This window comes from Malus domestica, chromosome 07 (assembly GCF_042453785.1).
Source record: "Malus domestica chromosome 07, GDT2T_hap1".
Classification (NCBI taxonomy): domain Eukaryota; kingdom Viridiplantae; phylum Streptophyta; class Magnoliopsida; order Rosales; family Rosaceae; genus Malus; species Malus domestica.
In genome coordinates this window covers 16,600,479-16,672,567 of record NC_091667.1, presented here as the reverse complement: position 1 = coordinate 16,672,567, position 72,089 = coordinate 16,600,479, and the positions used below count along the sequence as shown (strand labels likewise).

General features: G+C 39.6%; 3 long non-coding RNA genes and 1 pseudogene across 3 annotated transcripts; 1 reads left to right on the top strand and 3 right to left on the bottom strand.

The window, feature by feature from the left end:
- Positions 1–22,934: 22,934 nt before the first annotated feature.
- LOC114823060 (gibberellin 20 oxidase 1-like) lies at positions 22,935–25,706 on the bottom strand (annotated as a pseudogene).
- A 22,564-nt stretch (positions 25,707–48,270) lies between these two features.
- Positions 48,271–48,964, bottom strand: LOC139197389 (uncharacterized). Its single transcript, XR_011582762.1, has 3 exons — positions 48,910–48,964; positions 48,743–48,825; positions 48,271–48,498 (listed from the first exon to the last, which is right to left on the bottom strand). It is a non-coding gene; the product is annotated as an uncharacterized lncRNA (long non-coding RNA).
- Positions 48,965–49,288: 324 nt separating this feature from the next.
- Positions 49,289–69,957, bottom strand: LOC103409228 (uncharacterized). The gene is made up of 4 exons (XR_003771210.2): positions 69,315–69,957; positions 67,878–68,637; positions 67,347–67,420; positions 49,289–49,345 (listed from the first exon to the last, which is right to left on the bottom strand). It is a non-coding gene; the product is annotated as an uncharacterized lncRNA (long non-coding RNA).
- On the top strand, positions 61,967–62,647 carry LOC139197388 (uncharacterized). Its single transcript, XR_011582761.1, has 2 exons — positions 61,967–62,067; positions 62,243–62,647. It is a non-coding gene; the product is annotated as an uncharacterized lncRNA (long non-coding RNA).
- Positions 69,958–72,089: the final 2,132 nt, after the last annotated feature.

Sequence of the window (72,089 nt, the reverse complement as noted above, 5' to 3'; positions counted from 1 at the left end):
CCCTCTCCATAATTCAGAAAATTCGTCCAGCCACTTCCCACTCTTTGCCGCAACCATTCTACAACTCCAGCCACCATTCTACACCTCCATACACCATTCTACACCTCCATACACCACCCATACCTCTTGCCGCACCACCATATCATCCTAATTCCCTTCTAAAACCAAAATCACATCCAAAAACACCCTAAACCCTCTCTGCTGCAGCAAGGAGAAGAAGAAAAAGGAGCTTGAAGTCAGAAATTCAAAGTGGAATTCTTGGGCGTTTTAGGTGTAATCTTTCTTATGTCTTCGATGTTTCAATTCAATAAACTTTGTGTTGTGAGTATGAGGAACTAAACCCCCTTAGTTGGGGGGGTAATTCGAAACCATGTACATGCTTGCAATTTGATTCGATTACATTCAGTTGTTATTTCATAAGTTGTGGATTCAATTCGTTCATCTATTTGATTGATAACTTATTTGTGTATGTTGATTGAGAGTGCACGCTTAGTTTTCATGCATGAATATGATGCTAGATTATGAGGGAGTTTCACCTAATAGTTACAATCTTATAATCACAAGTAGTGAAGATCGCTTGAAAACGATCGCGTTGAATGAATTCTTAGCATAAGTTTCATGCAATTCATAGTAACGAATGCTTCGTCAATGCTTATGTTTTTCATAGAACGTAATGATTCTTGCTTGTATCTCTATTATGCAATTCATGTAGGGAACTCGTAGGGAATGTTTTAGGTTGTCGTATGCAAGCATCCAACTTAATAACTTGTGGAAAAACTGAGAGTTAATTAGTGCAATTCACGGTTAATTTGGGGCGTTGAGTATTCATAGTTTATCGGAAGAACAACTGAAAATCGTTTTGTTTGCAAGTGTGACATGTGTGGAGAAGAACCTCCTAACTAGCCTTTTATCCATCTAGGTCACCAAAAATCGTTTTTACAATCTGTGCTAGTTAAAGTTTCTGTTTTGTGTTAAATTTTCGTCCAAAACAAATCCCCTTTTATTTGAAGCCTTAGATTAGTTAGAAAGTGTTTTGATTTGTGTTTCTAAGTACTTTGATTCAAGTTTTCATCAAATTTCGTCCAAATTAGTGTAGGTGCTCAAAACTGCCCAGAAAGTGGTTTTTAGGCAGTTTTGAGCCTTCTAGTTGCTGTTTTGAGTTTTAGGTTTGTTTAAGTGTTTTAACCTTTACTTTTGCATTCTTTGAGTCTAGTTTAGTGTTTTAAACTTTGTTTTTGAGTTTTTAAGTCAGTTTCCAAGTGTTTAGCAATCCCTCCTAATCCCCGGTTTAGAACGATCCCTACTTACATCTTTGCTACAATTTGACAAAAAGAGGGTTTAATTTGTGTGCTTATCTATTTCGCATCATCCACCGTAGCACGATATTATCTGCTTTAGGCCCTGACCACACCCTCACAGTTTTGTTTTTGGGAACTCACACGAGAACTTTCCAGTAGGTCACCCATCCTGGGAATGCTTTTGTCCGAACTCGCTTAACTTCAGAGTTCCGGTGGAATCCAAAGCCAGTGAGCTCCCCAAAAGGCCTCGTGCTAGGTAGAGATGGGAATATACATAGAAGGCATAGAGGATCCACTCCCCTGGGCGATGTGGGATGTTACATGTCTACCTTCGGAGTGAACACCTTAACCTTCTTGAAGTCGGTGATTGGCTCATTTTTTTACATGGTTGGCAATACACAGCTCCATGTCGTGGAAACGAGTTGCTAGTTCCTCAAATGTCCTCAGCTTTATGCTTTAGAAGATGTAGTGTAGGCCCAATGCATGCCTTGAATGCACATCTCAATAGTGGAGGTTTCAGAAAGCCGATCCTTGCATTCTAGACTTCATGAGTTGATGTAGTCGACAACGGGTTCATCCTTCCATTACTTTGTACTTATCAGCTCTAGCATGCTTACGGTGCGGCGCGTGCTGTAGAAGTGGTTAAGGAATTCCCTTTCAAGCTGGTCCCAACTGTTGATGGATTCGGGCTCAAGGTCGGTGTACCAGTCAAAGGCATTACCTTTCAGTGAGCGCACAAACTGCTTGACGATGTAGTCTCCCTCTGTCCCAGCTTTGTTACAAGTTTCGATGAAATGGGCAATATGTTGTTTAAGATTGCCTTTTCCATCAAATTGCATGAATTTTGGAAGCTGATAACCCCTTAGTATCCTCAAGGTGTCAATCTTCTTAGAGTATGGTTTTGAGTATAGCACGGAGTCGTGTGAGATTCCTTTATATTGTGCCTTGATCGTGTTAGTGATCATTTGTTGCAGCTATTGTTGTATAGAGAGAGATCGCATGAGCGATGTTGCTTGGTCAAGCTTCTCTTCGGCTTTCTCCACCAGAGGCTCTTCCTTTTCTTCAGTTTCTTCCTTTTGGGGGTCAACCTTCGAGTCAGCTTTGTCGTCGTGCTGCGCCTCTAAACAGTTACTTAGCGTAGCAATTTGTAAGTTCTTCTTCTCCACGGTCCTTGTCAACCTTGCAATTGCTTCACTCATTTGAGCCAGTTGCTCATCGATGAAAGTTACGCCAGTAGTCATGACTTGCATGGATACGGGATATGAGCTGCTTGAGTCGACGTCAGAAGTTAAAGACTCAAAGTACCTCATCAAGCTTTCTTCCCTTGGCGCTCTTAGTAAGGCCAAGGTGATCACAAGTTCGTGCCTCGGGTGCTCTTTCTCATTCGGTAGAGTTGATGAAGGGATGGAAGGCAGGGTAGAGAAAGTTTTTGCCTTGCTTCGAGTTGTGAAGCCCAAAGTGCCACCACTTGCGGCAACAATGCCCTTGTTCTTTGCGTTGGTTGCGGGAACAGCTTGATCTTTTCTTGATGTCATGTGTGTTTCTTGTGGATTTGAAGATAGAGATGAGAGGCAAAGAGATCCCACCAGGCATGCCAAATTTGTAAGCACAAAAATTCTTGTAATGAATGAAATGAGAACACATGTACAATCTCTGTTTACAACTTTTCCTCTAATTAAGCCTTCAAATTTGATGTAGATGCTTGATCATTGATCCAAGGGTCTTGATGACTTGATCTCGAACGAACAGTTGAACAATTGCTTCAAGTTTTGAGTTTGAAACAAACACGTGAATGATCTTTACCCTAAAGGTGCGGCAAAGGTAGTATTTGATGCGGGATTTCGTTGCTTCAAGGGTCTTGGCGACTTGATCTTGAAACGAATGTTGCTACAAGTTTATAAGCTTGCAACAAAGTCTTGAAGGAATCGGCATAAGCGCTTGTTGATTCTTCAAGGAAGTGCTTCGACTTTGGTCAAGAGAAAGCTTTGGCTTTGGTTGAATGTTCTTCGAAGCAAGCTTTGGCAACTATTAGTCTTCAAAGGTTTGACAGAGGTTCTTCTGTGTAGAGATTTTTCGACCCCTATGCTTGTGAGAGGACCTTGTATTTATAGGCTTCTCAAGGCTTGCCCTTGGGTAGATTTGGCTTTGATTTATCTAACTTTTCCATGGGAGAATTTAAGCATGTTTTGTCTCTTAATTTCAGCCACTTTACTCATTTGGCTTAAATTCTGAAGCCTTGTTGCCTATTTTTTGAGCAATCTTCAATTCTTGCTTGTTTTATGAAGATGCCTTAACTTTCTTTCCGGTTTTGAGAACATTTTGATCCCTTGCCCTTTTTTTTTAAGTGAGGTTTTCTCTCTTTGGCCGAGTTTTTGGGAAGGTTTAAGCTTCATTTGCTTGATTTGTGCCACATGTCATTGATGACTTGTCCATTTGTGATAAGTCATATGTCACGTGGAGCTTTGCGATACATCATTTGTATGCAACAAAATTTACATATCTACATGCTAGTGGTGGTCATTATGTAGAAAATTTACATATTTAGGAGTCCTATATCTTGGAAAAGACTTATAACGCTATTTCAATTGTATTGGAACCCGATGTATTAAAGGGTTTTCTATTTGAATGAAGTATTTTAGCAAAAATAAATAAAAAATAAAAAATGAAAATAAAAAAAGAGATTCCATTAGGGTGTTGGGAAATGTACGTATACACGGATAACCTTAACCCATCAAAACAATAAAAAAGTAATATGTTGAACATCAACTCACACACAACTCTTAGACATGTCACAAATAATTTTATTAGGTAAACACATATTCGGTTCTTGTGGTTTAGTTCTAAATTACTAATTAGTCACTTTGAATTTTCCTAATGTTTAGGGTCTTTTTCTTCAACCCAATCTTCTCATCATCTAGACTCACCTAGACCCGTCTAATTCAATTATTTCACCGAGTCAAGCTACGCGGGCTTCCAAGCGAGTGTAGACACCCTTTGTTATTTTTTAAACGCCTAGGAATAATTGCGGCGGTGAATAGCCACCTAGTGCCTAGGTGATGTCTTTTTGAACACTGACCAAAATTAGTTATTGTGTACCTTTGACTTCTGCCCAATCAATCATTTGTAACTCAAACAAATCTAGTCCACAACAAAATGAAAACATAAAATGAAAAGTTATTCATTTTTGTATAAGTGAGAGTCCCGATAGCAAGTTTAGATGCCCTTTGTTATTTTTTAAACGACTAGGGATTAATTGCGGTGATAACCAACCACCTAACATTTAGGTGAGGCCTTTTTTGAACATTGACCCAAATTAGTCATTGTCTAGCTTTGACTTCTCAATCAATAATTCGTATCTCAAACCAACACTAGTCCAGTTTGGCCATACATGTGCAAGTGTGGCTTCTACATAGCTTAAGAAACAGTTACTTGATCATGTCATTAATTTATTGAAGGATAATAGATTCAAATAGATGAAAGGCATAAATCGAAATAACTTTGAAATTTCATAGTGCAATTTGATAGAATAAAACTCGGTAACCCATTTTGAAAATCACTCAAAAACCAAAAAAGGTGCAAAGTAGTTCAGCCAAAATAAAGCAATATCCTTCCATGATATTACTAAGTTGTCTAAAAAATTAACGAATAAATCTGCCATAGAGGTTTTTGTAAAATTTTACATAAATTCGTAACATTATAACGACTTCCAAAATAAAGTTCATATTTGGCCACATTAAAAAAAATGGCGTTTGAAAAGTAAGAACATCTTCAAAAGAGATGTCAAATTTTAAACATAAAATTTGAATTTGACAACCTATGTAACATTTTGACATCTTTCAAAATTTAGCTCTCCACGTATGTCAAATTAAATATTATTTTATTACACTATTTTTTTAATTTTTTTCATTAAGCTATTATTTTATTACACTCTCTGTCACTTCCCCCCACTCCCCACCGCCCCCCAACCATCTCAGTTCCGTTCTCCTCTCCCTCTCCCCCCCCTCCTCCCCCCTCTTCTGTTGGATTGACAGAAAACCGAAATCCCCTCCGTCACTTCCCCCCCACTCCCCACCGCCCCCTAACCATCTCAGTTCCGTTCTCCTCTCCCTCTCCCTCCCCCCCCTCTTCTGTTGGATTGACAGAAAACCGAAATCCCCTTTCAAATACCATTCCAATTCCAATTCCTCCGTTTGATTCCGAATCCTCAAACCCCCCCCCTAACTCCTCAACGCCCTCAACCAAATCTCCAATAAACCCGCACCCGACTCCTCCGCCCCCGCCGCCAACTCCTCCGCTTCCACTTCTACTGCGCTACGGGGCCGAGCCGTTCGCGAGACCGCCGATAGAGTACTCACCGTCGCAGCTAAGGGTTAGAGCCGCTGGAGCTCTTGTTTGAGCAACGGTGCGAAATGGAGTTTTTACATTTGGGTTTTAGGTTGAGATTTAGTGTCTGGGTTTGGTTCTGAGAAAAGGGAAGAAGAAGGACGAGCGGCGATTTGGAGTGAGAGAGGAGAGTTGCAGTCGATAAAAATATTAATAAAAAAAAAAATTGACGTTGCTGTCTGCTATTTGATGTCATCCTACATTAGATTTGGTTTCTCAGTAGCTGTCTTTTTTATATTACTGATTTGGACATTTTGAAAGAGATACTCTTATAAGTAAAAGATTTGCTCCTTTCCAATTTTAATTTATACTTTTGTAATCTTCCACATAAAGTAAAAATTAGAATTTGTGCATAAGGATGGGTAATTAACCATCAGTTATGGGTAATCGTTTAAATAAATAAACGGTTATATGTATAATCGTTTACCCGTAAAATTTAAATGGGTGGTTATGTGATGCGAAATAGATAAGCACACAAATTAAACCCTCTTTTTGTCAAATTGTAGTAAAGATGTAAGTAGGGATCGTTCTAGACCGGGGATTAGGAGGGATTGCTAAACACTTGAAAACTGACTTAAAAACATAAAAACAAAGTTTAAAACACTAAACTAGACTCAAAGAATGCAAAACTAAAGTTTAAAACACTTAAACAAACCTAAAACTCAAAACAGCAACCTAATGACTCAAAACTGCCTAAAAACCACTTTCTGGGCAGTTTTGAGAACCTAACAAGAACTTGGACGAATTTGAGTGAAAACTTGAATCAAAACACTTAGAAACACAAATCAAAACATAATCTAACTAATCTAAGACTTCAAAATAAAGGGGGACTTGTTTTGGACGAAAATTGAAAGCAAAACAGAAACTTTAAAACAAAACAGATTGTAAAACGTTTTTGGATGAAAAGGATGGATAAAAGGCTAGTTAGGAGGTTCTTCTCCACACATGTCACGCTTGCAAACAAAAAGATTTTCAGTTGTTCTTCCAATAAATTATGAATACTCAACGCCCCAAATCAACCGTGAATTGCACTAATTAACTCTCAGTTTTTCCACAAGTTATTAAGTTGGATGATTGCATACGACAACCTAAAACATTCCCTACGAGTTCCCTACATGAATTGCATAATAGAGATACAAGCAAGAATCATTACGTTCTATGAAAAACATAAGCATTGACGAAGCATTTGTTACTATGAATTGCATGAAACTTATGCTAAGAATTCATTCAACGCGATCGTTTTCACGCGATCTTCACTACTTGTGATTATAAGATTGTAACTATTAGGTGAAACTCCCTCATAATCTAGCATCATATTCATGCATGAAAACTAAGCGTGCACTCTCAATCAACATACACAAATAAGTTATCAATCAAATAGATGAACGAATTGAATCCACAACTTATGAAATAACAACTGAATGTAATCGAATCAAATTGCAAGCATGTACATGGTTTCGAATTACCCCCCAACCAAGGGGTTTAGTTCCTCATACTCACAACATAAAGTTTATTGAATTGAAACATCGAAGACATAAGAAAGATTACACCTAAAACGCCCACGAATTCCACTTTGAATTTCTGACTCAAGCTCCTCTTTCTTCTTCTCCTTGCTGCGGCAGAGAGGGTTTAGGGTGTTTTTGGATGTGATTTTGGTTTTAGAAGGGAGTTAGGATGGTATGGTGGTGCGGCAAGGGGTATGGGTGGTGTATGGAGGTGTAGAATGGTGTATGGAAGTGTAGAATGGTGGCTGGAGTTGTAGAATGGCTGCGGCACAGAGTGGGAAGTGGCTGGACGAATTTCTGAATTATGGAGAGGGTTGTCATTCGGCCAAGGGAGGTAAAACATATATATATAGGCAGCCAAACCCTAAAGAAATCAGATTAGACAAATGGGCTAGGGTTTAGGTGCGGCTAGGGTTAGGAAATCCACCAAAAACTAGGGTTTCTAGAACATTAGGTGCGGCATGGGCTTAGGGTAAGTAATCAGATTTTTTTCATGTGAACAAGGCCTAGGTGCGGCTGATTAAGTGGGCTAGGGTTAGAGTTAGGTGCGGCATAGGTCCAAGAGGCAAAGATGGGTCATCCAAAAGCCCAAAGCCGAGAATAGAAACTCTCGAAATTGGAAACCTCCAAGAATAGAAACTTCCAACTTTAGAAACTTTGGTTGCCAATTCCGATTTAGGAAAGATCAACCCAAAATGGAAACTTTTAGGCTTAGCTTTCCTACTTCAAGTAGGAAACCTCAAATCTCGAACTCTTCAATTTCATCCCAACCTTGTGTTCCAAGCATGTTCTTTTCATTCCAAGCTCACTTTTTGCTCCAAAAGCTCCAAATTGCATCATTTCATGTAATATGTCCTTTAAACCTGAAAACACATGAAAGTAGCTTAAAAGACTACTTTAACGAAGAAAACATAACAAAGATGCATAAGAACTAGCTAACTAAGGCGCATAAATATGCTCCTATCATTATGGGTATTAACCGCGGTTATAAATGGGTAATCGTTTATCCATTTATTTTATATATGTAAAATTAACACAAACCATGTTTTCTATTGAACAAAACTTTGATCAATGCTATTGACTATAGTGCATGATTTATGTAGCTAATATAATATAGTTTTCCTTAACCACTTTAAATTTCATGGTCCATTATATATATTAAGTTAATACTTTACATTCCGAGTTAAATAACCCAAGAATACATAGCAAATTCTATATTACCTTCATTGTTAACAGTTAAAAATATCGTCTGTAAATTATTATTTCAATTATTGGAATGGTATAAGGACTTAAAAAAATTAAAATGCGGAAATTTATGATGAATGTACCTATAACGGTGTTTAATTGTTAGAAAAATAAAATTATGACAAATTTTTCTTTTTTAATTTTCAAGTTGTTAAAAAAAACAAGTAGACGGATGAAAAATGAGTAAATGGTAAAAAAAAAAAGGATAAACGGGTTAAAAAATGATAAATGGGTAAACGGGTACCAAACTGTTACGGTTATGGGCATGGTTAATGATAGGAGCATATTTATGCGCCTTAGTTAGCTAGTTCTTATGCATTTTCATTATGTTGTCTTCGTTAAAGTAGTCTTTTAAGCTACTTTCATGTGTTTTCAGGTTTAAAGGACATATTACATGAAATGATGCAAGTTGGAGCTTTTGGAGCAAAATATGAGCTTGGATTGAAAATGACATGCTTGGAACACAAGGTTGGGATGGAATTGAAGAGTTGAAGATTTGAGGTTTCCTACTTGAAGTAGGAAAGCTAAGCCTAAAAGTTTCCATTTTGGGTTGATCTTTCCTAAATCGGAATTGGCAACCAAAGTTTCTAAAGTTGGAAGTTTCTATTCTTGGAGGTTTCCATTTTCGTGAGTTTCTATTCTCGGCTTTGGGCTTTTGGATGACCCATCCTTACTTCTTGGACCTATGTCGCACCTAAACCCTAACCCTAGCCACTTAATCAGCCGCACCTAGGCCTTGTTCACATGCAAAAAAATCTGATTATTTACCCTAAGCCCATGCCGCACCTTTCCATCCTAGAAGCCCTATTTTACAAACCTTAACCCTAGCCCATTGTTTCAATCTGATTTCATTAGGGTTTTAGGTGCCTATATATATGTGTTTTACTCCTTTGGCCGAACATCCACCCTCTACACAATTCAGAAATTCATCCAACCTTATTTCCCCACCTTGCCGCAGCCATCATCACCCTTAGAACCCCTAGCCGCCACTCCTCCATACAAACCAGCCACTCCCCATTCCTTGCCGCAACCAGTCCACACCTCTAGCCACCATCCTACACCTCCATACACCATCCATACCCCTTGCCGCACCACCATACCATCCTAACTCCCTTCTAAAACCAAAATCACATCCAAAATCACCCTAAACCCTCTCTGCCGCAGCAAGGAGAAGAAGAAAGAGGAGCTTGAAGTCATAAATTCAAAGTGGAATTCTTGGGCGTTTTAGGTGTAATCTTTCTTATGTCTTCGATGTTTCAATTCAATAAATTTTGTGTTGTGAGTATGAGGAACTAAACCCTCTTAGTGAGGGGGTGATTCGAAACCATGTACATGCTTGTAATATGATTTGATTACATTCAGTTGTTATTTCATAAGTTGTGGATTCAATTCGTTCATCTATTTGATTGATAACTTATTTGTGTATGTTGATTGAGAGTGCACGCTTAGTTTTCATGCATGAATATGATGCTAGATTATGAGGGAGTTTCACCTAATAGTTACAATCTTATAATCACAAGTAGTGAAGGTCGCTTGAAAACGATTGCGTTGAATGAATTCTTGGCATAAGTTTCATGCAATTCATAGTAACGAATGTTTCGTCAATGCTTATGTTTTTCATAGAACTTAATGATTCTTGCTTGTATCTCTATTATGCAATTCATGTAGGGAACTCGTAGGGAATGCTTTGGGTTGTCGTATGCAATCATCCAACTCAATAACTCGTGGAAAAACTGAGGGTTAATTAGTGCAATTCACGGTTAATTTGGGGCGTTGAGTATTCATAATTTATTGGAAGAACAACTGAAAATCGTTTTGTTTGCAAGTGTGACATGTGTGGAGAAGAACCTCCTAACTAGCCTTTTATCCATCCTTTTCATCCAAAAACGTTTTACAATCTGTTTTGTTTAGAGTTTCTGTTTTGTTTTCAATTTTCGTCCAAAACAAATCCCCCTTTATTTTGAAGTCTTAGATTAATTAGAATATGTTTTGATTTGTGTTTCTAAGTGTTTTGATTCAAGTTTTCACTCAAATTCGTCCAAGTTCTTGTTAGGTTCTCAAAACTGCCCAGAAAGTGGTTTTTAGGCAGTTTTGAGTCATTAGGTTGCTGTTTTGAGTTTTAGGTTTGTTTAAGTGTTTTAACCTTTAGTTTTGCATTCTTTGAGTCTAGTTTAGTGGTTTAAACTTTGTTTTTGAGTTTTTAAGTCAATTTCCAAGTGTTTAGCAATCCCTCCTAATCCCCGGTCTAGAACGATCCCTACTTACATCTCTACTAGAATTTGACAAAAAGAGGGTTTAATTTGTGTGCTTATCTATTTCGCATCAAATTTTTGGCGCCGTTGCCGGGGATTAGCAATTTTGCTAATCCCTTGGATTGTTTTTGTTTCTTTTATTTCACTTTGTTTCTGACTTTGTTTAAGTTTCTGACCTAATTTTGTTTCTTGTTTCTTAGGTACTAATGTATGACTAGAAGCTCTCAACCAATTCGTGCAAAGATCTTGGATTTTGACGACGATTTTGAGAGGAAGTTAAGAAGAGCTAGAAACCAGCAAGAACATCATCCACCCAATTCCGAATCTGACCTTGAAGAAAACGTCCAAGAAGAGGAGGAGGAAGCCACGGCAGGGATATTTGAAGAAGTCCAAGGCATGGCGGTGGACAACCGTACACTCAACGAGCTTTCCGCCTCAGGTTTGGATAATGCCGCACCCTTGTGCATTCAATACCCCATGGCTGCCCAAGGTAAGACGGACGAGTTTGAATTAAAGTCAAGTTTGCTTCATCATATTCCTAAATACCATGGCTTGTCCATGGAAGATCCTAACAAACATTTGAAAGAATTTGAAGTAGTTTGCTCTGGTATGACTCCCGTCAATGTTGACGGAAATATCTTGAAGATGAAGGCTTTTCCATTCTCTTTGATGGATAAAGCCAAGGATTGGTTATACGAGTTAGCTCCCGGCACTGTCACTTCTTGGGAGAGTATGAAGAGAGCGTACTTGGAGAAGTTCTTTCCAACTTCTCGCATCATCCTCCTACGCAAAAAGATAAGCGGAATTCAGCAAGAAGAAGGTGAGTCTTTTCCTACATATTATGAATGATTTAAATCACTTGTTGCTTCTTGTCCACAGCATCAGATGAAGGATGAGTTGCTCTTGCAATATTTCTACGAGGGCCTCCTACCTCTAGAACGTCAAATGCTTGATGCTTCGGCGGGGGGAGCATTGGTGGATAAAACACCCATGGCTGCCAAGGTCTTGATTGCTAATAGAGCGTTGAACGCTCAACAGTACGAGGGTGTAGGCCAAAGAGGACCCTCACGGCACCAAGTACATGAGGTAAGTGGGACTTCCGATCTTCATTCACAATTGGCTAATCTTACTTCTATTGTTTCACAGATGGCCGAGGGAATGAAGATGCAAGGACCTGTGGTATGTGGCGTATGTTCTATCCAAGGACATGTCTCCGAAAAATGTCCTCAACTCATCGAGAATGGCGGATGGGAGAGTGCGAATGCCATTGGGTTTCAAAGCCAAAATCAGTCAAGACATGATCCATACTCCAACACGTATAATCCGGGGTGGCGAGACCACCCAAATTTCAAGTGGAGGGATCTCCAACAACCTCAAAACCAAGGAGGCTTTAGGCAACAACCCCCGGGATTCTTTCCCAAAACCTACGGCCCACCCCAAAATCAAGCCCAATCTGGCCCAAGTGCCTCAGGTACGTCTCTTAACAATGATGCACTTCTTAAGATACTAACTAAGTTGTCTAATGGGCAGGAAGATCAAGCTAAGGCTATGCAAAACCAAGATAAAAGGGTGGATCAACTTGAGAAACAAATTGGGCAGATTGCCGAGTTTGTAGGTACGTTTCGAGATCCCGGACAACTTCCTAGTTCCACCATTCCAAATCCGAAGGGAGGTTTCGAAAGTGCAAAAGCAATCACCCTAAGAAGTGGTAAGGAAGTTGGGGCAGGTCCTACATCAAAAACAGGTCATAACGAGGATGAAATTTTGCAAATGGAAGAGGAGGAATCAAGGTTGCCCACGGCAAGGGTGGTTCCACCTTTGCCGCAAGCTCCTAGCATCCTAGATCTGCCCAATTTGTCCCACAAAGGTAAGAATGTGTCAAATTCGGTTCATACTAATGTTTTCCCTTCAATTGTGCCTTTTCCTAGTAGGTTCATGCAAACGAAGAAAGAAGAGGCAGAAAAGGATATCCTTGAAACCTTTCAGAAAGTTCAAGTTAACATACCTTTGTTAGATGCAATCAAGCAAGTTCCAAGGTATGCTAAGTTCTTGAAAGAGTTGTGTACCACTAGGAAGAGGATGTCGACTAAGGAAGTGGTAAAGGTAGGTGAGAATGTGTCCGCCATCTTGCAACGCAAACTACCTCCCAAATCCAAAGATCCAGGTAGCTTTAGCATTCCTTGTGTCATTGGGAACACTAGATTTGAATCTGCCATGCTTGATTTAGGTGCTTCTATAAATGTTATGCCATATTCCATTTATGCATCTATGAACTTAGGAGCGTTGAAAAATGATGGGGTAATAATACAATTGGCCGATATATCTAACGCCTATCCAAAGGGAGTTTTGGAAGATGTTCTTGTGCAGGTTAATCATTTAGTTTTCCCGGCGGATTTCTATGTCCTTGAAATGGATGAATCGGACCATGCTCCTTCGCTGCCCATTTTACTTGGAAGGCCATTCATGAAGACGGCCCGGACAAAGATTGACGTGTATAGTGGAACTTTGTCCATGGAATTCGATGGGGAAGTTGTTAATTTTAACCTTTCTGATTCCATTAAATACCCTAGTGAGGACCATTCATGTTTCTCTCTTGATATAATTGACTCTTTGGCGCAGGGATATCTCGACGATTTGAATGACGATGCGCTTGAAAAAGTCATTACACGAGGCATGGAAATTACAACCAAGGGGGCAGATTCTAGTGTAACCCACGGCATACATGGACTAGGCCATGCCGTGCAGCCTAATGAGGAAATAATTGAAGTTGTGGCTGCCTTTGAGTCCTCACCTAAGCTTGATGGTAAGTATACTACCCGTGAGTCCATTCCCATTTCGACTAACAAATTGCTTCCATCCATAATTCAGGCACCTATCCTTGAACTCAAGCCTTTGCAAAGCCATTTGAAGTACATTTTCTTGGGAGAAAATGAAACACTACCTGCCATTATTTCCTCCTCCCTCACGGCACAAGAGGAGGAGAAATTGCTTCGAGTTTTGAAGGAGTTCAAATCTGCCCTAGGTTGGACATTGGCCGATATTAAAGGTATAAGCCCTACAACTTGTATGCATCACATATTTCTTGAGGAGGGGGCCAAACCAACTAGAGAGGCTCAACGCTGTCTTAACCCTCCGATGATGGAAGTAGTGAAAAAGGAGATCATAAAGCTTCTAGATTGTGGGGTTATCTATCCAATCTCGGATAGTAAGTGGGTTTCGCCCGTTCAATGCGTGCCAAAGAAATCCGGAGTGACGGTGGTAGCTAATGCCGAGAATGAGCTTGTCCCTCAACGTATTCAAACCGGTTGGAGGGTGTGCATTGACTATAGGAAGCTAAACACCACCACGAGGAAGGACCACTTCCCATTGCCGTTCATTGACCAAATGCTTGAGAGGTTAGCGGGTTATGCTTTTTATTGTTTTCTTGATGGTTATTCTGGTTATAATCAAATTGTCATTTCACCCGAGAACCAAGAAAAAACCACTTTTACATGCCCGTTTGGTACCTTTGCATATCGTCGCATGCCTTTTGGTTTATGTAATGCAATTGCTACATTTCAAAGATGCATGATGAGCATATTTTCTGATTACGTAGAAAAGATAATTGAAGTGTTTATGGATGATTTTAGTGTATTTGGTGATTCGTTTGATAGTTGCTTGCATAATCTAAGTTTGATCCTAAAACGTTGTGTTGAAACTAACCTTGTACTTAATTGGGAAAAGTGTCATTTTATGGTTAAACAAGGTATCGTTTTAGGTCATATAATCTCTGAAAAGGGTATTGAGGTTGATAAGTCGAAAATAGATCTTGTACGTCACTTACCCTCTCCGACTTCGGTTAGAGAGGTTCGTTCGTTTCTTGGCCATGCAGGATTCTATCGTAGGTTCATCAAAGATTTCTCGAAGATAGCACAACCTCTTTGCCGGCTCCTACAAAAAGAAGTGGCGTTTGAATTCACCAAGGAGTGCACTGCATCATTCAACCAACTCAAGGAGTTGTTGACCACGGCACCCATCATTGTTCCACCGGATTGGAGTCTACCTTTCGAGCTCATGTGTGATGCGTCCGACTATGCTTTAGGAGCTGTTTTAGGACAAAGAAATGACAGGAGGCCGCATGTCATTTACTACGCCTCACGGACGTTGAATGATGCACAATTGAACTACTCCACTACGGAAAAAGAACTTCTTGCCGTTGTCTTTGCTTTAGATAAATTTCGATCATATCTAATTGGAACTAAAGTAATTATTTTCACTGATCATGCAGCTCTGAAGTACTTGCTCACCAAAAAGGAGGCCAAGCCACGGCTAATTCGATGGATATTGCTACTTCAAGAGTTCGACATAGAGATTCGGGACAAGAAGGGAAGTGAGAACGTGGTGGCTGACCACCTAAGCCGAATGGTGCATAATGAGGAGTCTTTGCCGATTTTGGAGACATTCCCCGATGAACAATTGCTGTCCATTAAGGTTAGTGCACCTTGGTATGCCGATATTGTTAATTTTTTGGTGTCAAAACGTATTCCAAGTGAGTTCACTAGGCACCAACGTGATAAACTTAGGAATGATGCACGGTTTTATGTGTGGGATGATCCGTACTTATGGAAATTTTGCCCCGATCAGATTATACGTCGTTGTGTGCACGATTCTGAATGTCATTCAATTTTGAGTTTTTGTCACACATATGCATGTGGAGGGCACTTTGGCACACAACGCACAGCCCTTAAGGTGTTACAATGTGGATTTTATTGGCCTAGTATTTTCAAAGATGCTAAAACTTTTTGCTTAACATGTGATAAATGCCAACGAATGGGTGGTATTAGTGCTAGGGACCAAATGCCGCAGGTTTCTATCCTAAATGTTGAAATTTTTTATGTTTGGGGTATTGATTTTATGGGTCATTTTCCTTCTTCGTATGGTTTTACATATATTTTGCTTGCGGTTGATTATGTGTCGAAGTGGGTGGAAGCAAAGGCCACCCGAACTAATGATTCTAAAGTGGTTGCAGATTTTATTAGAACTAACATTTTTGCGAGGTTCGGAATGCCACGAGTGATCATTAGTGACGGAGGGTCACACTTTTGCAATCGGACCATTGAAGCGTTATTGAGGAAATACAGTGTCACCCATAAGGTTTCTACACCTTACCATCCTCAAACGAATGGCCAAGCCGAGGTTTCCAACCGAGAGATCAAGCAAGTACTTGAGAAGACCGTTGGGCCAACACGGAAGGATTGGAGCTTACGGTTAGATGATGCACTTTGGGCGTATCGTACGGCGTACAAAACCCCCATTGGGATGTCCCCCTTCCGACTTGTCTATGGCAAGGCGTTCCATCTTCCTGTTGAATTGGAGCACAAAGCACTTTGGGCCATCAAGAAGTTTAACATGAACCTCGAGGAAGCAGGAAGTCAAAGGAGATTGCAATTGAATGAGCTTGATGAGATACGGCACGAGGCGTACGATAATGCAAGCATTTACAAACAAAAGACCAAAGCTTTCCATGACAACATGATCCGTGGGAAATCATTCTCAATTGGGCAGAAAGTGCTATTGTTCAATTCCCGTTTACGTTTGTTTCCCGGTTCAAAGTTACGTTCTAAGTGGATTGGACCGTTTGTTATTACTAACATATCTTCTTATGGTGCCATCCAGATTCAAAGTCTCAAAACAGGTCATGAATTCCAAGTGAACGGACACCGTTTGAAGCCATATTATGAGAACTTTGTTGAACAAACCGTGGATGATATTTCTTTGGGTGCCGTGGGCACAAATGGAGAATGAATGGGCTTTTCGTCCGGCTGTACGACGTAAAAGAAAGCGCTACTTGGGAGGCAACCCATGCAATTCAACAAAGGAAGACCAAGGAATTACTTCAATTCCAGATTTGTGTTCCTAAACTCTTCACTTTGTTATTTCTTTCGAATCTGCCTATTTAGTTGTTTTAGTTGCTGTTTGTGTGTTTCTTTTTGTTTAGTGTGATTTTATGCTTGAAACATTGAGGACAATGTTTGATTTAAGTGTGGGGGGGGTAACTAAGTGTTTTAAATGCAAATTCGTGGGATTTTATCACCCTTAACTTGGAGACTTGTTCCTTGCTGTTTTTAAGTGTTTTTGAGCAGTTTTGGTGTGTTTTAGTGTGTTTTGAAGTAAAAATCCGAAAATCACATAAAAATTTGAAAACTTTGTTTTAAAAACCCAAAAAGAGTTGTTTTTGTGTGTTTGTTGTGTCTTAGGGTACCTTCCAACACAATGATGAGGATTTGGTTTTTAATTGCATGACTGTTAAAGAGAGTGATTAACATGGATGAAAGTTTGATTTACTCTTTGTTTATGCTTGGTTGTGGTTATAACTTATGAATTCACATGCAATCATAAAAGAAAAAATCAGTTTTTGTAACATGCTTGAAGGAAGGAACTCAAACTAACGCTACAACCTCGTGAGACTTGAGCCTAAACGTTTATTTGGAGAGTTAAAATCTGTGCATTCTTTGTTTTCTAAGTCGTTGCATGATCTCATTATTCCTTGCTTGGTTACTATTTAGAAGGCGTTTCATCATTTAGTTCCAAATGCTAGAACTCATGCCCATTTCATTCAAAGCATGTTATTGATTTGCATAACACATATTCAAGATGAAGTTGTGTAGTGACCACCACCTTAGCCAAAAAGCCATGAATCCCTTATGTCATTATGTTTTGTAGGTTTTAACCCCATTGAGCCTTGTTTAGCCTTTTCTTTGTTAACCCACATTAACCTCACCTAGCCTAGTTTAGGACCATCCATACCCTTGTTCTTAAAGCCTAGTAATGCATGATTCGAATTGAATTCCTTTTGATTTATGTTGGCAGAAAACAAGTGTGGGGGAAGTATTTCTTTTGGTGATTTTGTGTGCCATAGGCACGTGTGGAAAGAAAAGAAAAGAAAAAAATTCGTGGAAAAAGAAAAAATGAAGAAAAAGTGTGAAAAGTATGAAAAAAGAGTTGAAAAGATGTGAAAAAGAGTTTCAAAGTATTGTTTGTTGAAGTAAGGGTCCAAAACAATGAATTCGGCCCTAAAGAGTTGTCTAAATCTTTCCCTTGTGTTTTAAAGTTAATTTCTGCAATCTAAGTGAATTCTAAGCCTCAATTTCACTACTTTGCTTACTAATGCTTGAAGAACGTTTGTTTTCCCTATCCTTTCTTTGTTAACCAATACCCCAAGCCCCGTTACAACCCTTAACTTCTATCTTGAGTGTTATGTGTTTCAATTTGTGGAGTTTGAATTTGGTATGAGCATATGGTGTCACTGGTTCTCGCATCTAAGTAGTAGCATTCCATTCATAAGATCATATCTAAACATGCTTCTTAACTCTAGAAATTGCGTTCTTTGTGATACATATATGTGAGCATTCGTTTTCATATCTACATCAATCTTCTCACATATGACTAGTATAGGGTGTGTAGTTAGAAAATCTGAGTGAAAATAGAGTGTATATCTTGTAAGGAATTGAGGGAATTCTCTAAGGCATGTTACTACATTCAAAGCATTGTTTTAATTGATTACTTGTTAACTAGTAAGTGGTGGCTTTAATTAAGTATGTGCTTGTGTAAAGATGACTCAAATCTGTGGGGATAACAATCTCTAACATGTCATGTGCATTGGAAATCCCTGAGGCAAACGTTGGAAGGTTTAGGTTTTGTTTTGGTTAGTTGGTTTCGTTTTGTTTTCTTTCGTTTGTTTGTTTTGCTCGAGGACTAGCAAAAGCTAAGTGTGGGGGAATTTGATAAGAGCATATTTATGCGCCTTAGTTAGCTAGTTCTTATGCATTTTCATTATGTTGTCTTCGTTAAAGTAGTCTTTTAAGCTACTTTCATGTGTTTTCAGGTTTAAAGGACATATTACATGAAATGATGCAAGTTGGAGCTTTTGGAGCAAAATATGAGCTTGGATTGAAAAGGACATGCTTGGAACACAAGGATGGGATGGAATTGAAGAGTTGAAGATTTGAGGTTTCCTACTTGAAGTAGGAAAGCTAAGCCTAAAAGTTTCCATTTTGGGTTGATCTTTCCTAAATCGGAATTGGCAACCAAAGTTTCTAAAGTTGGAAGTTTCTATTCTTGGAGGTTTCCATTTTCGTGAGTTTCTATTCTCGGCTTTGGGCTTTTGGATGACCCATCCTTACTTCTTGGACCTATGTCGCACCTAAACCCTAACCCTAGCCACTTAATCAGCCGCACCTAGGCCTTGTTCACATGCAAAAAAATCTGATTATTTACCCTAAGCCCATGCCGCACCTTTCCATCCTAGAAGCCCTATTTTACAAACCTTAACCCTAGCCCATTGTTTCAATCTGATTTCATTAGGGTTTTAGGTGCCTATATATATGTGTTTTACTCCTTTGGCCGAACATCCACCCTCTACACAATTCAGAAATTCATCCAACCTTATTTCCCCACCTTGCCGCAGCCATCATCACCCTTAGAACCCCTAGCCGCCACTCCTCCATACAAACCAGCCACTCCCCATTCCTTGCCGCAACCAGTCCACACCTCTAGCCACCATCCTACACCTCCATACACCATCCATACCCCTTGCCGCACCACCATACCATCCTAACTCCCTTCTAAAACCAAAATCACATCCAAAATCACCCTAAACCCTCTCTGCCGCAGCAAGGAGAAGAAGAAAGAGGAGCTTGAAGTCATAAATTCAAAGTGGAATTCTTGGACGTTTTAGGTGTAATCTTTCTTATGTCTTCGATGTTTCAATTCAATAAATTTTCTGTTGTGAGTATGAGGAACTAAACCCTCTTAGTTAGGGGGTGATTCGAAACCATGTACATGCTTGCAATATGATTTGATTACATTCAGTTGTTATTTCATAAGTTGTGGATTCAATTCGTTCATCTATTTGATTGATAACTTATTTGTGTATGTTGATTGAGAGTGCACGCTTAGTTTTCATGCATGAATATGATGCTAGATTATGAGGGAGTTTCACCTAATAGTTACAATCTTATAATCACAAGTAGTGAAGGTCGCTTGAAAACGATTGCGTTGAATGAATTCTTGGCATAAGTTTCATGCAATTCATAGTAACGAATGCTTCGTCAATGCTTATGTTTTTCATAGAACTTAATGATTCTTGCTTGTATCTCTATTATGCAATTCATGTAGGGAACTCGTAGGGAATGCTTTGGGTTGTCGTATGCAATCATCCAACTCAATAACTCGTGGAAAAACTGAGGGTTAATTAGTGCAATTCACGGTTAATTTGGGGCGTTGAGTATTCATAATTTATTGGAAGAACAACTGAAAATCGTTTTGTTTGCAAGTGTGACTTGTGTGGAGAAGAACCTCCTAACTAGCCTTTTATCCATCCTTTTCATCCAAAAACGTTTTACAATCTGTTTTGTTTAGAGTTTCTGTTTTGTTTTCAATTTTCGTCCAAAACAAATCCCCCTTTATTTTGAAGTCTTAGATTAATTAGAATATGTTTTGATTTGTGTTTCTAAGTGTTTTGATTCAAGTTTTCACTCAAATTCGTCCAAGTTCTTGTTAGGTTCTCAAAACTGCCCAGAAAGTGGTTTTTAGGCAGTTTTGAGTCATTAGGTTGCTGTTTTGAGTTTTAGGTTTGTTTAAGTGTTTTAACCTTTAGTTTTGCATTCTTTGAGTCTAGTTTAGTGGTTTAAACTTTGTTTTTGAGTTTTTAAGTCAATTTCCAAGTGTTTAGCAATCCCTCCTAATCCCCGGTCTAGAACGATCCCTACTTACATCTCTACTACAATTTGACAAAAAGAGGGTTTAATTTGTGTGCTTATCTATTTCGCATCAGTTAACCATTTATAAACGATTATGGATATGGGTATAACTGTTTAGGTAATTACCCAACGGGTAAACGGTTATACGGGTATGAGAATAAACGGTTATGGATAAATAACCGCGGTTACTCGCCCACCATAACCATTGCCCATCCCTATTTGTGCATCTTATGCTGCAGATTGAATAGGCAGGGCCGGCCCAAGCCCAGTGCAAGCAGGGTGACCGTCCGGGGCCCAAAAAAATTAGGGGCATCAAAATTATTAGGGTGGTATATTTATATATGCTTTTATAAGGGTATAAATTTATAAAATTTGGTTCAAAGACACAGAAATTTAACTAGAAGTGGTGGTTTGTCATTTGAAAACAATGAGGAGTTCTTGGGTTCAAAATACCATGTGTGCTTATTTACTTTCCATTTTTTACAAATTTCTTTTCATAAGAGTATAAATTTATAAAATTTGGTTAAAGGATCAAGAAGTTTAATTATAAACAATGATTTTTGTTGTTTAAAATTAACAAGAGGTCCTAAGTTTGAAATACTATGTGCATATTTATTCTTTTCAATTTTTACAAATTTTTGTTTGGTTGTTAATTTATTTTTAGTTACTATCTAGTAGCTATGTGAGTTGTTATTTTTAAATATTCGTTTTAATTCAAATCTAATTTTCAACAAAGAATAATAGTAGACCAAATTTGCAAATTATATAACGTGTCATCAAAATATTTAATTTAGTGCCCATTCATTAATAATACATATCAATTAAAGACTCAAAAACATCATTATTTTTTAGTCCCATATTGACAAGGTTAGTAAATAAAAAAAAAACACCTCGCAATTTATTCAAAAACACATTCAAAGTTCAAATGGAAAACAAAACTCATTATCTATCTACTTGTAAGCCCGAAGTTTTTTTGTTTCCCTCTCTCAATACAAAATAAAGTAGTCTTTCTGTGTTTCTAAATTATTGAGTTTGAAGTGTTTTTCTAAGTATAATTTTATTGATGTCTTACATGTGAAAATAAATAGTTTTCTTACATAAAATTAGGGCATTTTTTTTTTACGTAGCCCCAGGCCTCAAACATGTCTAGACCGGCCCTTTGAATAGGGCACTAGTTAAATCCCAGTTAACTAGGAACATGATAGTCATAACTTCTGAAGCTGACGGCTGTGCATACAGAAATGAACTTAGATTAGTTTATGGAAGTCCAATACAGAAGTAGTTTGGTGGTCAACAAAGTACTTGTATTAACTACTAAGTACAATGATTGATTCTTTTTTAGAATTGACATAAAGACGACAAGCAAGAATGCCTACACTCTGCTGCAGGTTATAAGTAGACTTGTAAATGGGTCGGGTTTATTGGGTTTGGATCGAATTTAACTCGACCTGTTAAGTTAACGGGTCATCCGAATCCGACCCGTTAAGCTAACGGATCACCCGTTAACAATTATTATTATTATTATTTTTGCATAAAGTTTATTTTTTGTTATTAAGGCTTTACTAAAATTTCTAAAATATCCTTAACTAATGGGTGCTAACGGGTGTTAACGGGTTCTAACGGGTCTAACGGGTTGACCCAAAGTGACCCGTTATTTAACGGGTTGTTAACGGGTTCACCCATTAATGACCCGACTTGTTAAGTATCCATCCAAATACAAATATTAACGGATTGAGTCGAGTCAAATTAACAGGTTGGATTCAAAATGTCAGGCCTAGCTATAAGAACACCGTTTTTAAGATGATACTTCAGCATCGCAAAAGATAGAGTGCTCAAAAGTCCATTTCTGCGTATGGGGAAGGTCACCTCTCAAGTCTCACAAAAAAAAATAAAACCATCTACTTTATTTTTCCTTGTAAACTAGTAACACAGCGAATAAGAAATATTATTGATATCAAACGAGAATGCCGAAACGGCTATAAAACCCTAAGAGGCTACATTGTGAATAACTTAATTAATTTCCTAAATAAACCTAATAAATTCCAACACCCCCCGTCAAACTCATGGCGGTATACGACATGAATTTGCCAACAGACGATGTGGATGCAAGCTTTGTTATGCTAACTTCCGATGCCAATTTCAATACAAAATTCCATCGGTGCCAGTGCAAGATTCCAATGCCAGTGCCAGTGCAAATGTCGATGCCGATGCCAAACAAACAAACAAACAAAAAAAAAATCCAACAATTTTATTTTTTTTTCTCCCTTTTTTTTTTTTTAAACAAACTAGACCAACGACAATCTAAATAACGAACAAGATGGACAAACAAACTGATACGAATCAAGGGCAGATTAAATCTCAAAGGATCAAACCTGCTCTGATACCAAGTTGAATATCAGAGTGCGCAACGAACAAGACTAACAAATAAGAAATATTATTGATATCAAACGAGAATGCCGAAACGGCTACAAAACCCTAAGAGGCTACATTGTGAATAACTTAATTAATTTCCTAAATAAGCCTAATAAATTCCAACACTTGGCGGTTCTTCCCGGATTCGTTTGCTGTGTTTCTAATCCAGTCGGAGAAGGCGTCCAGGGTCCTCACGTCAGAGCGGTAGTGTTTCTGCGTAAATTCTAGGAAAGTAGGCCAGGTGAAGTCAGGGTACATCCTGGGGCTATCGGAATAGACGAAGCCTCTCGGTGGGGTTACCACTCTGTCCTTTTGGGGACACAAGAAGAAAGAGAGATTTCCTCGCAGTTTTGTTGTTTAGCACTGCTCTGTGCAAGCAGCTCTTGTAAATCCCATTCGATAAAGCCTGAAATATCACATCAGAGAAAGCATAAATTCGTATAGTTTGTGTTGAAATAATTTTGAAGGTCTGTTTTTGTCCTACATGTAGTTGTCTTGCAGATATTCTGTAGGGGTTGAAAGAAAATTGGAAAGGATTTTGTGTAAACAAAGTGAGCCTAATTGATCAATAAGCTAGTTTACCATAAATGTATCGCCAATGTTGACGACAAAAGCGTCAAGCTTGGGAGTAACGGAGTGCAATTTATCATGTACGAACACTTTAAGGCCACCTACTTGATCCTGATGAAGGATTGTTAAGGAAGTGGGATCACAGTGAGGCCCCGTTCCTAGTGTTAATTCTGGTTTTTTGCACATTGGGTAGTAGTTCAACCTCACTATTGAATCATTTCCTTCGAAGAATTCTTTGAAATAATTTTGTCCAACGCCTAGGCTCATTCCGAGTAGCTCCGTTATTCCATTGGAGAGGTTGTTCATGGCATCACAGTATTCCTGATTAAACTTCCTGAGCAAGAAAAAAAAAATATGCTGCAAGTGAAGGGATATTTGTAGTGTACAAAATTATGACGATTATGTTGTTGGTTAAGTGATAAAGAGATCTAGAAACTAATCCGAGTTTTTCAATTTTTTTGTTTATAGCAGGGAAGCACAACATATACTCTTGATGCTGTGTTCTTACCCGAATTCTCTGAAGTCTTCGCCCATCACATGGACATAATAGTCATTGACCGAGGACTGGTTATTGGCACTATAACTGAAAGAAAGTGTTTCTTTCCATGGAAGTTTGGAGGAGAACCTGCCAACGATGCTACTGGAATATCCGTAGTGCTCACCAGCCTTTCTCTGAGCTCATGAGCTTTCCCTACAAGCTGCGAATCAACTCCGTGATTTACAATGAGGAAAAATCTGTGCTTCTTGCATGCCTCACCGACTGAACGAGTTGCGTTAGACACCTCCCAGGCATCCCCTGAGAGAAAGCCTTTCAGGTCGACAAGGGGAGCTGGAAGCTCTGGTGATTCGGAGCAGGGCTTCTCGTGGTCGGGCCATATGAACTTGGAGGGTATGCTGGACTGATACTGAGCAACTGAAGCATCAAAAGCCATAGGGCTATCTTCGTTCTCTTTGTTTGTTTCATTCATTGGTAGGGGAAGTTCAGGAGGAGGTATTGGCATGCTAACCCGCTTCTAAGATGAGAGAGAGAGAGAGAGAGAGAGAGAGAGAGAGAGAGAGAGAGAGAGAGAGAGAGAGAGAGAGAGAGAGAGAGAGAGAGAGAGAGAGAGAGAGAGAGAGAGAGAGAGAGAGAGAGAGAGGTGATTGTTGGTTGATAGGGATTTTTACTACTTACGTGAACAGTCTTAAATCTCCTATTTTACTTGCAAGAATCACAAGGTTATTGTATTATAAACGGATTTCGCAAGGTCATCTCCACAGGGATTATTAAATAATTCGAACTAATCAGATTCCATTTAATTATTGTAAAATAGAAATTGAAGTGATTGATTTTATAACCTAATTAAAATAAAAACGAATTTAATGAATTAAAATAAACAATCTGCAATATTAGGACTAGAGAGAAGAAAACAGTTTTGAGAAAATCAAATTAAGAAAGCACTAGGGTTCTACCATCACCTAGCAATCCTATGAATTTTTACCAAATACTTATGATCTACACATGCCACTTTGAAGGTTAGATTTTCCTAATTCATATTCTACTTGGAACCTCCAACATAGAACGTATATCTAACATGCAACCCGTCCGGACGTTCGGATCAAATCTAAACATGAAAGACTCATTATGCTTTATGAAAATCCTTTGAAAAACCATGCAATCCTTAAGACATGATATTCATCCTAAGAGAAATTACAATTATTAATCACAAGAAGCCAGCGTCAATTTCAGGGAACCTTCCGACCAAAATTGCATCAAATTACTTTTCTAAAGATCCTAATGGTGATCAGGCATTAAGACAATTAGATAGTTTTTATCCCGGTGATTAACAATTCAAAATATGCATGCAATCAATCATAAGAAATTAAATAAAAATCACATATTCATGCTAAGGCTCAAGGCTTCGCCCTAGCAAAGGAAATTAGTTCCGCATATTCATAATTGAAATCATAGAAATATCTATTAAGAAAAGGATTGAAAACACCTTCAAGTAGAAAATCTTCAAAACCCTAGCACTTCTCTCTGTCTCCAATATTGCATAAAATAAAGCGTCCTCTAAAAACTGTAAACGGCCAAGCAATGTATTTGCTAAGCCCCCACACAAAACCCTAGCAAACTAAAATTAATAAAAACACTAAATAAAAATAGTAAAATTCGTCTAAAATCTGAACAGCCACGTTTTGGCCCATAAGCTGCTCCAAAACTGGCCCAATATAGCTAGATTGAATGTCTGGAATATTCTGAACACTTTTCCAGAAGGCCACGAACTCATCCGAGGTCATCTTGGGCTCTAAAAACGTCATTTAAGCCCAAAAACGTCATTTTCCAGCACTGCGCACTGCTTCTTTATTTCATCGCCAGAAAATAACCGCTTGGTGAAAAAATCCCAAATTTTGATACGATCAAGCTAAGTGACTCACGAACGTCCTCCAATTGGAATTACTCCAGAGGAATTCGAAAGTCCTATATTGAAAATACAATTCAAAGTATCAAAATTCTTCCAATATATTAACCAAAATATACTAAGATTAGGGTAAAATATATAATATAAAATCTACTCATCATTGGTTTAGGAAGAGTTAGCAAGGACAGAGTTTAAAAAGAACTAGAGAGGGAGTGGAGAGATTGTTCGGGAGTTGCAACATTTATCACCAAATCAATGAGTTTTTGTAACAGTTTTCCATTATGATAATTATTTGTAATTTAGTCAGTAATTAGTATATGGCTGTTACCATTAAACAGAGAGAAACTGACAAGACTTCATTGGGTAAACAAATATTAGAATCTTATTGCTTTTACTGGTCTCTCTCACCCTATGCGTATTTTGTGTTGGTCTGTTAACGCTTAGCTCTACCAGTGTATGTTATATACTGCATTTCACATGTTTATTGTGAAAACTGAAACCCAAATAATTCAAAATTTTGTAAATACTAGCTAGTTATGTTGTTGCAGTGGGTTCAACTTACATGTCATGTAGCAAAACTTACAAATTTATTGTGACAGAAAAATTATGCTAACTGTTAGTTCTGATATTGTGGTAGGCTCGACATACATGTTATGTTGCGGAATATACATGTTTACTGTGAAAACAAAATTATGTTTATCAGTTATTTAACTCAAAATATAACCACTAATTTTGCAGTTGTAGTGGGTCTGAAATGTTAGTCATGTAGCGAAGATCACATTTTTACTTTGAGAACAAAATTATGTTTATCAATTATATATAACTCACAATGTAATCACTAATTCTATGGGTTGCACATGTCGTCTCTAGGATTCATTGGGAAAAAGTCCATGTGTCGCCTCTAGGATTTTCAAAATTATTTTTGGCTCCACAAATGCCCCCACATTTGCTGGGCTGCATGTAGAAAATGACATTCTTGAGTAGGCGAGTGTAACATCCCACATCGCCCAGGCGTGTGGATCCTATAAGCCTTATATGTATATTCTCATCTTTACCTAGCAAGAGGCCTTTTGGGAGCTCACTGACTTCGGGGTTCCATACCAAATTGTCACATCCCAGCTCGGGCCCCCACCACAGCACGATATTGTCCGCTTTGGGCCCCGACCACGCCTTCACGGTTTTGTTTCTGGGAACTTATACGAGAACTTCCCAATGGATCACCCATTATGGGATTGCTTTCGTGCGAACTCGTTTAACTTCGGAGTTCCGATGGAACCCGAAGCCAGTGAGCTCCCAAAAGGCCTCGAGCTAGGTAGAGATGGGAATATATATATACAATAGGAAGATTGCGAGGATGAGACTACTTAGGTATATATACAAGCCATGAAAGACAATCTATGGGATTGTAGTACCAAGTCCGGAAACTAAAGCTTTCGGGCTTTTTCTTTGTCAAGTTTTGGATAGCGTTTGCAAATATATTGGTAAATAAATACATAACGAATATAAATTGATTGATTTTAAGCCATTTGATCTAGGTTTTTAAATCAAATAGCACCACCCACTATTTTTGGCAAATTCCATATCCTTCATTGGAATTCGAGAGTTTTGGAGGAAACTCTTAGTATGGTATGGGAGACTCATCATTACCAAGCCCACCTCACAATGATATGATGTTGGCTAGCATCAATAATAATGAGAGAGTACGCTTACTCATTTTCATCTCTTGCAAGTACCTAGGCTTACAGGACCTCTAAGTTCTGACACCAAGGATGGTTAAGGAAGAAGATGAGTGCCATCAGAGGAAGGAAATGCTAGCTTCCTTATCCCATATGGCCGCCTCTCTAGAGAGAAAGAGAGATCATTTGTTCTCTCATCTTTCTCCAGAGAAACCCTAATGAGGTTAAGGCTATAAAGTTGCCTTTAAACCTCTTTCTGAGTAGGAAACTTGTAATAAGTGAACCATCACTAACCCTCTAGCATGGCTAGCCTTGGTGTGTTTAGTTAGGGAAATTGCTCATTGTTTTTAGTTGTTACTCAACTTAAACCTTATGTGCCTTGGATCCCAAAATCCGAAACTAACTTAAACCCAAATATGAAACTTTCGTATTTGATTAATTAAATTTCAACTAAATTTCAACTATTTAAGTGTTATTACTCATCTTCATTATATCCTTCAATCATTACCTTAATTGCAACATCTACTTCTAGATATCTCCTAGGATTCTCCTAGCTTAGAACAATGATTCTATCCTAAAAAGATCTCGATCTCCCACTGCTTGAGTCTAAAAACTATTTACTAACTTCACCGTTAGAGAGCCTTTCGTGGCACACCGCTACCCTTGTTGTCACAGGCTTGATCACAATTTTTTATTGTTTTGCAAGTTGCTTGAGTTTGTGCACAACCACCACTCACGGCGATGCGCAAATTTGGTTCCAACATTCACGAAGTGTGGCATGAGAATACATAATATTTGCAGCCTTGTGGTAGTGGAAGACAAACTTGTCATTCTTTCTTAGCAGAAACTTAGCCTTCATATTACCTTTCAAGTGATACATACATAAACCATGTTGAGCGTCCTTAAAAACCTTATTCACGATGTTTCCAATGCTTACATTCTGGTTTGAAATTATAACTGAATTCAGAACATCCTCAATCACTTCATGCAATTGCTTGAAAAACCACCCGAAATCATTGTTTTATGTGTCGCCTATGCCGAAGCCAAATGGTAGATGGTGCAGTTGCAGTCAAACACTGTCATGACTAAAAGGACAGCTTTGTACTTTGATTTTAAATGAGATGCATAAACGCCAATAAATGGATGCATCCATGGCAGAAAACTTTTTATTGACACTAATTGCAAAGAAGAAGTATCGAAATAGATGGTCTCCTTTAGTAAGAACTAGCAAAAATGCCCGCGCGTTGCTGCGGGACTTGAATGCACCAGCCTTAACCATATGAATAAGACATTTAACCTGAAAAAAAAATCAACATAATCATGAACGAACAAAAGGGATAGATGAGTGAAAGATGTCGCTAAGATGAGCAATTCGGCTTCTATACACATTCAACCGAGCTGATTACAAAAGATACAGTTGCAAGAAAATGCTCTGTTTCTTGAGAAACAGAAGCAACATGCAATTAACACTTATATTGCCCTTCAAGTTAAGATGGCAAAATATGTCTTGCAGGCTAGGCACGTGTTTTAACAGCTAAACAAAAAAGCAAAAAAAGTGTGTTGTTCTTGTTTCAGAAAACTCCGCTTGTGTAAGTTTATCTTACATTGCCGGTCCCAAGCCCGGGTAAAGGAGGAGGGGGAGGGCGTCGGGTAGTCGACAGCCGGCACTCTTCGGTTACATCGAATCCTTATGAAAGTGAATCCAGAACGAAATCGCGCTAAAGCTAGGGCGTCACTCGTAAGTGGCGCGCTGTGTGGCCCGAGCACAGTGATAAGTGAGCAAGGGTCGCTGTATCTCCATCGGCACCCGGATGCAGTGTTAAATGAGCAAGGGGGCCATAGAAACTTCTTTTCGAACGACTCCATTCAAAGTTGTTTGGGAGCATATGCTCCTATCAACTTTACACAGGACACACAAAAGAAGTACTTTGATCCTATTGGACAGGGGAGGGTGAAGAAGCTAGGACAGAAGGGTAGAGTTCAAGAGAGTAAAATGCATTTAGGAACGTGGAATATACGAACCTTAACGAGAAAATCTATGGAAGTAGTGGAAGTTATGGTGAGGAGAAGGATAAATATTATGTGCCTACAAGAAACTAAGTGGGTTGGTCTTAAGGCAAATGATCTAGAAAACTCAGGGTTTAAACTTTAGTATTCGGGCACAAATAGAACGAGAAACGGTGTTGGCATCATCATGGACAAGACCTTGACACAAGATGTTGTAAATGTTAAGAGGGTAGGAGATAGAATCATGGCAATGAAGATTGTAATAGGACAAGAACTCATCAATGTGATTAGTGCGTACGCACCTCAAGTAAAGTTGGATACGAGTTCGAAGGAGAAATTTTGGGAAGACCTTGGAGACTTGGTACGAGGAATTGCCCAGACGGAGAAGTTAGTTATAGGAGGAGATTTAAATGGACATGTGGGCAGGGAGACAGGTAACTATGGAGGTTTTCATGGTGGCCATGGTTTTGGGGAGAGAAACGAGGATGGGGAAGCTATCTTGGATTTTGCAATGGCATATGATCTCTTCTTAGCCAACACCTTATTTAAGAAGAGAGAAGAACATGTGATCACCTACATGAGTGGGTCGTTAAAAACACAAATAGAATTTCTTCTAATGAGGAAAGGGGATCGTATAACTTGTAAGGATTGCAAAGTTATACCGGGAGGGAGCTTGGCTAATCAACATCGCTTGTTGGTGATGGATGTACATATCAAAAGAGTGAGAAAAAAGAACAAGACTTGGAAGTGCCCAAGGACTAGATGGTGGAATCTAAAAGGAGAAAAACAAGCCATTTTCAAAGAGAAAGTAATCACTCAGTGTGTGTGGGATAGAGAGGGGGAAGCTAGCCAAATGTGGGATTCCATGGCTAGTTGTATCCGAAAAGTAGCAAAAGAGGTATTAGGAGAGTCCAAGGGCTTTACTCCACACCAAAAGGAATCTTGATGGTGGAATGAGGAGGTACAAACAAAGGTGAAGGCTAACAAGGAATGTTGTAAAACCTTATACAAGGACAAGACCGATGAAAATGGTGAAAGGTATAGAAGAGCGAAGCAAGAGGCGAAGAAAGCTGTGAGAGAAGCTAAGTTAGCAGTTTATGACGATATGTATAAGCGACTAGATACCAAAGAAGGAGAGTTGGATATCTATAAACTAGCTAGAGCAAGGGAAAAGAAGACAAGGGACCTAAACCAAGTGAGGTGCATCAAGGATGAGGATGGAAAGGTTCTTGCTACAGAGAACGCGGTCAAAGACAGATGGAGAGGTTATTTTCATAATCTTTTCAATGAAGGACATGAAAAGAGTACTTCTTTAAAGGAGTTAAGTAACTCAGAAGAGTGTAGAAACTACTCCTTTTATCGTCGAATCAGGAAGGAAGAAATGGTTGTAGCTTTGAAGAAGATGAAGCATAAAAAGCAGTGGGCCCAGACGATATACCGATCAAAGTGTGGAAATTCTTGGGAGAGACAGGTATAGCATGGCTTACTGACCTTTTCAATAGGATTTTGAAAACAAAGAAGATGCCAAATGAGTGGCGAAAGAGCACTTTGGTGCCTATCTACAAGAATAAGGGTGACGTACAAAATTGCATGAACTATAGGGGTATTAAGCTAATGAGTCATACAATGAAGCTCTGGGAGAGAGTCATTGAGCATAGATTGAGGCAAGAGACATGGGTTTCGGACAACCAATTCGGGTTCATGCCAGGGCGCTTAACCATGGAAGCAATCTATCTCTTACGAAGACTGATGGAAAGATATAGAGATGGGAAAAAGGATTTACACATGGTCTTTATAGATTTGGAAAAAGCGTATGATAGTGTCCCAAGAGACATTCTTTTGAGGATTTTAGAGAAGAAAGGAGTACGAGTAGCATATATCCAAGCTATAAAGGATATGTATGAAGGAGCAAAGACTGCCGTATGATGCGAAATATATAAGCACACAAATTAAACCCTCTTTTTATCAAATGTAATAAAGTATGTAAGTAGGGATCGTTCTGGACCGGGGATTAGGAGGGATTGCTAAACACTTGAAAACTGACTTAGAAACGTAAAAACAAAGTTTAAAACACTAAACTAGACTCAAAGAATGTAAAACTAAAGTTTGAAACACTGAAACAAACCAAAAGACTCAAAACAGCAAACAAACACTCAAAACTGCCTTAAAACACTTTCTGGGCAGTTTTGAACACAAACACAAATTTGGACGAAATTGGGTTACAACTTGAATCAAAACACTTAAAAACACAAACTAAATGGATTTCTAACTAATCTAACACTTTAAAATAAAGGGGGATTTGGTTTTGACGAAATTGAAAACAAGACAAAACTTTGTAATTAAAACAGATTGTAGAATGAATTTGAATGAAGCTTATGGATGCAAGGCTAGCTAGGAGGTTCTTCTCCACACATGTCACACTTGTATACAAAACGATCTCCAATTGCTTTTCGATAAACTATGAATACTCAACGCCCCAAATTAACCGTGAATTGCACTAATTAACCCTCAGTTTTTTCACAAGTTATTGAGTTGGATGATTGCATACGACAACCCAAAACATTCCCTACAAGTTCCCTACATGAATTGCATAATAGAGATACAAGCAAGAATCATTAAGTTCTATGAAAAACATAAGCATTGACGAGGCACTCGTCACTATGAATTGCATGAAACTTATGCCAAGAATTTACTTAACGCGATTGTGACTAGCAACCTTCACTACTTGCGAATATAAGTTCATAACGATTAGGTGAAACTCCCTTATATTCTAGCATCAAATTCATGCATGAAAATTAAGCGTGCACTCTCAACCAACATACACAAATCAGTTTTTATACGAACGGATAAGTAAATTGAATTCACAGCTTATGAAACGCAATTAGAAGTAATCAAATCATATTGCAAGCATAAACATGGTTTCGAATTCCCCCCTAGCCAAAGGGGGGTTTAGTTCCTCATACTTACAAAACAAAGAGTATTGAATTTAAACATTGAAAATAAGGGAAAGAAAACACCTAAAACGTTCCAGCAATCCTAACTAGAATGGCATGCACGTCCAAGGCTTCTCCTCCTTCCTCTTTGCTGCGGCACAAGGTTTTGGGGACAGGTTTGGATGGTATTTGTATGGAGGAATGGATGGGAGATGGTATGGTGGTGTTTAGGATGGATGGGGGGTGTGGCAAAAGAGAGAAAGATGGCTGAAAATGTGTTTGTGATGTAGTGTGATGTTTTGTGTTCTTCCCTTCACTCCCTATTTATAGAAGCTCCAAAGCAAAGAATCAATCAAGTGGCTTTAATAAACAATACAAAGAAAGACCAAAATGATGCAAAAACAGCTAGTTTACATGCTCTTTTTATCATTGTGTCTTGCCTTTAACAAAAGGCAATCATTCCTCTTTTGCTAATTCAACTCCTTTGTAGCTGTCTATGTGCCTTCATTCTTCAATTTCTGATGCATTTGCCTTGTATTCCATCCCTTTTCCACATGTACTAGCTGTTAGACAACGGAGGACATGACACATGACCGAGCACAATGGCGTTCTAAGATTCATATAGCCGACCCCACTCAGTGAAGAAGGCTTTGGTGTATTTAACACAATATGTTGAAATGAAGCAAAGCTTATTTATTGATATCTCCGATAAGTTACAAATATGTACATATACATGAGTCAAAATAAACAAACAAGAGGGAGCCTTCACAAAGATTGTTTAGGAGAAGTCTCAGCAGTCGGTAGAGCCCCAGAAAGAGAAGGCACTGGAGGGGGATCATTCGGAGCCTCAGTACTGGACAGAACCCTAGAAGGAGGAGGCATCGGAGGTTGATCATTTGGAGCTTCATTACGCGGTACAACCCCAGAAGACGAAGGCAATAAATGCCTTTGGAACAAACCCACAAACCGCTGATGATCAAGTAAAACCTGACCATCAGATTCCTTCATCTGGTCAAGCTTCCTCTTCATGTTTGTAGCTTAGTCATGTGCGAGCCGATGCAACTGTTTATTCTCATGCTTGAGCCCTCTAATCTCCTGTTTGAGACTCATCAATTCAGCCGCCAATGATTCAACTTGGCGGGTTCAAGCAAATAGGCGTTGGGCCATATTAGACACAGAGCGTGCACACTGAACACTCAGAGCTAGAGAATCCTTAACAGCCAACTCATCAGACCGTTTGGAAAGTAGTCTGTTATCTTTGGGAGTAAGAAGGTTCTTGGCCACCACCGTAGCGGTCATATCATTCTTCATCACAGAATCCCCAACGGTAAGAGGACCAGTAGGGGATAAAAAGGATGGGCACCATATGTTGTCTGGAAAAGGCGTGGCTGCCTCTTCAACAAGGTTCAAGTCAAAACGACGGTCAGAGGGGCCAGACATTTTCAAAGGTGTTGAAGAGAGAAGAGGTCGAACAAATCAAGATCTTAGAAATGCAAGAAGGGAGCTTCTACTGGTGGAGATTCAAGTGTGCTTTGGAACTTAATGCCAGCCTCTATAAAAATCTGCACTCGACAGAGCTTTAGAAATCGAAGAGGCGCCTGCCCAGAAATCGAAGAGGCGTTTGCTTTCCCAAAAGCTGGGCTGCTCAGAGACCACGAGGGCCGATCTCAGAAATCGAATAGGCTTTTGCTTTCTCAAAAGTTGGGCTGCTCAAAGACCATGAAGGCCGATCTCAGAAATCGAAGAGGCGCTTGCTTTATCAAAAGATGGGCTGCTCAGAGACCACGAGGGCCGATCTCAGAAATCGAAGAGGCACATGTTTTTTTCAGCCTTGTCAGCACCTGTCACATGCACACTTAGCGCTGCTGAAATGACGGGCATTATGTTGAAGATTTCTGGTGAAGTAGAAAACACGTGAATCTTACTGTTCAATTATCCACTTTCCACACGCACCATCAGCTCATGGGTACCGCAGATAACTTTGCCGAAGATCTCTGACAAAGTTTAGACACGTGAAGCTTGCAGCTCCCACTACATCGCTATGACCAAGAAGGGTAAAAGAATAGCAAATAAACAGCACCAACAAAGTTTAGATACATAAATTTTGAAGGTCTAGCTACTATATTATTACCCACAAGGGTAAAGGAACAACACCACTGCTGGATAATTGGAAAGTCCCTGTGTGTCAACTTCTGTGCTCTGTGGCAAGGTAGACTAGCAAACATGCCCAACCTTTAATCACATTCGAGAAAACTCCCAACAAGATTGCTTGCTCCAAAATCGAAGAGGCACCACCCTCTGAACTCGAGAGCTAGACTCCCAACATGATTACTTTCTCACAAATCGAAGAGATACCGTTCTCCGAATCTCGAGAGCCAGACTCCTAGTAGGATTGCTTTCTCAAAAATCGAAGAGGCATCGTTCTCCGAATCTCGAGAGCCAGATCCCCGACAGGATTGCTTGTTTGAAAACCGAAGAGGCACCGCTTTCTCAACTTCGAGTGCCAGATCTCCTTGGATAAAGCTTGTCTGTAATCTTCACACGCAACATCAACTTTCCAGATACCACAGACCACTTTTTCAAAGTGCTCTGACACACGTGAAGCTGGCAGCTCCCACTATCGTGCTCGGAAAAGAATGAGGGTTATGTATGTCTGCCTTGCAATGGAGGGTGAAGGGTGACATTTATAGGAATTAATAACCGGTACTATTGTTTCACTCTTGTCAGCAACCGTTGGATGATTTAATAGTAAACTTCACGTGCTTTCTACTTCACAAGAGATCTTTGACAGATTGCTCGTAATTTCCGCAAGGCTGATTGTGCATGTGGTTGGCGCTGACACATCTGGAAAAGCGAGTGCCTCTTCGATATTTGGAATCGGCGCTAACACGTCTGGAAAAGCGAGTGCCTCTTCGATATCTGGAATCGGCGCTTCGACAAACTGCCCGTGATTTCCGTAAAGCTGACTCTGCATGTGATAAATGTTGACACGTCTCGAAAAGTAGATGGTTGGAATCGGCGCTTCGACAAACGGCCCATGATTTCTGCAAAGCTTACTTTGCATGTGACAGATGCTGACACGTCTGGAAAAGCAGATGGTTGGAATCGGCACTTCGACAAACTGCCTGTGATTTCTGCAAAGCTTACTCTGCATGTGACAGATGCTGACATGTCTGGAAAAGCAGATGCCTCTTGATATCTGGAATTGCCTCTTCGATCTCTGAAATCCCGTCGAGTGCAGAGGTTGCATGTGACAATTGCAGACAAATCTGGAAAATAAGGTTGGCCGTGGTTTCTGAGCAAGTCCAGCTTTTGAGAAAGCCAGCGCATTTTTGATTTTTTTAGTTGGCCTCTTCGATTTCTGAACTCGCCTATTCAATCTCTAAAATCCCATCACATGCTGATTTTTATAGAGGTACGCAGGACGTTCAAAGCACACTTGAATTTTGCCTATAGAAAACTCCCTTCTTGCACTTCTACGATCTTGACTTGTCCGACCTCTTCTTTCTTTAACACCTCTAAAAATGTCTGGCCCCTCCGACCGTCGTTTTGACTTGAACCTTGGTGAAGAGGCAGTCCCGCCTTCTCCAGATAACATATGGTGCCCGTCTTTCATATCCCCTACTGGTCCTCTTACCGTTGGGGATTCAGTGATGAAGAATGACATGATCGCTGTGGTGGTGGCCCGAAACCTTGTCACTCATAAAGATAACAGACTGCTTTCCAGACGGTCTGATGAGTTGGCTGTTAAGGAGTCTCTGGCTCTTAGTGTGCAGTGTGCGGGTTCTGTGTCCAACATAGCCCAACACCTATTTGCTCGAACCCATCAAGTTGAATCGTTGGCGGCTGAAGTGATGAGTCTTAAATAGGAGATTAGAGAACTCAAGCATGAGAATAAACAGTTGCACAAGCTCGCACACAACTATGCCACAAACATGAAGAGGAAAATTGACCAAATGCAGGAATCTGATGGTCAGATTTTACTTGATCATCGGAGGTTTGTGGGTTTGTTCCAACAACATTTGCCTTTGTCTTCTGGGGCTGTACCGCGTAGTGAAGCTCCAAATGATCAACCTCTAATACCTCCTCCTTCTGTGGCCCCACCGACTGTTGAGGCTCCGCCGATTACTGAGACTTCTCCTAAGCAGCCTTTGTGAAGGCTCCCTCTTGTATTTATCTGCTTAATGTTCCTTTCTTTTTTTATGAATGTAAAAATACCTTGCATAACTGTTAGTGTTTCAAAAATAAACCCACACAAAAAACAATTAAACAAGCAACAAATAAAAATGATAATCAAGGCAAAATAAAACTGCAGAAAAGGGAAGGTTTTTAGAAACGCAAAACTGATTGTGGAGCGATTAAAAAATCTTCCTTATTTGAATACATGGGTTGCCTCCCAAGAAGCGCTTGCTTTAACGTCTTGCAGCCGGATGAAGAACTCATTCACTCCTCATTGGAGCCCACGGCATGCAGGGAGATGTCCTCCACGGCATGCTCCTCAAAGTGCTCATAATAGGGCTTCAATCGGTGCCCATTCACCTTGAATTCATGTCCCGTTTTCAAGCGTTGGATTTGGACTGCACCACGAACAAAAACATTAGTAATAACAAAATGTCCAATCCACTTAGAACGTAACTTACCGGGAAACAACGGTAAACGGGAGTTGAACAAGAGCACTTTCTGGCCTATGGAGAATGTTTTGCCTCGAATCATCTTATCATGGAAAGCTTTGGTCTTCTCCTTGTAAATGCTAGCATTCTCGTACGCCTCATGCCGTATCTCATTAAGTTCATTGAGTTGAAACTTCCTATGACTTCCTGCGGCATTTAGGTCCATATTGAACTTCTTGATGGCCCAATGAGCTTTGTGCTCCAATTCAACGGGGAGATGGCACGGCTTGCCATAGATGAGCCTAAATGGGGACATTCCAATGGGTGTCTTGTACGCCGTACGATATGCCCAAAGTGCATCATCTAACCGTAAGCTCCAATCATTCCTTGTAGGCCCAACGGTCTTCTCTAGAATTTGTTTGATCTCATGGTTGGAAACCTTGGCTTGGCCATTCGTTTGAGGATGGTAAGGTGTAGAAACCCTATGGTTGACATTGTATTTCCTCAATGACGCCTCTATGGTCCGGTTGCAAAAGTGCGATCCTCCATCACTTATGATGACATATGGCATGCCAAACCTTGCAAAAATGTTAGTTCTAATAAAATTTGCAACCACTTTAGAGTCATTAGTCCGGGTGGCTTTAGCTTCCACCCACTTCAACACATAATCAACCGCAAGCAAAATATACATGAAACCATACGAGGAAGGAAAGGGACCCATAAAATCAATTCCCCAAACATCAAAAATTTCAACATTAAGGATAGAAACTTGCGGCATTTGATCCCTAGCACCTATGTTACCCATTCTTTGGCATTTATCATATGTTAAGCAAAAAGTTCTAGCATCCTTAAAGATACTAGGCCAATAGAACCCACATTGTAACACCTTAAGTGCTGTTCTTTGTGTGCCAAAGTGACCACCACATGCATATGTGTGACAAAAACTTAAAATTGAACGAAATTCAGAATCATGCACACATCGACGTACAATCTGATCCGGGCAAAATTTCCACAAATATGGATCATCCCACACATAAAATCGTGCATCATGCCTAAGTTTATCACGTTGGTGCCAAGTGAAAGTGCTTGGAATTTGTTTTGACACCAAATACTTCAACGCAGTTTGCCATGGCAATGACTCAAGGGCAGCCACCATCTCAATGATATCTTCACTAGGGGGCACGACAATGGAATCCTCATGCATGCCGTGGGTTTCCTTGGTGGCTGTTTCAATGTTTTTCATGTTCTTTCCTTGTGCAATGACCAATTCAAGTGCATCGTCCTTTAAATTGTCAAAATGGTCTTGCGCCAAAGAGTCAATTATATCAATAGCAAAACATGAATGATTTTCACTAGGAAACTTCATAGAATCAGAAAGATTGAAATTAATCACTTCCCCATCAAATTCCATCGTTAAAGTGCCATTAAACACGTCAATCTTTGTTCGAGCCGTTTTCATGAATGGCCTTTCAAGGAGGATGGGTAATGAAGGGGTATGGTCCGATTCATCCATCTCAAGTACGTAGAAATCCACCGGAAAGATCAAATGATTAACCTGCACTAAAACATCCTCCAAAACTCCCTTTGGATAGGCATTAGATCTATCGGCCAATTGTATGATTACACCATCATTTTTTTAACTCTCCTAGGTTCATAGATGCATAAATTGAATATGGCATGACATTTATAGATGCACCTAAGTCTAACATGGCAGATTCAAACCTAGTATTACCAATGACACAAGGAATCGTAAAACTACCTGGATCTTTGCATTTAGGGGGCAATTTGCGTTGCAAGATGGCTGACACGTTCTCGCCTACTTTCACAACTTCCTTGGTCGACATCCTCTTCCTCGTGGTGCAAAGTTCCTTCAAGAACTTGGCGTACCTCGGGACTTGCTTGATTGCATCCAAAAAGGGTATGTTGACTTGAACTTTCCTAAATGTCTCTAGAATGTCCTTTTCAGCTTCTTCTTTCTTTGTTTGCTTGAACCTATTTGGAAAAGGAACATTCGAAGGAAAAAACATCAGTAAGAACTGGATTTGACACGTTCTTACCTCTATTGGACAGATTGGATGACTTAGGATCACATAGGGCTTGCGGCAAAGGTGTTTCCACCTTTGCCGTGGGTGGTTTTTGTTCTTCCTCTTCAATCATCAACTCCTCCACCTCGTTAGAACGTGATTTGGAGTGTTGGGGTTCAGATCCTACGTGCTTCCTATTTCGCAAAGTTATAGCTTTTGCAGATTCGAATCCACCTTTTGGATTGACCACGGTTGAGCTAGGCAACTTGCCTTGCTCTCGAAACTGCCCCATAAACTCGGCAATTTGCCCCACTTGCTTCTCCAACTCGTCCACCTTCTTGTCCCTAGTTTGCATGCCCTGCGCCATAGAAGTTAGTAAATTAAAAATCTGATCATTATCAATAGAAGAACCTGATTTTTGGGCGGGTTATACTTAGGGTTGAGTTGGTGCAAACGGCTTTTGATAGAAACCCGGGGGTTGTTGCCTAAATGTGCTTTGTTGTTGGCCTTGTTGGGGTTCTCGCCATTTGAAATTTGGATGATCACGCCAACCGGGATTGTAAGTATTAGAAAAGGGGTCATTCCTCGGTTGGTATTGGTTGCCAAATCCCACGGCATTAAGGGTCTCCCAACCTCCATTCTCTATCAATTGTGGGCACTTGTTCGTAAGGTGTCTTTGCATGGAGCATACGCCACAAGCTGCCACGTTTTGCACTTTTGGACCTTCCACCACCTGAGAAAGCAAAGTAGTAAGGTTAGTCATTTGATTTTGAAGTTCGGTTATGGCACTTACCTCATTCACTTGGTGTTGCCGTGGGTTGCTCCTTTGTCCAACACCTTTGTATTGTTGGGCATTCAACGCTCGATTGGAGATTAATGTCTTGGCTGCCGTGGGGGTCTTGTCCACCAAGGCTCCTCCCGCCGAGGCATCTAGCATTTGACGTTCGATTGGTAGTAGCCCCTCGTAGAAGTATTGTAGAAGAAGTTCCTCCTTCATCTGATGCTGTGGGCATGAAGTAACAAGAGATTTAAAACGTTCATAGTAAGTAGGAAAAGATTCACCTTCATCTTGTTGAATTCCACTTATCTTTTTTCGTAGGAGGATGACTCGAGAAGTTGGGAAAAACTTCTCCAAGAAAGCCTGTTTCATGCTCTCCCAAGATGTGACCGTTCCAGGAGCTAATTCATACAACCAATCTTTCGACTTTTCCATGAGAGAAAAGGGAAAAGCCTTCATCTTCAATATGCTCCCATCAACATTGATTGGAGTCATGCTTGAGCACACCACCTCGAACTCTTTCAAGTGCTTGTTAGGATCCTCCATGGACAACCCATGGTACTTCGGAATGTGGTGTAGCAAACTTGACTTCAACTCGAATTCCTCGGTCTTTCCTTGGGCAGCCGCGGGATATTGAATACATAGAGGTGCGACATTATCTAATCCCGAAGCCGAAAGCTCCTTGATTGTACGATTGTCTTGTGCCATGGCTTCCTCTACTTCACCCACTCTTGCCGTGGGTTCCTCTTCTTCAAACTTAACTTCGGCTTCTGAATTTGATTTTGATTCACTAGGTTTTGGATTCTTCCTTTTTCGTCTCAATTCTCGCTCAAAATCGTCGTCAAAGTCCAAGATGTGTTTATGAATCGGATGAGAACTCCGAGTCATAAACTAGTACCTAAAAACAAGAAAACAAAACAAGGTCCGAATCTGGAATTCATTAAAACAAACTGAAATAAAACAATTCAAGGGATTAGCAATGTTGCTAATCCCCGGCAACGGCGTAAAAAATTTGATGCGAAATATATCAGCACACAAATTAAACCCTCTTTTTATCAAATGTGGTAAAGTATGTAAGTAGGGATAGTTCTGGACCGGGGATTAGGAGGGATTGCTAAACACTTGAAAACTGACTTAGAAACGTAAAAACAAAGTTTAAAACACTAAACTAGACTCAAAGAATGTAAAACTAAAGTTTGAAACACTGAAACAAACCAAAAGACTCAAAACAGCAAACAAACACTCAAAACTGCCTTAAAAACACTTTCTGGGCAGTTTTGAACACAAACACAAATTTGGACGAAATTGGGTTACAACTTGAATCAAAACACTTAAAAACACAAACTAAATGGATTTCTAACTAATCTAACACTTTAAAATAAAGGGGGATTTGGTTTTGACGAAATTGAAAACAAGACAAAACTTTGTAATTAAAACAGATTGTAGAACGAATTTGAATGAAGCTTATGGATGCAAGGCTAGCTAGGAGGTTCTTCTCCACACATGTCACACTTGTATACAAAACGATCTCCAATTACTTTTCGATAAACTATGAATACTCAACGCCCCAGATTAACCGTGAATTGCACTAATTAACCCTCAGTTTTTTCACAAGTTATTGAGTTGGATGATTGCATACGACAACCCAAAACATTCCCTACAAGTTCCCGACATGAATTGCATAATAGAGATACAAGCAAGAATCATTAAGTTCTATGAAAAACATAAGCATTGACGAGGCACTCGTCACTATGAATTGCATGAAACTTATGCCAAGAATTTACTTAACGCGATTGTGACTAGCAACCTTCACTACTTGCGAATATAAGTTCATAACGATTAGGTGAAACTCCCTTATATTCTAGCATCAAATTCATGCATGAAAATTAAGCGTGCACTCTCAACCAACATACACAAATCAGTTTTTATACGAACGGATAAGTAAATTGAATTCACAGCTTATGAAACGCAATTAGAAGTAATCAAATCATATTGCAAGCATAAACATGGTTTCGAATTCCCCCCTAGCCAAAGGGGGGTTTAGTTCCTCATACTTACAAAACAAAGAGTATTGAATTTAAAAATTGAAAATAAGGGAAAGAAAACACCTAAAACGTTCCAGCAATCCTAACTTGAATGGCATGCACGTCCAAGGCTTCTCCTCCTTCCTCTTTGCTGCGGCACAAGGTTTTGGGGACAGGTTTGGATGGTATTTGTATGGAGGAATGGATGGGAGATGGTATGGTGGTGTTTAGGATGGATGGGGGGTGTGGCAAAAGAGAGAAAGATGGCTGAAAATGTGTTTGTGATGTAGTGTGATGTTTTGTGTTCTTCCCTTCACTCCCTATTTATAGAAGCTCCAAAGCAAAGAATCAATCAAGTGGCTTTAATAAACAATACAAAGAAAGACCAAAATGATGCAAAAACAGCTAGTTTACATGCTCTTTTTATCATTGTGTCTTGCCTTTAACAAAAGGCAATCATTCCTCTTTTGCTAATTCAACTCCTTTGTAGCTGTCTATGTGCCTTCATTCTTCAATTTCTGATGCATTTGCCTTGTATTCCATCCCTTTTCCACATGTACTAGCTGTTAGACAACTTTCACCCACATGTTTTGCATCATTTCATCTTGCAAACATCAACTTTCAGCCACTTTACACCTCTACACACATGCTATGCATCATTTCAGCTTGCAATTATGTTTGTAGTTGCTGAAAATGTGAATACATCTTGTAAAGCAATCCAACAAATGGCATCTTTCACTTTTTTTCCTTTCAAATTTTTTCCTTAAGTGTATGTATCTGCATACTTCCACACTTTAACTTCATTATTCAGATTTTTGCATGTGTTGAAACCCTTTTTAAAACACCAAAAACGTCCATCCCACTTGCTCCATATGCATGCAATCCATTTTGGCCCAAAATTGCTCCAAATTGCACCAAAATGCACTTTCTTTCCAACTTTGCTTAAAACACTCTTATAAGCAATAACTAACTAAGTAAATGCAAGAAAGCATGTTAACTAAGTCGCATAAATATGCTCCTATCACCGTAAGAACTCATGAAAGACAAACCGAAAACTTCCCCATAACTGTAGGATTACATCAAGGCTCATCCTTAAGTCCTTACCTTTTTGCGTTGGTAAAAGATGAGTTAACAGGACATATTCAATATGATATTCCTTGGTGTATGCTTTTCGCAGACGATATAATGTTGATAGATAAAACTCAGGAAGGGGTAAATGCAAAGCTTAACTTTTGGAGAGAAGTGTTGGAATCTAAAGGTCTTCGCCTAGGCCGATCAAAGACAGAATATATGGAGTGCAAGTTCAGTGCAAATGGAGGCCAAAATGAGTTAGGGGTGAGGATCGGAGATCAGGAGATACCAAAGAGCGATCGTTTTCGCTACTTATGATCTATCTTGCAAAAAAACGGAGAATTAGATGGAGATCTCAACCATAGAATACAAGCTGGATGGATGAAGTGGAAGAGTGCATTCGGCGTGTTGTGTGACCGTCGTATGCCACTGAAGCTCAAGGAAAAATTTTATAGAACGGCAATAAGGCCGGCGATGCTGTATGGCACAGAATGTTGGGCGGTGAAGCATCAACACGTACACAAAATGAGTGTAGCGGAGATGAGGATGCTTCGTTGGATGTGTGGGCACACGAGAAAAGATGAGATTAGGAATGAGGATATCCGAGGTAAAGTAGGAGTAGCCGAAATTGTAGGAAAGCTGAGAGAAAATCGGTTACGGTGGCTTGAACATGTGCAAAGAAGGCCTACTGACGCTCCGGTTAGAAGATGCGACTACGGGACAGAGGTTCAGGGCCGAAGGGGTAGAGGAAGACCTAGGAAAACTTTAGAAGAGACTCTAAGAAAAGACTTAGAGTACTTGGATCTAACGGAGGACATGACACATGACCGAGCACAATGGCGTTCTAAGATTCATATAGCCGACCCCACTCAGTGAAGAAGGCTTTGGTGTATTTAACACAATATGTTGAAATGAAGCAAAGCTTATATATTGATATCTCCGATAAGTTACAAATATGTACATATACATGAGTCAAAATAAACAAACAAGAGGGAGCCTTCATAAAGATTGTTTAGGAGAAGTCTCAGCAGTCGGTAGAGCCCCAGAAAGAGAAGGCACCGGAGGGGGATCATTCGGAGCCTCAGTACTGGACAGAACCCTAGAAGGAGGAGGCATCGGAGGTTGATCATTTGGAGCTTCATTACGCGGTACAACCCCAGAAGACGAAAGCAATAAATGCCTTTGGAACAAACCCACAAACCGCTGATGATCAAGTAAAACCTGACCATCAGATTCCTTCATCTGGTCAAGCTTCCTCTTCATGTTTGTAGCTTAGTCATGTGCGAGCCGATGCAACTGTTTATTCTCATGCTTGAGCCCTCTAATCTCCTGTTTGAGACTCATCAATTCAGTCGCCAATGATTCAACTTGGCGGGTTCAAGCAAATAGGCGTTGGGCCATATTAGAAACAGAACGTGCACACTGAACACTCAGAGCTAGAGAATCCTTAACAGCCAACTCATCAGACCGTTTGGAAAGTAGTCTGTTATCTTTGGGAGTAAAAAGGTTCTTGGCCACCACCGTAGCGGTCATATCATTCTTCATCACGGAATCCCCAACGGTAAGAGGACCAGTAGGGGATAAAAAAGATGGGCACCATATGTTGTCTGGAGAAGGCGTGGCTGCCTCTTTAACAAGGTTCAAGTCAAAACGATGGTCAGAGGGGCCAGACATTTTCAAAGGTGTTGAAGAGAGAAGAGGTCGAACAAATCAAGATCTTACAAATGCAAGAAGGGAGCTTCTACTGGTGGAGATTCAAGTGTACTTTGGAACTTAATGCCAGCCTCTATAAAAATCTGCACTCGACAGAGCTTTAGAAATCGAAGAGGCGCCTGCCCAGAAATCGAAGAGGCGTTTGCTTTCCCAAAAGCTGGGCTGCTCAGAGACCACGAGGGCCGATCTCAGGAATCGAATAGGCTTTTGCTTTCTCAAAAGCTGGGCTGCTCAAAGACCACGAAAGCCGATCTCAGAAATCGAAGAGGCGCTTGCTTTCTGAAAAGATGGGCTGCTCAGAGACCACGAGGGCCGATCTCAGAAATCGAAGAGGCACATGTTTTTTTCAGCCTTGTCAGCACCTGTCACATGCACACTTAGCGCTGCTGAAATGACGGGCATTATGTTGAAGATTTCTGGTGAAGTAGAAAACACGTGAATCTTACTGTTCAATCATCCACTTTCCACACGCACCATCAGCTCATGGGTACCGCAGATAACTTTGCCGAAGATCTCTGACAAAGTTTAGACACGTGAAGCTTGCAGCTCCCACTACATCGCTATGACCAAGAAGGGTAAAAGAATAGCAAATAAACAGCACTAACAAAGTTTAGATACATAAATTTTGAAGGTCTAGCTACTATATTATTACCCACAAGGGTAAAGGAACAACACCACTGCTGGATAATTGGAAAGTCCCTGTGTGTCAACTTCTGTGCTCTGTGGCAAGGTAGACTAGCAAACATGCCCAACCTTTATTCACATTCGAGAAAACTCCCAACAAGATTGCTTGCTCCAAAATCGAAGAGGCACCACCCTCTGAACTCGAGAGCCAGACTCCCAACATGATTACTTTCTCACAAATCGAAGAGATACCGTTCTCCGAATCTCGAGAGCCAGACTCCTAGTAAGATTGCTTTCTCAAAAATTGAACAGGCATCGTTCTCCGAATCTCGAGAGCCAGATCCCCGACAGGATTGCTTGTTTGAAAACCGAAGAGGCACCGCTTTCTCAACTTCGAGAGCCAGATCTCCTTGGATAAAGCTTGTCTGTAATCTTCACACACGTGAAGCTGGCAGCTCCCACTATCGTGCTATGACCAAGCAGGGTAAAGGAATAGCATTAGTACTTGTTGTTAGGGAGACTCCTATATATGTCGACCTCCATCTTCAACGGACAGGCAGACTTGCAAAAATGCTCAACCCTTCCTCATATTTGAGAGGGCACTCCCAACGAAGCCTCTCGAAATACTCAGCTTTCTTTCCTCCTGATAATACCTCTGCAAACAAGCTACACTAGAGCAAGAATATCTCATATCATCAGGGTTAAAAGCAAGAGTATCCCATATCATGCTTTTTCCCTGTCTTTTCCTTTGGCCTTGTTCTTACCTGCAAGACAAGGAGAAAGAGAGCAATCAGTTAGCACTTGGAATCAAGCTTCCAGTCAGGAACCCCTTACCTGATTACTTACCTGGCATTGCTCTCGAGTACTCATCTTCAACATCTTATGCTTCCAGAGGAGATACCACATCTGCCTGAGGAACAGATAAGGAAAGTGAGAAGGATACAAGGAAGTATGTGGAGACAAGCGTAACAGAACACGTGCCGATACATCCACTACTTTGTCAATAGCAAAAGTATCCCATATCAGCAGGGTCGAACGTACTCTAGATTTGATGGACTTGTTTTGACCCTCAAATTCTTCAGTCGGCCTTATACTTTGGAGGAAACCAGAAAACCCTCCAGCCCTGTTCAAGAATAAGCCTGTGGAAAGTTACTTCTTCAAAAGCAAAAGTATCTCATATCATCTATTTGCCTTTTTTTTCTCTTTATCCTTCATGCTGCCTGCAAGATAGGGGGAATGAGAACAATCAGCCGGAACTCGAAATCAAACTTCTGATTTGGGACTGATTACTTGGAGCTCTGATTGCTTACCTGGTCTGTCACCTCTTTTAGCAGATCCCCTAGCTCGGCGACTTGTGGGACTTCTACTACATGGTTTGTATCGCGCTTGACCAAGCCTGAAACTACAAGTAAGCTTCAAGTGAAATTGATACATTACCTTGTGCATTTCCACCAGTTAAAGATAACACCCCTGGATGGAGGAAGAGTACTTCCAGAGAAGATGCCACATCTACCTATGAGACAGATAACGCAAGTGAAGACGATACCACACTTCAGTACTTAAAAGTTTCGTGATTACGAGATCATTCTCCCACACTATTTCCTAATGTCATTTGTACTAAATCATTCACTTGTACTCACTAAAGGAGAGCTTGAACCTATGTACTTGTGTAAACCCTTCACAATTAATGAGAACTCCTCTACTCCGTGGACGTAGCCAATCTGGGTGAACTACGTACATCTTGTGTTTGCTTTCCTGTCTCTATTCATTTACATACTTATCCACACTAATGACCAGAGCAATCTAGCGAAGATCACAAACTTAATACTTTCTGTTGTACCAAAGTCCTCATTGATTTTGTGCATCAACAATCCTTAAGTCCTTACCTTTTTGCGTTGGTAATGGATGAGTTAACAGGACATATTCAAGATGATATTCGTTGGTGTATGCTTTTCACAAACGATATAGTGTTGATAGATGAAACTCAGGAGGGGTATATGCGAAGCTTAACCTTTGGAGAAAAGTGTTGGAATCTAAAGGCCTTCGCCTAAGCCAATTAAAGACCGAATATATGGAGTGCAAGTTCAGTGCAAATGGAGGCCAAAATGAGTTAGGGGTGAGGATCGGAGATCAGGAAATACCAAAGAGCAACCGTTTTCGCTACCTAGGATCTATCTTGCAAAAGAACGGAGAATTAGATGGAGATCTCAACCATAGAATACAAGCTGGATGGATGAAGTGGAAGAGTGCATCCGTCGTGTTGTGTGACCGTCGTAGGCCACTGAAGCTCAAAGGAAAATTTTATAGGATGGCAATAAGGTCGGCGATGCTGTATGGCACATAATGTTGGGCGGTGAAGCATCAACACGTACACAAAATGGGTTTAGATATGTGCAAAGAAGGCCTCTTGACGCTCCGGTTCGAAGATGTGACTACGGGATAGAGGTTCAGGGCCGAAGGGGTAGAGGAAGACCTAGGAAAACTTTGGAAGAGACCCTAAGAAAAGACTTAGAGTACTTGGATCTAACGGAGGACATGACACAAAACCAAGCGCAATGGCGTTCTAGGATTCATATAGCCGAGCCCACTTTGTGGGAAAAGGCTTTGTTGTTGTTGTTGTTTCAGAAGCTAATCATTCAAGCACTAATGTATGGATTAATGTAAAATATCTAAGATCATATTTGTTTTTTGTTTTTACTGATGCTTCAACATCATCCACCTAATTCATATCACATCCATAGGTACCTGAGAACGCTTATTCCCACCACCATTGCATTGTTACTTTAATAAATGGATCCTTTTTGATACTCTCAGGTCTTCAGATCTCAGTACAGAAAAGGGCCAAATATTTTTTAGGTTCAAAACAAATGCAAATGCCATTACAATAGCACTAACCCTTCTTAATTTTCGACACAGCAATCCTCCTAACTCAACTTAATAAGTAACAGTCTAATTCTTTCTTAGCCAAAACTAAGCCAAAAATTGTCAATCCCATAACTGACGTAGAAAACAACTCCAAATTCTCATTTCCAAACTGAATTTTATAGGTAACTCTTAAATAAAACATGCATTATTATATAATAATATACAACACAATTTATCAGTGATATTAACTCTTAGAAGATTGCATATTTGAGGCACAATTGAACCTGATTTAGAGGATTGCATGTACACAACTTTGGGATTTGCTATCCTCTTGTCAACTTCGTCATTGGTCATCTCATAAATAACCTGTTGATTTTACAAATCAAATTAATAAATTATAAGGTTGTCTATAAAAGTTGACTATCTATGTTGATATAAACGGCAACTTTCACTCCAAATTTCTGTTAAATCTAGAGAAAAAATGTTGTAAGCATAAATCTATTTCTAATTTTTCCCATTAAATTACTTACATCTTTAGCAGCCTAGGCAAAACCATGTATAAGTATAAATAATAAATGATTTCGGATCAACAAAGTTTGTCCACACTTACAGCAATGTCAATGGAACCAAGTCCAAAAAGAACAACTGAAGATCCTTATTTCAGTTTTGTTGCATTCAAAGTGCCACTCAAACCTGATTTTGGAAAAAAAGTAATCAGCATCATATTGACTTCTGATACATACATGAAGACTGTAATGTTTTGAGTGTTGAATTTACCTGATTGTTCACAATGAAGAAGAAATATCGCCAACCTTGGTACTGTATATTTCTGCCCAAAAAAAGTTTTCCAAAAAATGAACTAAAAAATATAATCTATTCCAATATGATTATCCGTTCATGTTCAAAAAGACAAAACGAAGAATATATAAGCATCCAAACATCAGTTAAAACTAAACAATTAAAAGCAATAACACTAAACCATTTCATTAAAGACATAGATAACATATTTGGCTCTTTGTACCTAAAATAAAAAACATTTGCTTTCCTATATGCTTTGAAGTTTGCATAAGTGCTGGAAATTTACAATATATAAAGAGACAATCAGAATAAAACACATTTGAAGGAAAAAGTAATAAGAAAAGAAAATAGTGTTTTTTTCCTATGATCCATGTGAGGAGTAGAATTTCCAATCACAATTGACAACCCAAGAGCTCTATAAATCAAATATATAGGAAAAGATCAATAAAAAGTGAATTACAGTTTCTAAAATCAGAAAGTAACATTTATTTGAAAAGATTCAGACTCATTTTGGATATAGAGAAACAATGGCATGTTAAAAACCAAAATGATAATGCATTAGACATTCAACATTTATGTAAAAAACAATAATAATAATATACATGTTGTTGATGCACAAAATCAGCGAAGACTTTGGTACAACATAAAGTGTCAGGTTTTGTGACCTTCGCTTGGTTGCTTGGTTGCTTCAGTCACTAGTGAGGATAAGTACGTAAATGAATAGAGACAGAGAAGCAAACACAGGATGTACGTGGTTCACCCAGATTGGCTACGTCCACGGAGTAGAGGAGTTCTTATTAGTAGTGAAGGGCTTACACAAGTACAAAGGATCAAGCTCTCAATTTAGTGAGTTCTTGTGAATGATTTAACACAAAATGGCATTAGGCAATATTGTGGGGGAATGACCCCTATTTATAGAAAAACTTGTAGCTTTGTCACTGATCGGATCATATTTATATATATTTTTACTTCGAATTCACTCGTCTTTTCTTAGTTAGTTCCTTATATTTTTGAGCTATTTACGTTATTTTTGTGTTTATAGGATTTGTTATGCAAAGAAAATAAAAATAGCACAAATGAGTTTTAAATAATAAATTCGTCGAAAATTGCTTTAGTCGTTCTCATTCTGTCATGGATTATTGGTAGAATTATGTCACGGCATAAACAAAAGAAATGGGGAGAGTCGGTCAAAGAGGGAGCAAGAGAGCATCATGATTTATATTTTTTTTACCTCGTTGACTCCCATATTCTTCACTTCTGAAAACAACAGGAAGCTGCTTTGCAGCTGGAAAGGAAGGAATCCAAGACGCAAAGGCAGGGACCAGAAACGAAAAGAATAATAGAATAAAGGATAATTGGGGAAGGACGTGAGAAGAAAGGGAAGGCAGCGAGGCTGCCAGAAAAAAAGAAAGAAAAAAATATAAAAAAGAAAGGAAGTAGCGGGAGAAGTGAGTAGAGGGGGAGCTGCCCTTTGGCAGCTCGCAGACGTGGAGAACGGGAAGAGAGAGGACAGCAGTGGGCTGTCTTGGCAGCCCAGAGGGCAGTGAGCCTCGGGGAGAAAACAGAGAAGCAAAGCTGCCTTTGCAGCTAGAGAGAGAAGCCCTTGCGCAGCAGGCCCTTGGCAGCGTGATATAGGCAGAGCGGTGCAGCAGAAAACGAGGGGCAGACTGGCACTGAATCACTCTCTTCTTTTTCGGTTTAATCTTTCCAAACTTCTATTTTATTTTTGTTTTAATAATGTGTAATTAAATTTATGTTGGTTAGAGGTTAATTCGAAACCATGAATATATTTGTAATATGAATTGATTACCTTCGGTTGTGATTTCATAAGTTGTGTTTTCAATTTACTTATCCGTTCGTATAAAAACTGATTTGTGTATGTTGGTTGAGAGTGCACGCTTAATTTACATGCATGAATTTGATGCTAGAATATAAGTGAATTTCACCTAATCGTTATGAACTTATTTTCACAAGTAGTAAAGGTTGCTAGTCACAATCACGTTAAGTAAATTCTTGGCAAGAGTATCATGCTTTTCATAGTTACGAATGCCTCGTCAATGCTTATAGTTTTCACAAAGTTTAATGATCTTTGATTGTATCGCTATTGTGCTTTTCACGTAGGGGACTTTTGAAGAATGTTTTGAATTGTTGTATGCGTTTTTCCGTCCAATTCAATAACTTAAGGAAAACTTGAAGATTAAAAAAGTGCTGTTCACGGTTAATCTGGAGTATTGAGATTCACAATTTATTGAAAGAACAACTGAAAATCAATTTAGGTTGCATATGTGTCATGTGTGGAGAAGAACCCTCTAGCTAGTCCGTCATTTATCATTTTACCTTAATTTTATGTTTTTATCAATTCTGTAATTTAATTAAGTTTAATTTACTTTTCATCAAAACCAAACACCCATCCATTATTAAATTATATTATTTAGTTAGTTTGCTTTATTGTTAGTCTTTTAATTTAATTTCCGTCCATTTCAGTTCCTAGTGTTTAATTTAATTATTTTCATTGTTTTGAGTCATTTTAAGTGTGTTTCGAGTTATTAGAGTTTTTAGCCTAATTTTGTGTCCTTGAGTCTTATTTAATATTTTTAAATTAATTTAGAATAGATTAGCAATCCCTCCTAATCCCCGGCCTAGAACGATACCCTACTTACATCTATACTACAATTGTCAAAAAGAGGGTTTAATTTGTGTGTTAAGTAATTTTACGCATCAAATTTTGGCGCCGTTGCCGGGGATTAGCAACTTTGCTAATCCTTTTATTTTTGTTTTTGTTTATGTTTATATTGGTGTTTGTGTATTTTACTTTTGATATTTGATTTATTTTTCTTTCTTTGATTTTAGGTTCAAATGGAGCCGAGGGAAATTTAAAGGAAAGATGCGTCCGGCTAAAGACGTTAAAACAAGCGCTTCTTGGGAGGCAACCCAAGCATTCAACGAAGGGAGACTTTGGAATCACTAACCCAATCAGCTTTGCATTCTTCCACCCTTATCTTTACTGCTTTCATTTTGTTTTGTTTAGTTAGTTGTGTTATTTGGTTGATTTCTGTGAGTTTGTGTTATTTAGTTTAAGTGTGGGGGAAGGTTAACCAAAGTCTCTTTACATTAATTTACTTATATTAAAAAAAAAAAAAAAAAAAAAAAAAAGAAGATAAAATTTAAAATTAATGAAAAAAAAAAAATATTACATAAAAAAAAAAAAAAAAAAAAAAAAAATACATAAAAAAAAAAAAAAAAAAAAAAAAAGTACAAATATTTTACAATGATGTAAACTAATAGTATTCATTGGTCGGGTGGTGCTTCAGTAGTAGGCGGGGCTTCAGCAGTCGGCGGGGCCACAGAAGGAGGAGGCGGCAGAGGTTGATCAGTTGGAGCTTCACTACGCGGTGCCGCTCCAGAAGACGAAGGCAGATGCGGTTGGAACAAACCCACAAACCTCCGATGATCAAGTAAAATTTGACCATCGGTGTCCTGCATCTGGTCAATCTTTCTCTTCATGGTTGTGGCATAGTTGTGTGCAAGCTTGTGCAATTGTTTATTTTCATGCTTGAGTCCTCTAATCTCCTCTTTGAGACTCTGTATTTCAGCCACCAACGATTCAACGTGACGGGTTCGAGCAAATAGGCGTTGGGCCATGTTGGATACAGAACCGGCGCACTGCACGCTAAGTGCCAGAGACTCCTTAACCGCCAATTCATCAGACCGCCTAGCGAGCAGTCTGTTATCTCTGGGGGTGACAAGATTCCGGGCCACCACCGCAGCAGTCATGTCATTTTTCATCACCGAATCCCCCACGGTAAGAGGACCGGTAGGGGATATGAAGGATGGGCGCCATATATTGTCTGGTGAAGGCGGAGCTGCCTCTTCACCAATGTTCAAGTCAAAACGACGATCGGAAGGGCCAGACATTTTTCAGAGGTGGTGAAGAAAGAAGAGAGTCGGACTGATTAAGATTTTGGGAGTGCAAGAAGGGAGTGTTTACAAGAGGGAGCTCAAGTGTGTTGTGGAACACGATTAACGCCTCTATAAAAAAGAAGAAATCAAATAGGCGCTCCTCAGAGAGGCGTCCTCTCGCAAATCGAAGAGTCGGGACTCCTTTCTCAAAAGCCGGATTCTTTTCTGAAAAGAGGCGTTTCATTTCTTAAAGGCTGGGCTTGCTCAGAAACCACGAGCCGAACCCCGGATTTCAAAAGATCAATTTGTCCAGACGTGTCGTCACTTGTCACACGCAAATTGCTTTGCGAAATTCTCGGGCAGTTTGTCGAAGCACCAATGCAGAAATCGAAGAGGGAAATTCAACAGTCAAAGACACGCTAGCTTTCTCAAAAGCTGGGCTTCAACCCACGGGCAAATCTTCTTTTCCAGATTTATCCGCACGTGTCACATGCTACCTCTACAATCGACGATGCTCAGAGCTCGAAGCGCCGATTCCAGATATCAATGAGGAATCTGCTTTGCGGAAATTACGGGCAGCTTTGTCAGAAAGCGCGTAATTTGTACTATTCATCCATCTACCGGCTGCCGACAATGAGTGAGATAACAGTTCCGGTTGTGAAGAGAAGTCCTATAAGTTTCTACCTTCGCTTTCCACAGCAAAGGCACACTCTCTCAGCACTTCTCTCTCAGCACTTCTTCATCTCTGAAAATGCATTCCCAAAGAATCCTCCTAAGTTACTCTGTGTTCCTCATTCCTTGGGATACTCTTGCGAACAACCCATTCAAAGCAAAAGTATTTCATATCATGAAGGTTGAAAGCAAGAGTATCTCATATCATGCTTTCTCCCTGTCCTTTCTCCAGCAGCACCTGCTCTCGAGTACTCATCATCTTATGTTTCCGCTTCGTCTCTCACGTATAAGGGAAGTGAAGATGATACCTCGAAGCATGTGGAGACAACGTGCTGATTCATCCTCAACTAAGGACAAGGAGAAAGAGAGCAAGAGGTGGGCACTTGGAAAGATTGAAGAAAGAAACAGACCAACACCTCTCCCTCGTGCCTGCCCGTTGTGCAGAAGAAACAAGCAGAGAAGAATGCAGCTTGCGCAATCATCCCAGCGGAAGGAGTCTGAGATGAAGAACAAGAGAAGCTGCCACATCTGCTTGGAGAACAAATAAGGAACTGCAACATTCCCAAAGAGCAAAGCCTTGCAGTACAATAGCATAAAATCATCACTTGCAAGTGAAAAGCTAAGTGTCACCCTGTTCAAGAGGAAAGCTGTGGAAAGTCAACAAGCACGACCAATGATTACTTATTAGTTTTATTCATTATCTTTTATCGTAATTTTCAATTTTTCGTTTGCAATTTTTTTTTTAATTAATTTTCTTGCGTTACTTAACTGAATTATTTCTTTTCTTTGCAGGAACTTTTGGTTCTTTCCACCCTTGAAGTTGATTGCAGAATTTTAGCTTGGGGGTCATCGCTTGATTTTACTGCAAATTAGGGAAGTTTTCAGTCCACTTGTTTTATTTTGTTTCTTATTATTTATTTTATTTTTTATTTTTTTATTTGCATTATAGTGTTTTCTGACATTGGGGACAATGTCAAGTTTAAGTGTGGGGGTAGAAATCTCTAGAATTTCATTTTGTTTCTGTGTTGTTAGTTTTTGTTTTCTTAAAAAAAAAAAAAAAAAAAAAAAAAAAATCGGAAAATTTAAAAAAATTCAAAAATATTGTCTTGTTTCCCTTATTGTTTTGAATTAGATTTTTTGTTAGCTTCCCGACCCAATGATATAATTGGATCAAATTTGAACCATGATCATCAAGAACTTAGTTAACATGTGTTTTGTGAAATTCCTAATTCTCTTGTTAGTTTTGTACATGTTTGATCATCTTTGAAAAACCAAATGCACATAGCCTTGTTAATGTGAAACTAAAGTATGACTTAAAGCTTCATATGTGAATTTAGTGACCATATACATCCTATGTGAGTTTTTGAGCTGATTGAAACTGTGTGCATTTTTCATACACTCCTATTCTTTCATGTGTGATGAACTTATGTGAGATACATCTCTAGAACTTGCGTAACGATCTTTCGAAATGTTTGTCATTGATTGCATGAACTTGGAAATGATAGAGGCATTAGGTTTACCACTATGGCCCAAATAACCATGTTTCCCAAAGAAAAATGATATCATTAGATTGCCAATTTGAGCCGTCTTTGTTGAGCCTTTTATTTCTTATCACCAGATATGTCTACCCTTATACCTGAAATATTTTTCCTTACCCTTTCCAAACGAGCAATGCGAGATTGTCTTATGAGAAACGTTTGTGAAGTACTTTGAAGGTGTTTGGCAAAAGAATAAGTGTGGGGGTATTTCATGTTTGTATTAAAAAAAAAAAAAAAAAAAAAAAAAAAAGAAAGATTGTATAAAAATGAAATAAAAAGTTTTTAAAGTTTCAGTTTAAGGGTGTGATTGGAGGTATCAGAAGAATCGTTGGAGAGCTTGAATTCTTATAAATCTAAACAAAAGAATTGCTTGCAATGTAGCTTGGAACTTGTGTTTTCCTATTCTTTCGTTTCAATAACCCTATCCCTAAGCCTCATTACATCCAATAAAAGTCCTCTTGATTTAAGTTTTGCAATTATGACTGTGGAGAAGTGATCTTTATGCAAGCTTATGGTAGAAATTTCACATTTGATTCTTTGAGCGAAACACATTTAAACTAAACACATGTGTGATTGAGTGTATATCCCGTGAGAATGTCGCTAGTTTGCATATGATGATTTTAAAAATAAAAACTTGAAATTGCATTAGCATGACTATCTCACACACTACACTTCAAGGATGATTTAAAGATTACTGCTAATATTTGAATTAGGAATTTGAACTTGGATTAACTTGTTTGGTGCTAGCTATGGTTCTTGATAATTTGTTTTCTTAAATGAAATTCTATGAGGGTCACATAGAGGGAAGCTAATGTTTTTTTTTTCTTGTTACTTCTTGTTCTTGTTTTCTTTGTTTTGCTTGAGGACTAGCAAAAGTTAAGTGTGGGGGTATTTGATCGGATCATATTTATATATATTTTTACTTCGAATTCACTCGTCTTTTCTTAGTTAGTTCCTTATATTTTTGAGCTATTTACGTTATTTTTGTGTTTATAGGATTTGTTATGCAAAGAAAATAAAAATAGCACAAATGAGTTTTAAATAATAAATTCGTCGAAAATTGCTTTAGTCGTTCTCATTCTGTCATGGATTATTGGTAGAATTATGTCACGGCATAAACAAAAGAAATGGGGAGAGTCGGTCAAAGAGGGAGCAAGAGAGCATCATGATTTATATTTTTTTTACCTCGTTGACTCCCATATTCTTCACTTCTGAAAACAACAGGAAGCTGCTTTGCAGCTGGAAAAGAAGGAATCCAAGACGCAAAGGCAGGGACCAGAAACGAAAAGAATAATAGAATAAAGGATAATTGGGGAAGGACGTGAGAAGAAAGGGAAGGCAGCGAGGCTGCCAGAAAAAAAGAAAGAAAAAAATATAAAAAAGAAAGGAAGTAGCGGGAGAAGTGAGTAGAGGGGGAGCTGCCCTTTGGCAGCTCGCAGACGTGGAGAACGGGAAGAGAGAGGACAGCAGTGGGCTGTCTTGGCAGCCCAGAGGGCAGTGAGCCTCGGGGAGAAAACAGAGAAGCAAAGCTGCCTTTGCAGCTAGAGAGAGAAGCCCTTGCGCAGCAGGCCCTTGGCAGCGTGATATAGGCAGAGCGGTGCAGCAGAAAACGAGGGGCAGACTGGCACTGAATCACTCTCTTCTTTTTCGGTTTAATCTTTCCAAACTTCTATTTTATTTTTGTTTTAATAATGTGTAATTAAATTTATGTTGGTTAGAGGTTAATTCGAAACCATGAATATATTTGTAATATGAATTGATTACCTTCGGTTGTGATTTCATAAGTTGTGTTTTCAATTTACTTATCCGTTCGTATAAAAACTGATTTGTGTATGTTGGTTGAGAGTGCACGCTTAATTTACATGCATGAATTTGATGCTAGAATATAAGTGAATTTCACCTAATCGTTATGAACTTATTTTCACAAGTAGTAAAGGTTGCTAGTCACAATCACGTTAAGTAAATTCTTGGCAAGAGTATCATGCTTTTCATAGTTACGAATGCCTCGTCAATGCTTATAGTTTTCACAAAGTTTAATGATCTTTGATTGTATCGCTATTGTGCTTTTCACGTAGGGGACTTTTGAAGAATGTTTTGAATTGTTGTATGCGTTTTTCCGTCCAATTCAATAACTTAAGGAAAACTTGAAGATTAAAAAAGTGCTGTTCACGGTTAATCTGGAGTATTGAGATTCACAATTTATTGAAAGAACAACTGAAAATCAATTTAGGTTGCATATGTGTCATGTGTGGAGAAGAACCCTCTAGCTAGTCCGTCATTTATCATTTTACCTTAATTTTATGTTTTTATCAATTCTGTAATTTAATTAAGTTTAATTTACTTTTCATCAAAACCAAACACCCATCCATTATTAAATTATATTATTTAGTTAGTTTGCTTTATTGTTAGTCTTTTAATTTAATTTCCGTCCATTTCAGTTCCTAGTGTTTAATTTAATTATTTTCATTGTTTTGAGTCATTTTAAGTGTGTTTCGAGTTATTAGAGTTTTTAGCCTAATTTTGTGTCCTTGAGTCTTATTTAATATTTTTAAATTAATTTAGAATAGATTAGCAATCCCTCCTAATCCCCGGCCTAGAACGATACCCTACTTACATCTATACTACAATTGTCAAAAAGAGGGTTTAATTTGTGTGTTAAGTAATTTTACGCATCAGTCACATTGACATGTGTCATGTTATGATTGGTTCTTGATGTTGACACGTGCTGCGCTCTGATTGGCTTCTAATCTTGACACGTGTCGAGTAGTGATTGGCCTCCTGGTCGGAGGGGAACTCTTCTGGGTCCTTGACAGTATAGCGTTGGCCGGTGCTCGGTAGTTTCGGGATTGGTCAAGTATGGTACAAACAGTGCTCCCCTAAGTTCCCGAGTGAGGGAAACTCCTCGGTTGGGGACTTGCAAGATCCAATCCCTTGAGTAATCACGAAACTTCTAAGTACCGAAGTGTGGTCTGATCTTCATCTGCCCTTCTCTGGAAGTACTTTTCCTCCATCCGGGAATGGTGTATTTAGCTGATGTTGACGCACAAGGTAATGTATCAATTTCACTTGAAGCTTAGTTGTAGTTTCGGGCTTAGTCAAGTGTGATACAAACCCTATAGTAGGAGTCCCCCAAGTCGCCGAGCTAGGAGATCTGCCGAAAGAGGTGACAGACAAGGTAAGCAGTCAAACTTCCAAGTAAGCAACCCAGGATCAGAGGTTTGACTTCGGCTTCCGGTTGATTGTTCTCATTCTCCTTGTCTCTCATTCAACTGCCAAGATAAGGAGAAGCAAATGGATAAGAGATGATATGAGATACTTTTGCTTTTGAAGAAGTAACTTTCCACAGGCTTATTCTTGAACTGTGCTGGAGGGTTTTCTGGTGCCCTTCAGAGTATAAGGCCGACTCAAAAATTTGAGGGTCAAAACAAGTCCATCAAATCTAGAGTACGTTCGACCTTGATGATATGGGATACTTTTGCTGTTGACGGAATAATGAATGTGGTATGGAAAGGTGTCGTGCTGTAGTGATCTGTTTCAGCTCACCGTTGAACCTTCTGCTTCAATCTTTTGCATGGCAGAAGTGGTGTGCAACCTTTGCATTTAAATGGTCCTTCAGAACATTCCTTCATAGTGACTCATCCACGCTTGGCAGCTTCAGTGTAAAGAGCCAATATCTGATCAACTGTCATGAGGTATTTGCCGGTGGAATTCGTGACCTTGACAGCAGTTGAGGATGAGTACTCGAGAGCAATGCTAAGTAAGCAACCAGGCAAAGGCTCCAGGCAGTCAGTTCCAAATTGGAGGTTTGATTTCAGGTTCCGACTGACTGCTCTCTTTCTCCTTGTCCTGCAGGTGTGGACAAGGACAAAGACAAAGATAGGGAGAAAGCATGATATGGGATACTCTTGCTTTCGACCCTGATGATATGAGATACTCTTGTTCTTGGTGTGGCTTATTTGCTGAGGTATTATCGGGGGGAAATAAAGCTGAGTATTTCGAGAGGTTATGTTGAGGGTGCCTTTTCGAATGCGAGAAAGGGTTGAGCATTTTTGCAGGTTTGCCTGTCCGTTGAGGAGGGAGGTCAATGTATATAGGGATTTCCCAATAACAAGTAGTAATGCTATTCCTTTACCCTTCTTGGTCACAGCAATGTAGTGGGAGCTGCCAGCTTCACGTGTTTTAATTTTGTCAGAGCACTTTGAAAAAGTGGTATGTGGTATCTGGAAAGCTGATGTTACGTGTGAAGATTACAGACAAGCTTTATCTAAGGAAATCTAGCTCTCGAAGTTCTGAGAGTTGTGCCTCTTCGGTTTTCGAACAAGCAATCCCGTCGAGGATCTGACTCTCGAGATTCGGAAAGCGGTGCTACTCCGGTTTTTTAGAAAGTAATTATGTTGGGAGTCTTTTCTCGAATGTGAGTAAAGGTTGGACGTTCTTGCCAACCTGTCTTGCAGCAAAACCCGGAGGTCGACACACATAGGGACTTTCCAGTTGTCAAGCAGTGGTGCTGTTCCTTTACCCTTATGGGTAATAGTAGGGTAGCTGGAACTTCGAAATTCTCGTGCCTAAACTTTGTCAGAGATCTTTGACAAAGTTATATGTGGTACCCGAGGAGTTGATGGTGCATATGGAGAGCGGTGATTGAACAGTAAGATTCACGTGCTTTCTACTTCACCAGAAATCTTCGACAGATTGCCCGTAATTTCCGCAAAGCTGAGTGTGCATGTGACAAGTGCTGACGAGGCTGAAAAAGCAGGTGCTTTTTCGATTTCTGAGATCGGCCCTCGTGGTCTCTGAGCAGCCCAGCTTTTGAGAAAGCAAACGCCTCTTCGATTTCTGAGATCGACCCTCGTGGTCTCTGAGCAGCCCAGCTTTTGAGAAAGCAAACGCCTCTTCGATTTCTGAGATCGGCCCTCGTGGTCTCTGAGCAGCCCAGCTTTTGAGAAAGCAAACGCCTCTTCGATTTCTGAAGCTCCGTCGAGTGCAGATTTTTATAGAGGCTGGCATTAAGTTCCACAGCACACTTGAATCTCTACCAGTAGAAGCTCATTTCTTGCACTTCTAAGATCTTGATTTGTCTGACCTCTTCCTTCTTCAACACATTTGAAAATGTCTGGACCCTCCGACCGTCGTTTTGACTTGAACCTTGGAGAAGAGACAGCCACGCCTTCTCCAGACAACATATGGCGCCCATCCTTCATATCCCCTACTGGTCCTCTTACCGTTGGGGATTCTGTGATGAAGAATGATATGACCGCTGCAGTGGTGGCCAGGAACCTTCTCACTCCCAAAGATAATAGACTACTTTCCAAACGGTCTGATGAGTTGGCTGTTAAGGACTCTCTGGCTCTTAGTGTTCAGTGTGCAGGTTCTGTGTCTAATATGGCCCAACGCCTATTTGCTAGAACCCGCCAAGTTGAATCATTGGCTGCTGAAGTGATGAGTCTCAAACAGGAGATTAGAGGGCTCAAGCATGAGAATAAGCAGTTGCACCGGCTCGCCCATGACTATGCTACAAACATGAAGAGGAAGCTTGACCAGATGAAGGAATCTGATGGTAAGGTTTTACTTGATCATCAGCGGTTTGTGGGTTTGTTCCAAAGGCATTTATTGCCTTCGTCCTCTAGGGTTGTACCTGGTAATGAAGCTTCAAATGATGAACCTCCAATGCCTCCTCCTTCTGGGGTTTTGTCAAGTACTGAGGCTCCGGATAACCACCCTCCGGTGCTTTCTCTTTCTGGGGCTCTACCGACTGCTGAGACTTCCCCTAAGCAACCTTTGTGAAGGCTCCCTTTTGTTTGTTTATTTTGACTCATGTATATGTACATATTTGTGGCTTATCGAAAATATTAATAAATAAGCTTTGCTTCATTTCAACATATTGTGTTAAATACACCAAAGCCTTCTTCATAAAGTTCTTTGAATTTTTGCTTTTGTTGAAACCTGTATTGTTGAAGCTTTGTGAGTGAAGCATGTAGTTTGAGGTAGTGTTCCCTTAATTTCCCGAGTGAGGAAAACTTCTCGGTTGGAGACTTGAAAAATCCAAGTCACTGAGTGGTTGTGAGACTGCCGAGTATCAAGGTGCAGTAGCATATGTTGGGAGTCCCCCAAGTCTTCAGGCGAAGAGAGTTGCCGAATGAGGTGTCTCGCGTGTTACTAATTTGTCAAAGTAACGAATTCTTGTTTCGATGTCACACATTCGTATATGCTTTATCTAAAAATATTTCCAACTTTTGTGTGTTTGATGCTGCATGCTATTGACTAGACAAGATCAAGTGCAATTAGTAGCTTTTCTCTCTTTTTCATCTTTTCTTTGGTGGAATTGCTTTTCGTTTCCACTAATCAGCCTGAGTGGATGCAAGATAACACCTTTCTCTATAGCTCAGATTGCAAAGTCGTCTTCATGAAAGTTTTTCCTTATCTTGTGAACTACAACATATCCAAATTTGAGATCCATCGGAGTAGTACAACTTCAGAAATTCAAGTATGATGAGTAACTGTTCATCAATGTTCTGTTAATCCGTCAGACTTGTTGTGAGCTTCGAAACTCCATTTTCTCTTGTTCAGATCAACATACTTTCTTCATCGAAGTTGTTCCCTAACTTGTGAACTCCAACATATCCAAATTTGAGATGCCTCGGAGCAGTATAACTCCAGAAATCCAGGTATGATGAGTGACTGTTTATCATTTGTCTGTCAACCCGTCAGATTTGTTGTGAGCTTTGAAACTCTATTTTTTCTTGCTCAGATCAGCATGCTTTCTTCATTGAAGTTGTTCCTTAGCTTGTGAACTACAACATATCCAAATTTGAGATCCCTCGGAGCAGTATGACTCCAGAAATCCAGGTATGATGAATGACTGGTTATTATTTTTCTGTCAACCCGTCAGATTTGTTGTGAGCTTCGAAACTCCATTTTCTCTTGTTCAGATCGGTATTCTTTCTTCATTGAAGTTGTTCCTCAGCTCGTGAACTACAACATATCCAAATTTGAGATCCCTCGGAGCAGTATAACTCCAGAAATCCAGGTATGATGAATGACTGGTTATTATTTTTCTGTCAACCCGTCAGATTTGTTGTGAGCTTCGAAACTCCATTTTCTCTTGTTCAGATCGGTATGCTTTCTTCATTGAAGTTGTTCCTCATCGACGCTTTCATAACATATCAAAAATTCAGGATGAACTAACGGTTAAATATTTCCAGATCTTCGAAACATCACAACAGCTTCGAAATCTGCAAGAAGCCGACTATCATGTTTGGAGCTTCAACACTTTAATTTCCGTCGCTCAAACAGAAATGGTTCCTTCTTGAAAGTTGTTCATATGCTCAAGAACTATAGGGTGTCCAAAATTCAGCTCCATTGGAGAAGAGCAGAGGTTGCAGAAATTTGATAGATGAAAGGAGGCGGAAGAGGGAGAGAGAGAAAAAGTCTCTTGGGTTGGATTTCTATTTTGGGGCAGATTCCAATTTTTGTAGCACCTTCATTATTGATGAATTGCTTGTACTTTTGTCCATTATGAAACTTGGGACTTTGGCTTGTTGTTGGATCTATTATAATATGTTTGGGAACATATATAAGTGAATAAATAAGAAGGAAAATTTTGGGCCCTTGTGGGTGTAAAACAAAAAATGTTTATGTTTACCCAAGTGTTTTTGTACAAGTTCAAGGGCATCTTGGGTTTTGTGAACAAAATTTGTTTATTTGGAGCAAGGTTTTGTGTTGAAGCTTTGTAGGTGAAGCTTTGGTGTTGAAGCTTTCTAGGTGAAGCTTTGATGGTGAAGCTTTGTAGATGAAGCTTTGTAGATGAAGCTTTCTAGGTGAAGCTTTGATGGTGAAGCTTTGTAGATGAAGCTTTCTAGGTGAAGCTTTGATGGTGAAGCTTTGATGGTGAAAGTATGTAGAGGGAGCTTTCTAGGTGAAGATTTTTTAGGTGAAGCTTTGTAGGTGAAGCTTTTTTAAGTGAAGCTTTCCGGGTGAAGTTTTTTTTTTGGGTGAAGCTTTGTGGGTGAAGCTTTTTAGGTGAAGCTTTGTGGGTGAAGCTTTGGAGGTGAAGCTTTTCGGGTGAAGCTTGTTGGGTGAAGCTTTTTAGGTGAAGCTTTGTGGGTGAAGCTTTTTAGGTGAAGCTTTGTGGGTGAAGCTTTGGAGGTGAAGCTTTGGAGGTGAAGCTTTTCGGGTGAAGCTTTTTGGGTGAAGCTTTTTAGGTGAAGCTTTGTGGGTGAAGCTTTGGAGGTGAAGCTTTTCGGGTGAAGCTTTTTGGATGAAGCTGTTTTTTTTTTTTTTTTTTTTTTTTTTTTTTTGGCGCTTGACACGGTCTTCATTTGCTTGTTTTGTAGTGACTGTGGAAGACGGATTGCTTTCTGATTGAGAAGGGTTCTGGCATCGCTTGCTATGAATGTAAAAGAGTGAGGGCTAAGTTGGCTAAATTACCTCTTTATTGAATTCATTGCCAAATGGCCTTCATTACATAGGATGCCGAACGGCTATAGCTCAACACTTGTACATCGTGAGTCTATTTGTAGTAGTACTTCAAGTGATCAGCGTTCCATGGATGGCCAAGGGTCTTACCATCAGAGCTTCTAAGTGTGTAAGAGCCAGGGCGACTGATGCCAATGACTTCATACGGTCCATCCCAGTTTGGACTAAGTGTGCCTTCACTCGGGACTCTGTCGCAGAGTAATCTTTTCTTTAAGACCCAGTCTCCTATTTTGAAAGAATGAGGCTTGACCCTAGAGTCATAATAGTTGGAGATGCGCTGCTTGTAGGCGACATTCCTCAAGTGAGCTTGGTTTCTGTGTTCCTCGACTAAATCCAAGTTGAGGGTGAGTTGTTTGTCATTTTCACTTTGAATGTAGTTCTGGACTCGGAATGTTGCTTGCTCGAGCTCAACAGGGACAACCGCCTCTGTGCCAAAGGCAAGTGAGAATGGAGTTTCTCCTGTTGAAGTCCGATATGAAGTGCGATATGACCAAAGAACTTGGGGTACAAATTCTGGCCAACAGCCTTTAGCTTTGTCCAAGCTGGTTTTCAAAGTGCGCTTGATTATTTTGTTGATGGCCTCAACTTGTCCATTAGACTGGGGATGAGCTGGAGAGGCAAAGCATAAGTTGATGTTGAACTTAGAGCAGAACAACCTGAACTTCTTGTTGTCAAACTGTCGCCCATTGTCAGTGACTATCGCATTGGGAATGCCGAATCTACAAAGGATGTTCTTCCACACGAAGTCTTCTATCTTTGCCTCAGTAATGGTTGCCAAGGGTTCTACTTCGGCCCACTTTGTGAAGTAGTCCACTGCAACGACTGCGTAACAGACTTTGCCCTTCCCTGCCGACATTGGGCCGATCAAATCAAGTCCCCACTGGGCGAAGGGCCAAGGGCTGATCATAGGAGTAAGAGGCTCTGGAGGGGAATGAGGAATAGTTGCATATCGTTGACATTTGTCACATGAGCGGGATACTTTGATGGCATCCTGGTGGAGTGTTGGCCAGTAATATCCTTGGCGAAAAGTCTTGTGTGCTAGGGACCGAGATCCAGCATGATCTCCACAGACTCCCTCATGTATTTCCCGAAGGACGATTTCCGCCTCGGCAGGCGTAAGACACCTTAAGTATGGCAGGCTAAAACCTCGCTATTGTGGCGATACCCTTGACGCGGGTTTGACCCACTACATTGACTGCCTGGGGGTGAGCGCTATTGTGGCGATACCCTTGGTTATCGGGATAGTGTCCCTTACTCTTTTTACTGAAAGGAGAGTGGTGAGGATGGAAATCCTTCCTCTTGCCTTGAAATTGATATGTCTGTTGATTCGGTGAAGCATTATGCAAGGCATGGGGAGGTGCCACTACTGTTTGGAAAGTCGAGGTCTTCTCATTTAGGTGAGTCTGGCTTCCACCTCCCACTTGTTGATAAAGGATGGTTGTAGGGGGTTTCTCCTGATATGTCTTTGCCTCGGCGGAGGCATGGTTATAAGCCTGCGCCATCACCTCAGAGTAAGTCTTCCAAGTATTGGCATTGATCATGTATTTAAAGAAACAATCACGTAGGCCTGCCGTGAAGGCTTTGAGGGCAGTCTTGTCGTCTGCCTCGGCACACCGGGAGTATTCATGGCTGAAGCGGCCAACATACATACGTAATGACTCGTCTGGCTTCTGGCGGATAGTGTACAAGTCATCTGCAGAGTGCAAGCGATCGGTTTGGAAAATGTGTTGGGAAACAAATAGTTTCCTCAATTCCTCAAATGAGTCTACCGTCTCAGGTGTGAGACGACAATACCAATTTAGAGCTCCACTAGAGAGGGTGGAGGGGAAGAGAAGACATCGCTCTTCGTCGGTGTGCATCCGGTATGCCATGGTGGATTCAAAGAGGTTAAGGTGCTCAATCGGGTCCTCTTTTCCAGTATAAAGTTGCAAGCCAAGCTTTTGCTTTGTCTTTGCTTGAAGGGGGGTGTTGAGGATCCTCCTTGTAAGAGGGCCAGGCCTGGGTTGGTTCCAGTCAGGTATTTCAGCCTGACATTCAGCCTTCAACTTGTTTACTTCCTCAAGAAGTTGTAGGACAAGGGGGTCCTGAGCGAAGTTATGTGTCACTGGAGCTTTCTTTCGTAAATCTCCATCTCCTCTTGGAATTAGGAAGGTTTGATCAAGGGCATGTGATTTTTCCCTGGACTCGCTGTACTGGCTTCTAGGGTATGTCTGTCGGAACACCTCTGAGTCCCCTGTACCCTCATGTCTCTCTGGGACTTGTTGCCCCTTCCCCAAATTGGTGGCCGGCTTGGGCCGTGGCAGGGGACCGAGTCTCTCAGAAATCCTTGGGTCATTAATCTTTGAGCTTATATGGATGGAATTCTCTCGACGTTGCTTCAGGAAATCCCGACAATCGCGAAAGACGGCTTTCGATCCTTCTGCCCATTCAGCAAAGAGGTGTCTCCCTCCACTTCTCATGGTTCGGGTCGAAGCAACTGGGTTAAGAGAAGCCTCATGTTGATTATCAAGTCGAGGGGTAATCTGTTCCCTATCAGGGATATCTATGTCGAATGCATGTGACCCTCCATGTTGGAGGGCACCCAGTTGATGGTTGACTTCCACGGGGGCAACAAGCTCGCGTGTCTGAGCTTGCCTAGCTTCGTGGAGTGTCTCGAAGAGCTTCTCATATTGCTCCTGGAGGACCTCATTCCTCATTGCTATCTTGTTGTTCTGAGCTTCCAACTCATCGACTTTAGCTTGAAGAAGAACTCGTTTTCCTTCCTTCTTTCGTTGTTTCGCACTATGTGCAAGGGGGGTGTCATTCTGTATGCTGTGGCTTCCTTCGCTTCCCATGCTGGAGAGGGATGCCTGATCAAAAGAAAGTGTACGAATGATAGAAACCAGCTTGACACAGCTGAAGAGAGTAGGAATAAGTGTCGTTTCCCACAGACGGCGCCAAATGTTGATGCACAAAATCAGCGAAGACTTTGGTACAACAGAAAGTGTCAGGTTTTGTGACCTTCGCTTGGTTGCTTGGTTGCTTCAGTCACTAGTGAGGATAAGTACGTAAATGAATAGAGACAGAGAAGCAAACACAGGATGTACGTGGTTCACCCAGATTGGCTACGTCCACGGAGTAGAGGAGTTCTTATTAGTAGTGAAGGGCTTACACAAGTACAAAGGATCAAGCTCTCAATTTAGTGAGTTCTTGTGAATGATTTAACACAAAATGGCATTAGGCAATATTGTGGGGGAATGACCCCTATTTATAGAAAAACTTGTAGCTTTGTCACATTGACATGTGTCATGTTATGATTGGTTCTTGATGTTGACACGTGTTGAGCTCTGATTGGCTTCTAATCTTGACACGTGTCGAGTAGTGATTGGCCTCCTGGTCGGAGGGGAACTCTTCTGGGTCCTTGACAGTATAGCGTTGGCCGGTGCTCGGTAGTTTCGGGATTGGTCAAGTATGGTACAAACACATGTTATCCATCAATGTTTTGGTGACAAATTCCCAAATTGCTCTCCATATTGCCCAAACCATTGAACCAAAACAGGACAAATTCACTGCAAAAATCCCAATTTTTCCTACTTTTGAATGAATCAAGTATGCCATTTTAAGACTGTAAAAAAGATTATATAAACCAACTAAAAATTCCATGTTTTCCCTACTTTTGAATGAATCAAGCATGCCATTTCAAAACTAATGTAACTTTTGTTCTCAAAACAAATTCACAGAACACATAGACAGAGACACCAACTCAAATTCCAATTTCAAAATAAAAGTAACTTTTGTTCTTAAAACCAAGACCCACATAGAAGTCGAAAATCTAAATGAAGGAAAGTCTACATTCTCAAGGTGTATTTCTTCACTTGGTATTGCACCCTCCCTAATCATCTGCATATGGTACACCGCAATGCTTCCTGCACTTCAAGACTGCAGTTAAGAAATCATCCAACTTCAATACACTATGAACCTACACCTAGTAATGTCATCAAGTACACCAAGAAACAAATTCACAGTTCAGATTTTTTTACACCTAATTTGGCAGCTTAGAGAGCAACCATCAATAGTCCCATGATTTTGGAAATTTACACATAAAATGTTCTAAATTGTAGTGTGCAAATTATTTCTGAGTGATAGAGAATGGTGCCTAGCACAATAAAAGTAGTGTACTACAAAATAATAAAAAAGGCAATACCTTTACATATTAATACGTATAATTTTCATTTTCTATATAGTTTAGCATGTTTTTTGTTAGATGATCGATCTACACACACACATACGCATATGTACATGGATATATACAACATAGAAAATAAACACAACTAAGATAAGGACCACCATCAAAATTGAACGGAGAATGAAAATATATATCACCTTCTTTCCCATCTCTAATGCTATGTCATAAGTCCCTAAAGAAGCAATTGCCTGAAAGATGAAGAAAACCAGAAACTCATAATAACCATAGTAGACAAACCCAGAAAAAGAAAGAAACAAATAAAATCATTCAGATTTTGTATACTGTTAGTTTCTCAAGTAGTCTTTACATATTCATTCAAGATTATGCATGTATTAGAGCGCTTTAAGCCGAACGGTAGTGTAGTATTCAGAATTATATTCAAATGATCATTGAGGATTTTTTACAAATGAATCTCCCACTATTCTACTTAAAAAACCACATACTCAATACCAAGTGAAAATTGCGTCGTTTTTATAAAACATTGAAAAACATATGAACTGATGCCCAACTTTGATTAATCTGACATTAATAGTTAAGTAATTCAACATTCAGAGCTGACAGGAGAGTATATAACAACATTGGAAACCATATGAACTTGCCCACCTATTTGACATTGCAGTTGAATAATCTCACATAAATTCACATCAAAAGAATCAATAAATTTGACTAAGAATGCTCCAAAACCCACAATTTAAATGAAAAAAAACCCACAAATTTAAACCCAAAATTCTATAAAATCATGAAAAATTTAATAAAATCCCATTACATTAATCACAAATTTGATCATTCAAATCTTTACATCCAATAAGTTTAGAAAGGTACCTAGGTTCCTTGCAAAATTGTATCTCTACAGGCCAAGGCTCAAATTCCCTTGTTGCTGCCTTCATTCGATAAATCCTGATTCAAGCAGTCACATATATCATAAACATATATATATAATAAGTTGATGCGCTCAATAGGAATGAACTTATCAGAAATTATGAAACCGACTGAACACATTTAGTGTAATGTCCACAATTAAATAATGACCATGAAAATGACTAACAGGGGTAACACAAACTGCTCAACTTAGGAATTAAAGCATCCAATATTTAGAAAATAATTGACAATTTTCATGGTCAAATTAATAAGGAAAATCATAATTAAATAAACTCGATTGTTTTAACTGCTAATTCTGACGAAGCAGCAGTAGTTCGACATATTGCTTCTGATGAAAATTATTATATATTAGTGGTGCAAATTAGCAAAATAATAGTGCCTTCAGACTTTTTGAAAACATTCGATAGCGCCTTCAGGCTTAAATTCACCAATATCATAACCTTCTCCATCAGTACCTTCACCTTTTCCGTCCCCCCTCCTGCATCACCTACTTCATCAACTCTCAATATTACCAAAATTCTACATGACCATCCAGACTTCATAATAATTTTTTTATTTGGTCTAAAATATGAAAAAAAACCCAAAACAGAAGATGTACAGAACTTTAGACATGAATATTTCAAGATATGAATTTGAGGTCTACTACACATCATTTTGAGGACTAAATTTAAGATCAATACGATAAAAAGACATGCATTTTGATATTTTCATGCATATACTTCTTGTACTCAATGCATTTCCCTTGTACGAATTGTAGCCCCCTCATCAATTTAAGAGATCTATTGACCTTCAATTTCACCTACAAAGAATAAAAAAGTCGACGATTCAGAAACATTACAAACGCCATCTGATGAAACCTAAACCCTACAAACGCCAGAAAAGGGTACAAATTTTAGAGAGAACACTGTCGAAATCTTACAGGAACAATCTTAGGTGGAGCAAATCTTTCAAAACCAACCTCATCCCTCCTTCACTCTCTCTGAAATTCCCAACCAACCCCATTCCTCCCTCACTCTATCTCTTTAATTCCCACTCTCCCATAACCCCATATTCAGCATCACTACTCAACCCATAATTTTATCTCTGCATTCCCACTCCCCCATGCCCCCAAATTCAGCATTTTTTTTTCATCTAAATTACCATGAAAAAGTGTGATTCCTAATCTTAATAACTTGCTCAAAATCAATCCCAAATTATCCGAAATGGCATAGACTTCAAAACAAAAATTTAATTCTGCTACAGGACCTAATAGACGGCAGAAAATGGTAAGGGGAGACGGGTTAGGACAGTGGGAAGTGGACCAGGTTTTTTTTTATTCATTGAGTCCATCATTTTGTAAGTGGTTGATAAGCTCATATTTATATATATTTTACATAAAATTCACTTGTCTTTTATTAGTTAGTTCCTTATATTTTTGAGTTATTTACTATGTTTTTGTGTTTTGTGTGATTTATCAAGCAAAGAAAAGAAAAGTAGCACAAGTGAATTATTAAGCAACAAATTCGTCAAAACTGCCTGTGCAGATTATCTGACTTTGGAAGCATGTTACAAACAGCTCAGAATGAATGGGAGAATGAGCCTTACATGCGTGGAAAGCTACGGATGTCTATTTTCTGGAGCAATTTACGGATTGTTAATCTCATTTTTCTAGAAGAGGTTATGGGCATTGTAACACTGAAAGATCAGAAAAGGGCTAAGCAGATTTGGCTAATAAAAAGAGAAAGGCAACACATGGGCAAAGGAAACACACACACATGGGCAGAAAATGGGTGGATTGTTGGCTGAAATAATGAAGAACATGTGTCTGCAAATGCAAAGGAAAAACACACACACATGGGCAAAGGAAATACACACACATGGGTAGGAATTGTGGGTGTTTGGTGGTTGAAATGATGAAGCATGTGTGTGTAAATGTAAAGGAAAACATGGCAGAAAATGTGTGTGTTTGGTGGTTGAAATGATGAAGCATGTGTGTGTAAATGTAAAGGGGAAACATGACAACTCACACCCACACAAGATGAACATGCAAAGGAAATGGAGTGGTCCTCTCTCAAGCCTATAAATACCACCTCCCATATTCATCAAGACAACAGATTTTGATCCTTGTTTGGCCCAAAATTCCCACCTCCATTCTCTCCAAATTCAGCCAAAAACCACCCCTAGCCACACCACCCATCAATCCTAAACCTTTCCATACCATTCCCCATCCATTCTACACCATAAAAATCACCCAAAACCGTCCAAAACCTCTAGTGCCGCTGCTTGCAAGGAAGGAAAGAGAAGGAACATCTTGTGCCGTGCCTATGCCCAAGCCTTGGGAGTGTTGGAGCGTTTCTAGGTGTTTTCTATCTTTGTTTTTAATGTCTAAATTTATGCATCTTTGCTTTGTAAGTATGAGGAACTAAACCCCTCTTAGTTAGGGGGTGATTCGAAACTATGTTCATGCTTGCAATATGATTTGATTACATCCAGTTGTGATTCATAAGTTGTGAATTCAATTTACTTATCCGATCGTATAAAAACTGATTTGTGTATGTTGGTTGAGAGTGCACGCTTAATTTTCATGCATGAATTTGACGCTAGAATATAAGGGAGTTTCACCTAATCGTTATGAACTTATATTCACAAGTAGTGAAGGTTGCTAGTCACAATCACGTTAAGTAAATTCTTGGCATAAGTTTCATGCAAATCATAGTAACGAGTGCCTCGTCAATGCTTATGTTTTTCATAGAAATTAATGATTCTTGCTTGTATCTCTATTATGCAATTCATGTAGGGAACTTGTAGGGAATGTTTTGGGTTGTCGTATGCAATCATCCAACCTAATAACTTGTGGAAAAACTGAGGGTTAATTAGTGCAATTCACGGTTAATTTGGGGCGTTGAGTATTCATAGTTTATCGAAAAGCAACTGGAAATCGTTTTGTATGCAAGGGTGACATGTGTGGAGAAGAACCTCCTAGCTAGCCTTCCATCCATAAGTTTCATTCAAATTCATTTACAATCTGTTTTGTTTTACAAAGTTTGTTTTGTTTTCAAATTCATCAAGAACCAATCTCCCATTTATTTCAAAGTGTTAGATTAGTTAGTAATCACTTTAGTTTGTGCTTTTAAGTGTCTTGAGTCAAGTCATAACCCAATTTCGTCCAATTTAGTGTTAGGTGTTCAAAACTGCCCATAAAGTGTTTTTAAGGCAGTTTTGAGTCTTTGGTTGCTGTTTTGAATCTTTTTGTTTATCTTAGTATTTTAAAGTATAGTTTTGCATTCTTTGAGTCTAGTTTAGTGTTTTAAACTTTGTTTTTACGTTTTCAAGTCAGTTTCCAAGTGATTTAGCAATCCCTCCTAATCCTCGGCCTAGAACGATCCCTACTTACATACTTTACTACATTTGATAAAAAGAGGGTTTAATTTGTGTGCTTATATATTTCGCATCAAATTTTTGGCGCCGTTGCCGGGGATTAGCAACTTTGC